This window comes from Lactuca sativa, chromosome 5, assembly GCF_002870075.4.
Source record: "Lactuca sativa cultivar Salinas chromosome 5, Lsat_Salinas_v11, whole genome shotgun sequence".
Taxonomy (NCBI): domain Eukaryota; kingdom Viridiplantae; phylum Streptophyta; class Magnoliopsida; order Asterales; family Asteraceae; genus Lactuca; species Lactuca sativa.
The window spans coordinates 280,774,166-280,846,254 of NC_056627.2; the positions used below are offsets into that span (position 1 = coordinate 280,774,166).

The 72,089-nt window shown below is 35.8% G+C and overlaps 5 protein-coding genes across 6 annotated transcripts; all 5 read left to right on the forward strand.

Moving 5' to 3' along the window:
• Nucleotides 1-21,051: 21,051 nt before the first annotated feature.
• Nucleotides 21,052-23,595, forward strand: LOC111919976 (uncharacterized). Its single transcript, XM_023915545.3, has 9 exons — nt 21,052-21,200; nt 21,287-21,353; nt 21,600-21,681; nt 21,781-21,865; nt 22,101-22,209; nt 22,304-22,392; nt 22,512-22,576; nt 22,726-22,804; nt 23,206-23,595. The coding sequence occupies exons 1-9, from the start codon at nt 21,153-21,155 to the stop codon at nt 23,353-23,355; spliced, it is 774 nt and encodes a 257-aa protein (XP_023771313.1). The 5' UTR covers nt 21,052-21,152; the 3' UTR covers nt 23,356-23,595.
• A 1,288-nt stretch (nt 23,596-24,883) lies between these two features.
• LOC111919975 (uncharacterized) lies at nt 24,884-31,015 on the forward strand. Of its 2 annotated transcripts, none has more exons than XM_023915544.3 (11): nt 24,884-25,167; nt 27,470-27,555; nt 27,664-27,709; nt 27,801-27,951; nt 28,066-28,116; nt 28,195-28,245; nt 28,323-28,395; nt 28,482-28,533; nt 28,611-28,754; nt 28,904-29,023; nt 29,109-31,015. In XM_023915544.3, exons 1-11 carry the CDS (start codon nt 25,114-25,116, stop codon nt 30,783-30,785), a joined length of 2,505 nt encoding a protein of 834 aa, XP_023771312.1. In that variant the 5' UTR covers nt 24,884-25,113; the 3' UTR covers nt 30,786-31,015. The 2 variants fall into 2 exon arrangements, with proteins under 2 accessions (XP_023771312.1, XP_042758843.1); XM_042902909.2 differs by having other exon boundaries at nt 28,335-28,395.
• A 2,062-nt stretch (nt 31,016-33,077) lies between these two features.
• On the forward strand, nt 33,078-36,804 carry LOC111919974 (uncharacterized). The gene is made up of 7 exons (XM_052771684.1): nt 33,078-33,624; nt 34,219-34,446; nt 34,551-34,624; nt 34,762-34,921; nt 35,010-35,129; nt 35,211-35,319; nt 36,386-36,804. Exons 1-7 carry the CDS (start codon nt 33,370-33,372, stop codon nt 36,565-36,567), a joined length of 1,128 nt encoding a protein of 375 aa, XP_052627644.1. The 5' UTR covers nt 33,078-33,369; the 3' UTR covers nt 36,568-36,804.
• A 5,115-nt stretch (nt 36,805-41,919) lies between these two features.
• On the forward strand, nt 41,920-48,423 carry LOC122198117 (uncharacterized). The gene is made up of 2 exons (XM_042902299.2): nt 41,920-42,550; nt 46,970-48,423. The coding sequence occupies exons 1-2, from the start codon at nt 42,317-42,319 to the stop codon at nt 47,267-47,269; spliced, it is 534 nt and encodes a 177-aa protein (XP_042758233.1). The 5' UTR covers nt 41,920-42,316; the 3' UTR covers nt 47,270-48,423.
• A 15,986-nt stretch (nt 48,424-64,409) lies between these two features.
• On the forward strand, nt 64,410-66,275 carry LOC111920010 (uncharacterized). Its single transcript, XM_023915590.1, has 2 exons — nt 64,410-65,759; nt 65,841-66,275. Exons 1-2 carry the CDS (start codon nt 64,410-64,412, stop codon nt 66,273-66,275), a joined length of 1,785 nt encoding a protein of 594 aa, XP_023771358.1.
• Nucleotides 66,276-72,089: the final 5,814 nt, after the last annotated feature.

A 72,089-nucleotide genomic window follows, 5' to 3' on the forward strand; every position in this document is an offset into this window, starting at 1 on the left:
CCATGCACGCATTTTGGGACACGCGTGGGTACTCCCACCGTAGGCTGGGTTACGCCCAACATAATGGAGTAAATGATCGCGGGTGCAAGGGCGCGTACGCCCAACGTACACTCAGAGTCATTAAACCCTAATTTTAGGGCCAACCACTATATAAAGAACATAAGGGATCAACCCCAGCCTCCTTATCTGCTCCCTTATCCTCAGAAAAACCCTAGATAGCTGTTCCATCTCAATTTTTGGGTGTTTGTTGGCCTTGTGGAGCTTAGTTGGCAAAGAAAAGCTTAGAAGAAGAAAGAAGAGGTTGGCAAAGAAGGAACCTTGGTGGCTGGAGCTTGTAGATCTGGGGTAGCATCACCTTTTGCAACTATTCGGAGGTATAAAGTTCACAACTTTCCTTGTAGAAGCATAGATCTAGTTGTGGGGAGCTTTGGGATCTTTTTAGGTCCAAAGATTGGACCTTTATGGTGTAACTTCGTCCCAAAGCTTGGGATTGCCACCTTTAGAGCTAAAATGTCACATGAGTAGTAAAGTCTCGATTTTGATGGTCCTATAAAGCCCATGCATGAGATCTAGTTCCCTTTATGGATGTAGAAGATCACTTTGGAAGTTTGAGTTGGTGATGTGTGTAAAATGCACTGGTTTTATTCCTACTTTTAATTAATAAATTTAGCACACAAAAGCAGTGAACCTGTCTTTTAGTGGTATAGTTAGATAAGTAGGGTGTCGAACTCAGGGAACGAAAATTAAACTAATAACTAATTTTAACTAAGCAAATAATAAAAGTAAAAGGGTTTTTCTCTAGTTTTACAAGACTAGAAACTTAAGCACACCACTTAAGCACTTAATTAACTAAATAACGAAAACAAGTAACTAATTCACCAAATTTGATAAAGATGTTTCTGTTTAGGTTCAACCAATTCACTCCTATGGTTATTTTGAATTTATGATAGATTAATTGCTATTGGTTACCAACTATTGTGGTTAAGTTCATGTTCATTACTACTAACCCTTAGACAATTAATTAATTCAAGCAGTGATCAAGTGTTTAAACTAATTATTTCTCTAGATTAATTATTTTGATTAAATAAGATTTGTAATTGGTTAATCAAATTGGTGTTTCAATTAACCTCTTGTTTGTTGGTTTCTAAAACAAGCTCACACATTAATTTACCCATTCTCTTGTTAATCCTAGTTTCATATTCATTATTCTTAATCATATGATAAAGTGTTCACATAAACATATGAGGTTAACAACTAAGAGATGTTCATGCAGCTTAATTGTCTTCCAATTAACAGCAAATAGTTGTGGTTAATGCATAAGGTTCTTTAACAAACTTAATTTAATAGATCACCAATAAACAATTAATCAAAAAGTAATAATTAAACCACAGGAGTTACTTGGTCTTCCCAAACAGAAACAAAAACGAATTTAGTTCATAGTTGCAGTAAAAACAAACACAAAAACAAGTTCAACTAAGCTAAAGATGATTAATCTCTAAGATTAAGTGGAATGTATCACCTAAATCGGCTTAATTCTTCAAAGGATTGAAAACTAGGGTTTCTCAGCTCCTCAAAGGATTCTTCAATCGCAGATGCACCTTCCAAAAAACCAAAAAGTCCCCCAATTCGGATAAAGGCTTGGTATTTATAGTTATCACAAAACAGGGGCTACTCGGCGAGTAGACTCGTGGACTCGCCGAGTACAGGTACAATCCGTATGTTTCCAGGAGTCTTGACTTATCTTCGGGAATCTTCTTGGGTACTCGCCGAGTACTCTCGTCTACTCGCCGAGTAGGAGTGTGTTATTCCTTCTTTCTTCAATCTTTGGTCTCTAATTGCTTCTCCTTGTTCCTTTTACTTCCAAGCATGCCCTTTTGGACTGAAAACATAATTTAAGCATTATTAAGTACCTTTTGTCCATATTATGCACATAATTAGCTAAAAATGAATAAAAATTCATGCTAAACATATGACTAATTATGCAAATATCAAAATACCCCACACTTGACTTTTGCTTGCCCCCAAGCAAAACTGAATTTTAACATATTAGAACCATATATAACAACTCCAATCTAACCCAGCCATTATGCCAAGACCGCAACGCATGCATTTGTGTCTAAAATTTTTCTAAATACCCCCATACTCTAAATACTCACAATCATCATAAACATTTGCCCACTCATCCCGAACAATGCTCATTTTATGCATCTCTCTGAATCCATCCGCAGAAAACCTCCTACCCTCAAGGTATTTTTGGTTGAGCAACCCAAACATACATAATCTAGAATTACAATTTATGATACCGCATTGGAGCTCTTTGGATTTCTTCATTTCTTTGGCATTTGCTCTTTGATTTCTTTGAATTCACCACCTTGTTGTTTGATTTTTGGTATCTTCAAGTTTTTGCACTTCTTGGACTTTTGATCTTTTGATCTTCACTTTAATTGCTCCAAAATTCTTCAAACTTTTCTTGTAATTCTCTTTTTTTTTTTACATGTACCTCACTTTTTTCACTCAAAACCCTACATGCTTAAGCAGGGGCGCTCAACTTCAACCTTTATTGGCTAATGATAATAATTTTCCTGGATACATTTCTGGTACACGATGCTAAACATATTGCATCCTTCGGGCTGAGCGAGGTCGTGTTTTTGTCCCATGATTTCACTAGAATAAGGAAGCCACAAATGCACTATAATGTATATAGGCTTAGTTAAACATTTGTCTTTTCATGCAATCATCAACACAATACTAACATGAGATCCTAAATACTTTATACCAAAATTTTCTAAATTAATTCCTAAGTCACATTTTTGGTACGCAAAATTTTTAAAATTAGTCCTAAATTAAGATTCTAAATTTACTAAGATGCAACCAACCCCCTACCCCACACTTATTTTATGCAATGCCCTCATTGCATATTATGCATGAAAAATAAAAAAATGAAATATAGAGAGAATTGGAACAAACTCCCCTGGGGTAGCAGTCGCTAGGTTGATATCTATTCTCTTCAGCTCCATCTTCAATTGACTTTAGACATGGGAACAGCTCATCCATGTCTTGGGTGTCAAAATCTCGTGTGGTAGAATGGACAAGTACTGTAGTGAAAGTGCCCAAAACAGCTCTGGAATTTGAAAAATGTTGACAAACTCGGCGAGTAGTATCGTGTACTCGACGAGTTTATTGCCAAATTGCAGTTGAATCGCGTATTTACCCATGTACTCACCGAGTAGGCTACATGCACTCGGCAAGTAAGCGTTGTATTGAAAATTTTGTCCATCTCGTTTTCTTCTTGATTAAGGTTCTGAAATGGGGTATTTCAGTGACTCTACTTCAGTAGCAACTCTCTCTCCATCACTCCTCACTCTTACGAACTCAACCTTAATGAAAAAAAAAACTTCACACTCTCATTTGAAAATTCTTCACTTTAACTTTGACCCTTAAGACTTCTATATGCATCCTAGCCTTCCAATCCTGAAAAAAAAATGCAAACAAAAGTGAAAGCAACCAAACAAAAGTCCTAAGAAATAAAATCATCCAAGTTTAACAAGTTGTCCAAATCAAACATCACGAAAATAAATTAAAAACACAAAAGAAACATTCTTCATTCTTCTTCCTCCATGTTAGTTCCTCCGGCTCCACTTCCTCCTTCTTCATGGCCTCTCCCCATCCTTTCCTCCCAACTCATAATGTAAGGGTAACCGGATCCGGGTCTCGGTGCGATGTTCATTTGTTGGAAGAGATATTCAAATGATTGATTGTTATAGTTGACTCCTCTTCCAATATCATCCAAGTAGCGCTGGTACTCAACTTGATTCCAACCATCGTTCTCTTCTTCCACCGGAATAACCGGTGGGTCTTCCCGTACCCGCTCGCTCCTTTGTCTCACCCGCCTTCCCGGTTCCTCGGGAATAACCGGTTCATCCTTATGTGGGATTGAAAAGGAATCTCCAAACTTCTCCACAATCCTTGCCCTCCTATATAGCGTGGTGTTGAATGGAGGAGGAGAAATGACCATCAGTGCCCTTGTTTCTTGCAAATCCAAGATCCCAAAGGACCTTGCAAGTCTTGTCACAAACATTCCTCCATGGATTTTGGAGGCCACCTTCTCTTTAACCGCTCCATCCGCAAGATATTTGGCGATGCAGTAAGGGAGGTTACAGAAAACATCAGGAGTGATAATGCTCCAAAGATAGAAGATGTCAACGGTCGGGACCTTGTCATTGTCCTTCCGCATGTTAATTGTGTTGGTGACGAAGCGATGAATGAGACGGTGGATTGGTGAATAGATATGGCCCTCCTGCGCGGTAGATGGAATGTATACCCGGTTGGCAATAGTGTTCCACCAGGTAGATGCAACCACCGTCTCGGGGAGATCTTTGTTCCAGATTTCCAAGAAAGCTTCAAAGTCTTCATTCAGCATGGCGTTTTGGTCATAGATTCCAAGCCTCCACGCAAACTCAGCCATGCTGCATTGTCGCAGCTCCCTACCAAGAGAAAAAGAAATTGTATTGGGATTGTAGTACTCACTACCACCCCGGGATGAGATGGTAGCAAAGAACTCCCAACATAGTTCAGTGAAAACTGGTTCCTAGATTTTAAACATTTGAAGCCAACCATCACATATGATGGTAGAATCCCCCATGTTACATTCCTTCACCAAATATGGTGTCAATTCCTCTTTTAGGCCAACCTTCCCCAGCCAATCCCAGTCTATTGCATTCGGTAAGTATATCTCTTTCTGCTTCAAGGCTTCTAGCTTGTTTTTGGCACAGGCTTGAGATGATTTCGAGGTGATTTGGCGGAAAGATAGCCACGAGATATCTCCTTGGCTTCCCCCTCTTGAAGTTTGACCTCTTTTGGACATGGTGTCTGCAAAATGACATTAAGAAAGCACAAACAAACAACACCCAACAATTAAAATCGATCAAAACAGATCTGCATGGCCTCCGACTCGCCGAGTTCATGACCTACTCGGCGAGTAGGATGAACATCGGGACCAGATTGAGCCGAGTATATATAGGCCACCCAAAACACCCAATTTTGCATAGGGGTTTGCCGTACTAAGTCTAATAATCACTAATCCAAAAGAAATTTAGCCAAATACCTCCTAATTCATAGTAAAATCAAAACCCTAGAAATTGGGGAAACCCCCAAATCCGAATCTAGACAAAATATAGGCTAAGAAGTGATAAAGTTTCATCCTTTTGCAAGTATTGAGTGTAGAAAACATACCTTGACTCTTGAAAGTTGAAGATTTTGCAAAAAGTGAAAATTTTGCTTGAGAGAGGCTGTGCACGGCGAGTGTGTGTGTAAAAATGAGTGAAACCCTTATTTTACAGATTATAAACCGTCTGTGTAAGTTGGCTACTCGCCGAGTAGAAAGGTTCTACTCGCCGAGTAGACCCGCGTATTCACGATTTTCTTGGGATTCGGGGCTTGTACTCGCCGAGTAGATCGGGTATACTCGGCGAGTAAAACATGCAGTTTGAACAAAAATTGATTTTTTTTCTTATTGTTAAACCACCACCCCACACTCTAAGCATTGCTTGCCCTCAAGCAATTATTTAAAAACATATTTTCAGAAGAAGAATGAGAATAAAATGAATCCTAAGAAATTAAAAAGAAAGTAACGGAAAAAGAAATGCAAACTCTTAGACTCGGGTTGCCTCCCGGAAGCGCTTCTTTTTAAGGAGTCATTAGCTGGACTCCTCCCCTTCTACGTTGCTGCAATTCCTTCTAGCAACAGCCCTTCTTCCATGTCTTCACTTCTTGGGACTCCTTCTTCATACCTTTTGACCCTATGTCTATTGACCTTGAAAGGGGTACCATCCTTTGATAATAACTCTATAGCACCATGTGGAAACACCTTCTTCACTAGAAAAGGACCATCCCATCTTGACTTGAGTTTGCCCGAGAAGAGTTTTAGCCTTGAATTAAAGAGCAACACCTTTTGCCCTTCATGAAACTCTTTATTTCCCTTGATCCTCTTGTCATGCCAACTCTTGGTTTTCTCTTTATAAATTAGAGAACTAGTGTAGGCATCATTCCTAAGTTCCTCAAGAGCATTCATTTGCATTAGTCGGTTGTTCTTGAGCTCCTCCATGTTGAAGTTGCACAATTTTAAAGCCTAAAAAGCTTTATGCTCGATCTCCACCGGTAAATGGCATTGCTTTCCATAAACTAGCCTATATGGTGTAGTACCAATAGGTGTTTTGAAAGCTGTTCGGAAGGCCCATAGTGCATCATCTAGCTTGTCTGACCATTCTTTTTGATTGCTTCCCACTGATCTCTCCAAGATTCTCTTTAAAGCTCTATTGGTCACTTCGGTTTGTCCACTAGTTTGTGGATGGTAGGATGTAGAAAATTTATGGGTTACCCCATATTTCCTTAGCACCTTCTCTAGTTGATCATTGGCAAAATGAGTACCTCGGTCACTAAAAAGAGCTTTTGGGACCCTAAATCTCGAAAATAGTTTCTTCAAAAACCGCACCACCACCCGACCATCATTAGTTGGCAAAGCTTGTGCCTCCACCCACTTGGATACATAATCTACCGCCACTAAAATGTACTTGTTGCCTTTGGACATGGGAAATGGTCCCATGAAATCGATACCCCACACATCAAATACTTCGCACACTTGAATACTATGTTGTGGCATTTCATTTCGGGATGAAATGTTTCCTGCTCTTTGACATGCATCACATTCTTTGACAAATTGGGTTGCATCTTTAAAAATCGTGGGCCAATAAAACCCAATATCAAAGATCTTCTTAGCAGTGTAATGTGCTCCATGATGTCCACCCGTGGGCCCTCTATGACCATGCTCCAAAATCTCGTGGCTTTCCTTCCCAAACACGCATCTTCGTATGATCCCATCCGCACAGCTTCGGAAGAGGTATGGCTCATCCCAAAAGTAATACTTTAATTCAGAAAAGAATTTCTTCTTTTGTTGACTGCTAAAATCTTTTGGGATGTATTTGGTAGCTAAGTAATTAGCTATATCTGCGAACCATGGCTCTTCTCCTGCGGTCACCATAATGTACTCGTCCGGGAAGTCATCTCCAACTTTGTCTTCTTGCTGTTGTGGGGTTTCTAGCCTCGATAAATGGTCGGCTGCTACATTCTCCATTCCTTTCTTGTCGCGTATCTCGATATCAAACTCTTGAAGAAGTAGAACCCATCGTATCAATCTTGGCTTGGCATCCTGTTTGGCAAACAAATACTTGATAGCAGAGTGGTCAGTAAAAACAGTTTTTTTGGATAAAACCAAATAAGGGCGGAATTTATCAAAGGCATACACCACAGCTAATAATTCTTTTTTAGTGGTGGTGTAATTCTCTTGGACCGGATTTAGAGTTTTGCTAGCATAATATATGGGTCGAAAGTGCTTATCAACCCTTTGACCAAGGACAACTCCTAATGCAAAATCACTAGCATCACACATTATTTCAAACGGTAAATCCCAATTTGGGGCAACAATGATCGGGGCATTAGTCAAATTTTCTTTTAAGAATTAAAATGCCTCTAAACACTCTTTAGTAAAATTAAATGGTGCATCCTTTAAAAGCAATTGTGTTAGAGGTCTAGTTATTTTTGAAAAATCTTTTATAAAACGCCGGTAAAAACCCGCGTGTCCTAGAAAGCTTCTTATGCCCTTCACATTAGTTGGTGGGGGTAAGTTGGCAATGGTGTCAATATTTGCCCTATCCACCTCAATTCCCAATTTGGAAACTTTGTGGCCTAAAACTATACCATCCTTGACCATAAAGTGACATTTTTCCCAATTAAGGATTAAGTCGGTCTTTTCACACCTAGCAAGCATTAGGTCAAGATTCGTGAGACAATCATGGAAGGAAGATCCAAATACAGAAAAATCGTCCATAAAGACTTCCATTAATTTTTCCACCATATCGTGGAATATAGCTGTCATGCACCTTTGAAATGTCACGGGTGCATTGCATAACCCAAAGGGCATGCGTCGATAAGCAAAAGTCCCACTTGGACAAGTAAATGTGGTCTTTTCTTGGTCCATTGGGTCTATGGGTATTTGGAAATAACCCGAAAACCCGTCCAAAAAGCAATAATAACTATGGCCCAATAATCTTTCTAGCATTTGATCAATAAAAGGCAAGGGAAAATGGTCTTTACGAGTGGCATCGTTTAACTTGCGATAATCGATGCACACTCTCTAACCGGTTACCGTTCGTGTCGGAATAAGCTAATTCTTCTCGTTGGTTATGACCGTCATCCTTCCTTTCTTGGGCACCACTTGGACCGGACTCACCCGCGGGCTATTGGAAATGGAATATATGATTCCCGCATCTAAAAGCTTGACTCACCCACGGGCTATCGGAAATGGAATATATGTGTGTAAAATGCACTGGTTTTATTCCTACTTTTAATTAATAAATTTAGCACACAAAAGCAGTGAACCTGTCTTTTAGTGGTATAGTTGGATAAGTAGGGTGTCGAACTCAGGGAACGAAAATTAAACTAATAACTAATTTTAACTAAGCAAATAATAAAAGTAAAAGGGTTTTTCTCTAGTTTTACAATACTAGAAACTTAAACACACCACTGAAGCACTTAATTAACTAAATAACAAAAACAAGTAACTAATTCACCAAATTTGATAAAGATGTTTCTGTTTAGGGTCAACCAATTCACTCCTATGGTTATTTTGAATTTATGATAGATTAACTGCTATTGGTTACCAACTATAGTGGTTAAGTTCATGTTCATTACTACTAACCCTTAGACAATTAATTAATTCAAGCAGTGATCAAGTGTTTAAACTAATTATTTCTCTAGATTAATTATTTTGATTAAATAAGATTTGTAATTGGTTAATCAAATTGGTGTTTCAATTAACCTCTTGTTTGTTGGTTTCTAAAACAAGCTCACACATTAATTTACCCATTCTCTTGTTAATCCTAGTTTCATATTCATTATTCTTAAGCATATGATAAAGTGTTCACATAAACATATGAGGTTAACAACTAAGAGATGTTCATGCAGCTTAATTGTCTTCCAATTAACAGAAAATAGTTGTGGTTAATGCATAAGGTTCTTTAACAAACTTAATTTAATAGATCACCAATAAACAATCAATCAAAAAGTAATAATTAAACCATAGGAGTTACTTGGTCTTCCCAAACAGAAACAAAAACGAATTTAGTTCATAGTTGCAGTAAAAACAAACACAAAAACAAGTTCAACTAAGCTAAAGATGATTAATCTCTAAGATTAAGTGGAATGTATCACCTAAATCGGCTTAATTCTTCAAAGGATTGAAAACTAGGGTTTCTCAGCTCCTCAAAGGGTTCTTCAATCGCAGATGCACCTTCCAAAAAACCAAAAAGTCCCCCAATTCGGATAAAGGCTTGGTATTTATAGTTATCACAAAACAGGGGCTACTCGGCGAGTAGACTCGTGGACTCGCCGAGTACAGGTACAATCCGTATGTTGCCAGGAGTCTTGACTTATCTTCGGGAATCTTCTTGGGTACTCGCCGAGTACTCTCGTCTACTCGCCGAGTAGGAGTGTGTTATTCCTTCTTTCTTCAATCTTTGGTCTCTAATTGCTTCTCCTTGTTCCTTTTACTTCCAAGCATGCCCTTTTGGACTGAAAACATAATTTAAGCATTATTAAGTACCTTTTTGTCCATATTATGCACATAATTAGCTAAAAATGAATAAAAATGCATGCTAAACATATGACTAATTATGCAAATATCAGTTGGTTTGAGCCATATAAAGTCATCAAGTCAGTGACTTTATGGTTTATGGCGTGAAATAAGACTTGGAACTGAGTTGGTAGCTTCTGAATCAAGGTATTAAGCTCTTAATAGAAAAAGGACTTAAAAGGGGAATTACGCTAAGCGTATGTGCAGGTATGCCCAACATACTCACCATTTTGCCTGTACGCTTAGCGTACATGGGGGTACGCCCCGCGTACTCTGTCTGTATGGATCATGACGTTTTAGGTCGTTGTGGCATTGATAGTTCGGGGATTAGTGGGTCACTAGTGGGCTTGAGAAGCTTAAATAGTGTTGGGCCTTTCATTTTATGGTGTTGGCCATAGGCATGGACCGGTTTGGGTTAAGGGTAAAATTGTCAATTTACCCTTTGAAGGATATTGTTTAGGGTTAAGTGTTATTGTGGCATTGATAGTTTGGGGAACTAGAGGAGCAACAGTGCGAGGATTGTCAGATAGCAACCATAAGGGTACCAGCAGTGTTTCAACAGTTCAACGTGAGTTATCCTCACTATACCAAGGGTCTAAGGCCCCAAGGCCGGCCCTTTGAATTGTTATTTGAGTAATTGCTGTCGTGATATGTTAGTTTGGTATTCTGCTAGAATGGATGATTATATGCTAGTATGGTTGGTTAGATCGGCATCCTAGTAGACTGGATGTGGCTATGCTTAGTGACATGTAGCTGGTCGGACTGTCTATGTGTTGGTAGGAGATTACATGTGATATGTGCGCATGTTTGAGCAGTTATAGAGGGTATTCCATCCCGGTAGGATGATAGGGCCCTAGTACGTGGTTATGTGGACCATTATGTGATTATCCGACAAGTGCACATGTTTGTTAGTATGTGGGCATTCCAACCCGATGGTTGTGGGCCAGGAGTATTCCATCCAGGTAGGATGATTGGACTCATAGTATGTTGGCATTCAAACTCGATGGTTGTGGGCCATGAGTATTTCATCCCGGTAGGATAATTGGACTCGTAGTAAGTTGGCATTCCAACCCGATGTTTTAGGTTTTGGGGTATTCCATCTTGGGGGATGATTGGACCCATAGTAGTGGTTGTTGTATGTGTAGGTGTCCGGGCATTCCAACCCGATGGTTGTGGGCCGAGAGTATTCCATCCTGGTAGGATGATTGGACTCACAGTATGTTGGCATTCTAACCCTATGGTTGAGGGTCAGGGGTATTCCAACCGGATGGTTGATTGGACCCATTGTATGTTGTTCATTATTGCATGTGTATGGTTATGTGTGTATGGGTATTGTGGGGGAACTCACTAAACTTTCGAGCTTACGGTTTCAGTTTATTGTTTCAGGTACATCAGGTGATCGTGGCAAGGCAAAGGCGTGATCGTACCGCTCCTCATATTTCATGATTTTGTGATTTGGTTCTGGGGATACTCTGATGTTTAAAATTGTTTTGGAAAACAAGTTGTATTAACTTATTGGTTTTTGAATGGATTAAAATGTTTTAAATTGGCTGAAATTTATGGATGTTATATATATATATATATATATATATATATATATATATATATATATATATATATATATATATATATATATATATATATATATATCAAGGTTGTAAAAATCGCTCAACGGTCGACTGGGGTCAAGCGATTGATCGATTTGACGAAGATTAATCGGAGACCATAAATTACCAATAAAACTATTTTAAAACTTAATATATCCTAATAAGAAATAATATTTGAAAATTTAAAAATTTAAAATATTTGGTATAATATTTGAAATTTTGAATATTTAAAAATTTAAAATTTTGAAGTTTTGAAAAATTTGGTGTAATATTTGAAATTTTCAAATTTTGAATTTTTTAAAATCTTCCCGCCAAGTACCGCCGAAGACCGCCTAGCCCGAGTTTGACCGATATTGCCTAATTTCCGCCAAGCACCCCAAATCGTAATTAGTTGCAGACCGCCTAACACCTAGGCGACCGCGTAGGCCGATATTTACTACACTTATATATATATATATATATATATATATATATATATATATATATATATATATATATATATATATATATATATATATATATATATATATATATATATATATATATATATATATATATATATATATATATATAATTCGGTTTTGGGGAATCTTTTCCCAAACTCAAAACCGAATTCACTCCATGGAATAAAGCAAACACCGAATTCCCTTTTCTCTTTGACCTTAGGACCGAATTCCCTTTTCTTTTATACCTTAGGACCGGATTTCCTTTTCTCTTTGACATTTGGACCGAAAACATTTCCTTCCATGAGAAGTTATGACCGAAAACCCCTTAATATCTTCATATGTTATCCTTATTCAACTTCCCAATGTGATAATCTCACTTACCAACGTAAGTATCACATCACCTCCTCATATTTACTTCATATATATGTAACGACCCAATTTTTACCAAGAAAATTTTCATTTTTAATTAATCAAACAATTCCCGTAATCCATAGATTTCCAAACCATTTGTTTTCCAATTCACAATTATTACACTTTCATTGTTCTTTTGAAAACATTAGAGAGTCCCAACACACAAAAAGAGAGGTAGAGTGCACGCCACGTCATCACGCCTTGCCTTTGCCCTTAGGCTCTGAAGTACCTGAAACAATCAACAACCTGTAAGCGAAATGCTTACTGAGTTTCCCAGAGCATACCACATACACACAAACCACATATCATATATCCTGTTAGCTATAAAAGCTACACACATATCACGTAAGCCATGCATACATGAAACCTGCCATGGGCTATCCCACATGGTCTTTTCCTAGGACTGCCATGGGCTCCCCCACATGGCCTTACATCCAATGCCATGGGCCACCCCACATGGTCTTCACCTAGGACTGCCATGGGCTACCCACACGGTCTTACATCCAATGCCATGGGCTCCCCCCGGGGTCTTCATACAAACATGCAATCACAAAACACAGAATGTCTAACACATATATCATAATCACATAATGGGTCGGCCTTGGTGCCTTAGACCCATAGGTATGCTGAGAAGAATCACATGTCACGAATGTTGAACTGACACTTTGCGACCAAATATACCCCACGGGCTGCTCCAGCAACTGCCTAAAATGTGTCATACAATATCCAGTCATTTCCCCAAAGTCCATCCTGATCAACTACAGCCAGGGTCAAGTCAACATTCCATGTTGACCCTAACTCGTCGAGTACAACTAGTGACTCGCCGAGTTTCCCAGGAAAACATCTACTCGTCGAGTCATCGAGGTGACTCGTCGAGTTCATACGGTCTTGATTGATAATCTAAGGTCATTCGTCGAGTTCCCTTGCTTGACACTCGACACGTCTACGAACATTCAACAATTGGGGGAATATTACTTGACTCGCCGAGTTGTTCCTTCAACTCGTCGAGTTCTAGGAAATCTTCATCCGACTCGCCGAGTTGTTCATCCAACTCGTCGAGTTCATAGCAATATTCATCGGGCTCGCCGAGTTGTTCATCCAACTCGTCGAGTCCATGCCTGCCTTCATATGACTCGCCGAGTCTCCCCCTGCCACTCGCCGAGTCCTAAAAGATCAAGCCATACAGACTCTTTTGAGCCATGCAATGCTTCCAAACTACAGATCTAGGCTCCCGAGGCATGCTTTCCACGTAAAGTTGCAAACTTTACGTGTATGCAAGGCTTTAAGGCCCTAAAATAGCAAATCTAAGCTTTGAATGGAGTCATACACTTGAGGGAAGGCACATGCTAAGCTCAACTGATAACTTTATGCATCTCAAGGCCAAAAGGAGTTAAGATCTGAAGTTACAACTTCAAATCTTGGCTTAAACACAAAAGCCCTATCTTAGAATCCATGCACAATAGGGTTTTGGGTGGAAATGAGCCAAGAGACAACTTAATACCTTCAGAAAGTGTTCCACAGAAGTAGATCTTGAATCCCCACGAGTCCTTTGCTTCTTCTAACTTGATTCCTCAAGTGATTCCTTCACCAAATCCCTATTTCAAGCTTTAAATCACCAAGCAACACACTCACACTTAAAACAGGGTTTTTGGGAGGTAAAGAGTTGTAAAAGGGATGCCAAGGGAGGCTAATGACCCTTTAAATATGGTGCAAGGCCCCGAAATCTAGGGTTTAAATCTAGGGTTTCATCTGCCAGCATCTACTCGTCGAGTACCATAATGGACTCAGCGAGTAGATCATTAAACTTCGCGGACAAATCCGCTACTACTCGACGAGTAGGGAGGCCAACTCGCCGAGTAGGCTCTCAAAAATCCAAACCAAAATATCATTATTAATACCTGAGGATCAGGGTGTTACAATATAAGTCTCACATAAGATTATTATTTCATTCTACAATTCAAGTAACAAGTCTCACCACTTTTGCTCTCAACCTTTATATCATTTCAAGACCAATTAAGCTCCAAGAGATCTTCACCTCAACATAGTTATAAGTTTTGGTAAGTAACTTTCATATAAACTAGTGTATATACCACGATTTTCATCTCTAGTTCCATAATCCACACATTAATGTGTTTAAACTATAGGATACGACTACCATTATGTAATCTAAATTGAAGATCACCGTTCTATCCCATTATCAAAACCGTTATCACACTCGAGGTGAGTTCATACCCCTACATTTTCATAACTTTTTCCATGTTTTAGGGGGGGGGGGATACAAGTAAAACACAAGAAAGTTGTGTTAATATACAAACCATTATTTTATGTTTCATTACATTTAAATATCTTTTACGTAAGAATATCCAACATGAGATATACCGTTATTACCAAATTACAAACAGTTATATGCAAAACACATTAAAACGAAATGGTTATCATTTTCAACAAAACAATACCTTTTAATATATAATAGGTATAGTTTTAGAAATATTCACATTATTTTACCTTTCAGGGCAAAGAAACGATTATATAAAAATACGGTTATTTTTATATTCATATTAAATATGATGAAATGGGTAACAATTTCATGCATGAATATTTTTCATTAACAAAACACGTAACTCGTTGGAAATTTATGAGTCATTCGTCTTCATCGTACCTACCAAAGGTATTCATGGAAGTCCTGTTTTATAACCAGAGTCTCCTCCCAAAGAGCATGACACTTGTGTATAGATCTATACGGGACTGATGATCCCGCACCTTGGCTGTTAGCTACAGCACGACCGACAGGTTATGGGTGACAAACAACATATCATTTCGACGTCTGAAGAACGTCGAGGCAGGAAATTCATTTTCAATACGGTTATGAAAACTCACACGATAAACGTCAATATGTTATTTTTACGTAAAATCGATAGTACGCTTATATTACGTAAATACACAGTTCTTCAAACGACTTTATCTACGAATAAAACTACATGTTACAAAACTAAGTATGACATATATATACTTGTATCTTTCGGTCTTGGAAACGTAAAAGACTACAGTTCAGTTTTATGGAAGATATAGGATTTTCTGGGATAAATTAATACAATTACTTCACAAACAAATAGTTTACAATTCAACTTTATGGAAAATATAGGATTTCCGGGATAAACACTCTCATTTTATAAACAAATGAATTACAATTTATTTTATAGAAAATGTCGGATTTTCTGTAAGCAAACGTGATTTCATCTCAGTGAATGACATACATTATTCATACAAATGCTTATGAACTCACCAACTTAAATGTTGACATTTTTTCTCAAATAACTTGTATTCTTAGGAAACTAGTAAAACAGGTTATCATCAGCTTTTGAGGATTTGACGCTAGGGCGTTAAAAAAAACTTTTGGACATCGTATTGTAATTGACTTTTGAAACATGTAAATGCTTACAATGAAGTAACTTTTTCAATTATGTATATGATGGCTTTGTTTACTTTCTTTACTATTCAATTGTTATGATACTGCATATGACGCCCTCCGTCCACGAACGTTTCCGTCGTTCAGGTTTGGGGGTGTGACAATTTCCTTGACTTATTTGATGCAATTTTTGTTCTAAAACATGCATATTGGTTAATTAAAGTCAATGAAAGAATGTACCCGTTGGTGACCACGACTTTTGAAAGTCAAAATTTTGCGCGCGAAAATTCGGGATTTGAAAATCTTGCAATACTCCAGCCCAAGCTTGAAGCTTTGCTCAATACTCCATGAGAAGTAATTTACCGCAAAAACCCGAGAAATCCGACAACGGCTTGAGATTCCGGCGAAATTTTTCGGCGAGCTTTGAGGAATTTTTTTAGTGGGGTTTGCAGCCTTGACCAAAAGGAACACAATGGTGGTGTGGCAATTTTGATAGGTGGTCGGAGTTGGTCGGAAAATTGAATTTTTCAGCGAAAGGGGGGGGGGGGGTGGTCGGTGGTCTAGATTTCGGGGGTGGACCGGGGAAAAGTTTAGGTGAGAAATGTAGAGCTTGAAAAATGGGAGAGAATGCCGCTAATTTCACGTGATTCCGACCGGTGGTTTGACAAGAAATCGATTTTTTTTTGTGTTGAAGGTGGGAGGTGTTTCAATGGAGGTTAGAGAGAAAAGAAGAAGAAGAATGGTGAAGAAAAGGTCGGCTGGTAGGGTAAGGTGGGTTAAATGCGCGGTCAAACATGGTCAACTCCCGGGTCAATAGAAGTCAACACCTCACGCGAACGTTTACTAGAGTACACGCGGTATGCGTGAGGTGCACTGAACCGGTCTTTAATTTGAGACTTCACGCGGCCATTTACATCGAGTATACTCAGTCCGTTTTTGGCTCATGCGGACGAGACTTCAACCTCACATGGTCCGCGTAAAAAGTTTTGTGATGGTCCATTTTTTGAAGAATGACGCGGTCGATTTCGAGGAGCATACACAAACTGTTTTTGGGCCACGCAGATGGGACTTCAAGTACATGTGGTACGCGTGAGTAGTTCTATAACGTTCCCTAATTGTGAAGATGACGCGAACCTCCTGGACGGGTACACACAGACCATTTTTGGCTCACGCGGACAAAACTGAGAGTACACGCGGACCATTTGTGAACTCGTGAAACATCCCAAACATTCGTGCTTGAATGAAACAAACATCGGGGCCTCAAAATTCAACACTCTTTCACTGCAAAAAGGAAGAAGAAATTTGAAATGCAAAAAGGATTTTAGCTAAAACATTTATTCGAAATTAGACAAGATGAAAACATAATGTTTTCCAAAAATGCCCTTCTTTAACGTCTTTGGCGAGACGCCCTTCTCTCTTCATTTCAGTATTTCGGGGCATCCAATTGAATGACATCTAAGACATTTTGATTAAAACCTTCATATAAAGGTTTCAAACGATACCCATTGACTTTGAAGATTTGCCCTATTCATTCACTTTGGATCTCAACCGCTCCGTGCTCGAAGACTTTTACCACAACAAATAGACCTATCCATCTTTACCTCAATTTTCCGGGAAGTAACTTCAAACGGGAATGGTGAAGTAAGACTATGTGTCCCGACTTGAAATGTTTACGGGTGATGGACTTGTCATGGAACGCCTAGGTTTTCTCCTTGTATTCTTGTATTCTCATAGGAGTCATTCCTCAATTCTTCTAACTCTTGAAGTTGAAGCTTACTATGTCTTCCCGCTTCATCAATGTTGAAGTTTCATTTCTTGACTTCCCAAAATGCACGGTGCTCCAATTCTACGGGAATATGACATGGTTTTCCAAAGACTAACTTAAATGGAGACATGCCTATCGGGGTTTTGTAAGCGGTCCGGTAGGCCCACAAGGCATCATCAATCCTTAAACTCCAAGGATAGACTTCACTTCTCGATTCGAAACCTCCGCTTGACCATTCGTTTGAGGGTGGTAAGCGGTAGAGACGTGGTGGGTCACGTTATACTTCCTCAATAAAACCTCCATCATCTTGTTGCAAAAATGCATCCCTCGATCACTAATCAAAGCCCTAGGCACACCAAATCTCACAAATATATTAGACTTTAAGAAGTCGATAACCGTTTTGGCATCATCCGGTCTTGTGGACTTGGCCTCAACCCATTGTGAGGCATAGTCAATTGCAAGCAAAATGTAGACGTTACCAAATGAGACGGGAAATGGGCTCTTAAAATCAATCCCTCATACGTCAAAAACTTCACAAACAATGATTGGTTTTGGGGCATTTGGTTCTTTTGTGAAATGTTCCCCGTCCTTTGGCACCATTCACAACTGTTACAAAACAAATAACAATCGCGTGACATGGTTGGCCAAAATAGTCCACACTCAAGAAACCTTCTCAAAGTTCGGTTAGGTACGAAGTGTCCCCCACAAGAAAATTCATGACAAAATTGCAAAATAGATTGATGTTTTTGTTGGGGTACACATCGCCTAATAATTTGATCGAGACAATGTTTCCACAAATAAGGTTCATCCTACACGTAATATTTCGCATCACTTTTCAATTTTATCGTTTTGAGCACATGTGAATGTGTCAGGATACCTTTTCGTGACTAAAAGTTAACGATATCGGCATACCAAGGATTAGATTGAGTAAGGGAAAATAGATGATCATCCGGAAACTCGTCCCACAATGGGAAAGGAGTCTCATTTGAAGTGATATGGCTTAGATGATCGGCAACAAGGTTTTCGCATCCACTCTTGTCCCAAATTTCCAAATCAAATTCTTGCAATAATAGGATCCACCAGATGAGTCTTGGCTTTGCATCTTTCTTCGTCATCAAGTACTTGAGGTTTGCATGATCCGAATACACAATAACTTTTGTACCAAGTAGGTATTGCCTAAACTTCTCCAAAGCGAACACTATGGCCAATAGCTCCTTCTACGTGGTAGAGGAGTTGATTTGAGCGTTGTCTAGTGTCCTTGATGCATAGTAGATCACATGGGAGACTCTTCCATTCTTTTGATCCAAAACAGCGCCTATAGCATAGTTGCTTGCATCACACATGATCTCAAAGGGGATATCCCAATTTGGTGCTTGCATGATAGGAGCGGATGTATGCAACTCTTTGAGATTGTCGAAAGCTTCTTTTAACGCCTCATTGAGCTCAAAATCAACATCCTTTTGCACTAGTTGGCACATTGGTCTTGTTATCTTTGAAAAGTCATTGATAAACCTTTGGTAGAATCCGGTGTGACGTAAAAAAGAACGAACTTCCCGAACACAAGTCGGGTAAGGTAAGCTTTGAATCACATCAATTTTTGTCTTATCTACCTCAATTCCTTTCTTTGACACAATGTGACCCAAAATAAGACCTTGACTCACCATAAAATGACATTTTTCAAAATTTAGAACCAAATTCGTTTTTTCAAAATTTTGGTGAGATTGGTCAAACATTCTTGAAACGAGTTTCCATATACCATAAATTCATCCATAAAAACTTCAATTATGTTTTCTATATATTCCAAAAAGATACTAACCATACAACGTTGGAAAGTGGCCATGACATTACACAATCCAAATGACATTCTCCGGTATGCAAAAGTGCCAAATGGACATGTGAAGGTTGTTTTTTCTTGGTCTTCCGGTGCCACCTGGATTTGGTGAAAATCAGAATACCCGTCTACACAAAAATAATGAGATTTTCGGGCCAACCTTTCTAACATTTGGTCAATTAAAGGCAATGGAAAATGAGCTTTTCTTGTGCTTGCATTAAGTTTGTGGTAGTTAATACATACTCTCCACCCGTTTTGCACACGGGTTGTGACCATCATACCTTTGTTGTTCTCGAACACCATGATTCCCGTCTTCTTTGGCACAACTTGCACTGGGCTCACCCACTTGCTATCCGAGATTGGATATATCATTCCCGCATCAAGGAGCTTCAATATCTCTTTCTTGACAACTTCTATCATTGCAGATTCAACCTTCTTTAGGCATCCCGACTTGGCTTGCATTCATCATCCATCAAAATCTTGTGCATACAAGTGGAGGGCCAAATATCGCTCTAACGTAAATTCACTATTTACGTCGCGTTGTGTCCTGCCGGTTCTGTCGCGAAACTTCGACAGATCATAACTTATTCGTTATAACTCGGATTTCGACATTTTTTATATATTCGGAAACCTTGTCACGCCAACTACAACTTAGTTAATATTATTCATTCTAAATAATCTTCTATTAAAAAATCATTTTCGACACTTATTGTCTCTTAATTGACTAGCGCTGATTTACGGGCGTTACAAACTCATCAAACGATTGTGTTTATATATATATATATATATATATATATATATATATATATATATATATATATATATATTATTGGTCTTTATTTTTGATATTTATAGTCTCTAGTAAATTTAAATTTTTATATTTAATATGCTAAACAATAAAATTATATAAAACGACGATGCATTTTTTTCAATGTCAAATCTAGAGTTTTTTTTTATTATTTTTTTTTAAATTTTTTAACAAAGTAGTTTATTTTAAAACGATATTTACCAAAATGTTGTGATTTTAAAAATATTTACCATTTAGGTTAACTTTTATAACAAATCAAAATTATAAGGTAAAATAAAAAAGAAAAAAAATTGATTTTTAAGAGTAATTAACTTCTTGGTTTGTTTACATCTGAGTATTTTTTTTGTACACATCTACATATCGAACTTTTTAAAAATATTGATATATGATCATTATGACCAAATATAACCTATTATGGGCGTGTTTGACAAAAGTTGCTGTTAGCTAAAAGCGGATAGTTGGTAGCAAGTAGCGGATAGCTGGTAGCAGGTAGCTGGTAGCAGGAAGCTGTAACTTTTATTTGTTATATGAGTGTTTGACAAAAGTATCTGAAAGTTTTTTAAATATATAAAATTACATAAAAGGACAATTGATTAAAAATAAATAAATATATAAATATATTTTTAAGGGTAATTATGAAAGTTGATTTCAAAAGTTTAGTAGCGTTTTGTTAAACGCTACATTAAGTAGCTTTTAGATTTGAAACGTTTTGTTTAAACTAAAAACTAAACGCTAGTACTAACAAACGAATCTTTTTGTTTAAGCTAACACGTTTGTCAAAAGCTAAAAGCCAGAAACTCACAAACGCTTCCAAAAGCTCCGTGCCAAACACGCCCCGGTCATAATTATCATAAACTATTCCACAAAACATTTAGGAGGTGTTTGACTTGTCTTTTTGAGAGATAAAAGTTCTTCTTAGAAAAGTTACAAAAAATCAGGTTTTCTTAAAATCTAAAATCTAAAAGTAGCTTTTAAAATTTTTTCTAAAAAAAACATCTTTTCCCTTTTATCTTTTAAGAAAAAAAAAAAAAAAAACTTTTTGGCTTTAAAAAGAAACAAACCAAACACCCTTGGTTAAAAAATCTCCAAAAAGGCACGAAAACGGTCTAAAACCTAAAGAAAGAACTCTAAACATCAAACATCTAAAGAAAAGCGGCCGGCGGTCTGAAACCAACCGTTTGAAGAATTCTCCAATGAAAGATCCGAAGCAGCTCAACCCCAACTGGGCGCAGCTTCGTCAAGTACTTTCCTTTCACTTTTTCCACACCCACCATGCACACACATCATTTTTTGGCTTCATCTCTTTCATGAACTTGGTCATCTGCAGAAATTAGGTTATGGCTCTGAACTATCCTCCAAGAAATCAGGAACAGAGACCAAAGAATCCATTTTAGGTTTGTGAATTTGCATAACCCTAATCGTTAATTCGTCACTTAATTGTCTATTGATTAATATTCAGCATATTTTTTTTTATCCCCTTGTTTTTTTTTTCTCAAATTTTGCTTGGAAAAATTTGAATTCATATCAATGTTGAACTCAAAGTTTGAATCTTTTTAGGAAAATGGCAAGTAATTCTGATGAAATATCAGTTTACCCGTTTTCTTTTTGATTATGAGTGTAAGAATGTGCAAATTTTGTAGGAAAGCGCAAAGAGAGGTCTGATAATGATGAGGCCAGCGAACGTGAGGGGAATGTTCTTGCTCCTACTTCATCTGATTCAAGGTACACAATCTTTTTAAGCTATGTTTTTTTATTGTATATAAATGCACTAGTCTATTGCTATAAAGATTGCACTTCAACTAATTAGTAGCAATTTCACAGTATTACAGACGAAATAGCCATGGATTGTGAAATGGTTGGAGTAAGCCCTCTTGGAAACAAAAGCGCTCTTGGAAGAGTCACATTGGTAAATTCACAATTTCACATTCATATCAGTCTTAAATGTAATTATCATCGCTTATAGTCTTGACTTTTGACATTAATCCATGGTTAACTTAACCCTACAAAAGACTCCAGTCATCTTAGATGTTCCCTATACTCAATTTGAAAAGCTATATAGAAAGTTTCCTATCTACCCAATACATAAAGATAATTATTTACAAATTTGCCCTCATAAAGTCCTAATTTTTTACTAAACACAGGTAAATAAGTGGGGAAATGTTATATATGATGAGCATGTTCGTCCAGTTGAACGTGTGGTTGACTTTCGTACACAAGTCAGTGGCATTCGACCCCGTGACTTAAAAAAAGGTTCTATTTTTTTTTCTCTTTCTATTCAACTCAAATTTTCAGGATTTTCATTATATTTACTTTAATTTACACAAGTTTATAATGCTATTTTCAGCAAAAGATTTTCGTGTTGTTCAGAAAGAAGTGGCAGAATTGCTCAAAGGGCGGATTCTTGTTGGCCATGCATTGCGTAATGACCTCAAGGTTATATGCAAATTCATATCTTAAAAACACACAAAAAAAAAAAAAACCAACTAAACAAAGTTTCTTTCTTTCTTTTCTTCAATTTCACGGCTTTTTTCTAAGTTTTCTTATTATTACAGGCCTTGTTATTAAGTCACCCGAAAAAGGATATACGAGATACTGCAGAGTATCAACCGTATTTAAAGTATTTCTCTTAAACCTTCTTTTAATTTGTTATATATATATATATATATATATATATATATATATATATATATATATATATATATATATATATATTTTATGAAATCTTTATTCAATTGTTGACACATTAAACCCTCATACATGATGCAGAGAAGGGCGTAAAAAAGCACTTAGACATCTTGCAGATGAAGTCCTTGGTGTCAAGATCCAAAATGGCGAGCATTGTCCTGTGAGTTCTTTGTGAAAGTCATTTTTTCCCATTTGGGTAACCAACTATTTTCTTATTTTCTTTATTAATTAAGTCATTAAACTAACATTTTCATGTTAAATATGTCACTATATTCACAATTACTAACAAGTAATGACTTGGCACTGGTTTTATGTGATGTGTATGTCTTGTTGGTATACACATGTACAATCTTTATGTTAAAAACTGAAAATATGTCATGTAACTTAACATTTTTATGCCAATTAGGTCACTATATGTGTAAATTTTTATATTTATCAACACCTAATGACTTAATTGACAAAGAAAATAGTTTGTTTCCTAATATAGTAGAAGTGAGATAGTTGGTTGCTATATCTGTCAATTGGTGTGGAGTATATGCTGACGTGGACGTTTTGGTACAGATAGAAGATGCTCGTGCTGCTATGATGCTTTACATGAAGAAAAGGCGGGAATGGGAAAGGAGTGTCAAAGATTTTGTGAAGATGAGATTAAAGCAGAAGAAACGTAAGCCCAAGAAACATAAAAAAGAAGCTTCACCTGTTGCATCTTAGAACATCACTTTTCACAGGAAGAAATCTTGAAGCTTGCAAGTTATAGAAGCTGGTGGCATTATGGAACAATATGTTTGATTTTTAGCAAGTCGCCAAGCGTTTAATTTAATAGGGGTTGTTTCATGTTGTAAAAGGCCAATTTTGAGCCAAAATTTTGTTTGAAAAGAATGCCAAAAAAAGGAACATTCAACTTTAGAAAAATGAGCAAATTTGGAGAAAGAAAGTGAAGCTTTTTAAGTAGATGTTGCTTTTTTACTTAAGCCAAACGACATGACTTAAAGTATTAAGACACCGACCATTCATCTATTTACCGATATTCTTTTTTTTTTTTTTTTTTTTTTTTTTATTCTACTTGCTCATGCTAAAATTGAGGAATATTGTGAAAATTGTTTGTCGTGATGTAAGGTTAAAAATGTCATTTATAGTCTGTTAGATATGTTTCTTTCTTGGTCGGGTAATTTGTTGATTTTGACTTTTTGATACCACGATTAGAATTCTTCGATTTGGTCCTATAGCCTTTGTTTCATTCCTAGACATAACCTATGTTAACTCAATCATATCTGATTCGGTCCTAAACTATCAAACAACCATTTAGTCTTGTTCATACGTTTTATTCGCTATAAACATACATATATCATCATTTGTTCAATCATTTTAACTTGATGAGAAAAAACCAAACAACTGGTAAACCTGTTACATGCCATGGTCTTTGTTGGTGATCAATGTCTTTCAAATTTTAATGCAGTCAGGATTATCTAACTGAGTCAAGTCGAATACCTTTTGGTTATATTATGAAACATGAGGTGTGTAGTGCACACTCATATAACTCGAGAGGACTCGGTGGGGTTCGAAGGGGCATCGCCCATGGTTGAGTCTAAGGGTAGGTCCCTTAGTGGGGTCAAGTGACAAAACCCCTATAATCCATATAGGAAAAATGAGTCTAGCTGAATTTTCTAGCCCAAAACCTAATGTTTGCGTCCACTACAGAAAGGGTGTCATTTTCTTTTATAACTTTCGTCGTCCTCGTATATAAGGGGAATATTATTGTTGCAGAAGAAAGAACATCTGAAAAACTGTTTTCTTCTTTTCTTGCATATTGTCTCATGACTAACACAACCAATGCAAGGTAATTCTATGTTTTAGGATTTGGGATATACATGTAATTCCAAATCGATTTTATTGGATTATCCAAAATCATATTTCGTAATATATCAGGGTATAGGGTCGAAATAAAAAATTTTGGAAAATATTTCTCATAAAATTATTTAAGTTATTATATTTGATATTAGAAACCCAAAATCAATTTTTGGTGAAGGGATGTAACCATAACCTATAACCTCGCCAATTGTTGCTGTATACAATTTTAACAACCTGCAAAAATAATCTTTTATTGATTGAAAAACGAAAAAGGTAAATTGATTATCAAACAAAAGTCTAGGGACTGTTTTTGAAATACACTAAAAGAAGAAGGGCGAAAGCTAAAAAATCATTCGGAACGACAAGTATAACCCGAACCGAGAAAATGGCTCCAGTCATAATTCATAACCCCCCTACTTTCTTGATCGATAAAAAAAATCCCAAATCTCCTCTGTTGCAAATTCCGCTCGTTTCCCTTCATGCATTACACACTAGACTCGAGGCTCGAGCTTTTTGTTATAACTTAGAAACAAATTTTTGCAGGCTTGTGTAGAATCCAGCGATTGTTCTTGACGGGTTTTTGCGTAAGGGAAAGGAAATCGACGAGCGTAATCGAAGCAAATGGGTAGACCACCCAGTAATGGAGGCCCTTCCTTCCGCTTTAACCAGGCCGAGGTCACTATTATTTTTTCTCGTTAATACCCACTTATTATGTTTTCCCAATTGACTTTCTTGGTCTTTTATTAATTATTTTGAAATCCCTAAACGTGAGTGTTCCGAATTGGCGAATATCGTCGGTTTTGAACCACTTATAATCATTCTTGAGCTTGTGTCTAATGCCTGATTATTTGATTAGGTAATTGTAGTGGTTGGGTATCTGATATTTGAATCGTTATTGGTACTATTTATTCGTCCTAAAGACGGAAAATATAACGTTTGTTTGATGGGTACAGTTTCGATATGATAATTAATTCATCTGAAAAGATTATGTGTTTGACCACCCTCAGGTCCAAGATTTGCAGTGTATTTTTGTTAGTGGACTTGATCAAAACTTACATTTTTAAGGATAGTAATGGATAATAGATTATCACTCGCATATACAAACATGCTCATGAAAATTTGGAACCTTTGCGTAACAAAGGGTTACATTCTTGATATGTTCTTGAAATATGAATACTCACAAAAAGAATCACAGCTCACAAAATGAGTAAAACTCAAAGCAAATCTATATGCTTCACTTGGATCCTCCCAAATAAATATAATACAACCTATTTATGGGGCTCAGAAGACACCAAAAAGGACTAATGAATTAAAGATACAATGTTAGACTAATCAAATTATTAATGTATTAAAGACTAATCTTTAATCTAAATCCCTCCCATGATTAATGTAACTTGTAGACATTGAATATCCTAATCATTTATTTAGGCGGATTAAAGAAACCTCATAAACATAAAGTTGCTTATAACGATAAAATTGCCATGCAAGATTGTTATTGGACTTAATGATGCTCCCATCTCTTACAAGTTTGCTTTCCTATGACCCAGTAGGGTCAATTAGAGTAATTTGGTGAAATTCGATCATATAATTCAATTGGCTTGTTTGCCTTGAATTTCAGCAACTAAGATAAATAATGATTCTTTTATTTGATTCTTACTATTGTAATTGGGCCATGTTGAAATTCCAATGGGTTTGATATAAGAAATAGCAATGTACTTTCAGATATTTGTGTATTTTAGCATCCTACTTTCATTTTTTTTTCTACTACAACCAAGGTTTAAAAGAACGGAATCCCGCCTCGAGGCGTTTTCCTTTCGCCTCACGAGGCGTAAGCCTCGAGGCGGAGCGAGGCGTAGGCCCGAGGCGGAATTAAAAAATATATATATAAATTACATATCTTATAAAAAATAAAATACTATACATATAACTGAAACTACAATAATATAAAATTGAATCTCCAAGGGTCAGAACATATATTTTTATAAATTTTGGTCATATGCATCCAATTTATGCCAGAATGTTTGTGGGAATCAAGAAATTGGATATCTAAACAACATTTGGTAGACTCAATTGAATGTATGGAACATCAATTGAGGAAGAATTACAAGATGCGATGCAGAACAGTGCGATTGGAAAAGAAAAAAGTCAAAATAAGTCAAAATTAGACTAAAAATCAAGGCGTATGTTTCTGAAATTGGATATCCAAACAACATCTGGTAGACTCAATTGAATGTATGGAACATCAATTTCATTAATTGATGAAGAATTGCAAGATACGATGCAAACCAGGTGGGATTGGAAAAGAAAATAGTCAAAATTAGACTAAAAATTCAAGGCGTACGTTTCTGAAGAACGCACCGCCTCTACCGATTCATCTACGTTTCACCTGGACGAAGCGTATGTCTCAAATCAAACCATAGAGGCGGCGCCTCTAGTTCGGCCATGGTCCGCTTCGCCTTAAGGCGCGCCTCAAGGCGTACGCTTCTGACGATTTTTAAAACGATGACTACAACACTGTATTCTAATTCTTATTAAGGCATGCACTTTGGAAAATCTACCCAACATTGCTACAGTTGGGTATATATTTCAAAGTACAATGATATAATAAGATGAAATGAAATGTAAGATGCTGTAATAAACAAATCAATGAAAGTACATTGCTATTTCTTGCTTTTACCTTTTTGAACAGTTGGGGAGTATGACTTGATGCTCCTCCATCAGAAGGGGTCATTGCTTTTCTTATAAATAATTCAGAAAAAATGTAAAAGAAATATTGATATATGCTTTAGAAGTGATAAAGAAGAAACAATTTGTTGCTCATCTAAAGATATTGGTGCCCAAATTGGGCACTTGAGGCTGCTTTAGGGGCTCTCAGTGTCATTATGTAAACAGCATGGACCATTTTAGTTTGTAACATAAACTGTAGGGGGTGTTAGAGTAACCTTTTAGATAACTTGAACATTTTTCTTTTTCAAAGATCGCGGAGATGGAAGCCATCTTGCAAGCACACAAAACTGCAATGCCTGCACGTGAAGTTCTTGTTGCCTTAGCTGAAAAGTTCAGGTAAATTACAACCTACTTTTAAAATTTTAAAAATCCTTAAATTATTCAGCAATCTTTCACTCTATCATTATCAGATGTCAGATTCTGACATGAAATCTCTATGTATAGCAATTCTGAAGAACGCAAGGGAAAGATTGAAGTTCAAATGAAACAAGTGAGTTAATTACTATTTACTACTGCATACTTGCTTGATAGTTGAACCATGAATTATATAACATCTTGATGCATATATTCTACATTATTAGGTATGGAATTGGTTCCAAAATAGGCGATATGCTATCAGGGCTAAAGCGGGAAAATCACCAGGGAAGCTAAATATAACACAAATGACCCGAGATGATTCAACCATGGTTAAAGGTGTACCTCAAGCTACTCAACCACACGCTGCTTCTTCTGGTGAGCTAACTTTTTACCTGTTTATGCAGCCAATTTGGTTAAATAATGCATGCATTGTTAAAAATTGTGAATTTGTTGCATAAATAAGTGTTTTACTTTTACCCTTTTATGCAGTATCTGTAAGAACTTTGCCTCAAGTACAACAACATCCAACTGTTCCTTCAGGTATAACCGATCTTGGTTCAATTTAAAACTTTAATGTCATTTGTTGCGTAAGTAATTTTGTGTTTTGATTAATTTCAGCTGCTGTTAGAACTTTTCCACAAGCACCTCAGAGTCAAATTGCGTTTTCAGGTAGAACTTATGTTGTAACTTGCAATGCATAGGAAAGTCCATCAAATATGCATTATTTGACTTGTTTTTATGAGCAGTTCAAAATGCAGGAAGGATAGCAGATAATTCCCAAATGGAATATGAAGCTAAATCTGCTAGAGATGGTGCATGGTTAGTATGTAGCAGCATTAATATAAGTAACATTGAATGGATTGACACTTAAAAATGACATTAATTCTTTGTAATTTGGTTCATAGGTATGACGTGTCAACTTTTTTATCACATAGGTCTCTTGAAACGGGCGATCCGGTAATTTTACAACTCAATCAATGCTTGATCTGTTTCTTTTCCATAGTGGATAACATGATTTTATAATTTGATTTCAGGAAGTTTTGGTGAGATTTGCTGGTTTTGGAGCTGAAGAAGATGAATGGGTGCATGTGCGCAAGAATGTGAGACAAAGATCTCTTCCATGTGAAGCATCTGAATGTGTAGCAGTTCTCCCTGCTGATCTCATACTTTGTTTCCAGGTTCGAGTCTTTTTATATATAAATGGCTAAATGCAAGAAATAGCACATTTTTTATTATCATTATTTATAGCGTTAAGTAGCACTTTCATTTTTTATTTATTTATTACTTATGAAGACATTGTTTTCATTGTACTTTAAAATTTTTACAGGAAGGAAAGGAACAGGCTCTTTACTTTGATGCCCATGTCCTAGACGCACAAAGAAGGCGACACGATGTACGAGGTTGTCGGTGTCGGTTTCTAGTACGATATGATCATGATCAGTCTGAGGTATGTCGTGATATATATATAATTAAATATTTTTTTGTATGATATGCTGCTAATGTTAATGATATCTTTTATTTTAATATATCAGGAAATTGTGGCTCTTAGGAAGATTTGCAGAAGGCCAGAAACCGATTACAGGCTGCAGCAACTTCATGCTGTAAACGAGTCCCTTTCTGTTAAAAATGGCACCAATAATATTCATTCAGTCAGCACATTGAGAGTCTATCCTCCAGCTGAAGTACAACCAAAGCAGCTTAAAGTTGAACCACCAGTGGTGGTGGTGCCGGCGGAAGCACCACCAAAGCGCCAAAAAGTAGAGCCAACGCCGGAAACGCCCACTGCTCTGGCGGATCCACCAGGTGATGTACTACAAGATCAGCAAAAAGTACAACCTGAAGTCGCACAAGATCAGCATAAAGAAGAACCCGTGTTACCCACCCCATCAGAGCAACCATCACTAGAGCCACAAAAACTGGAAACAGTGGATGAAGTACAACTTGAGTTGCCCAAAGTACAACCTGTCATACCTGATGATCCTTCTGGTGAAGAAACTCAAGTTGCAGGACCTCTCGTGCCACCGTCTGCTGAAACATCACCACCGTTGGCCGCTAGTGAACCACCACATGGAGGGGGATCAGAGGTAGCCCAGCCACAGGAAGAACCAATGGTTTGTAGCTCTTCAGTTGAAGTACAAGCAGAATTGCCTCCAGTACACCCTGCAAGTGCGATTGAGGTACAAGCAGAGTTGCCTCAAGTACAACCTGCAAGTGCACTTGAGGCAGTAGAGACTAAAGTTGCTAAGGTACCACAAGAATTGCCTCAAGTACAACCTTCAAGTGCAATCGAGGAGGCATCACAGACCAAAGATGAGGTACCACCAGACGTGCCTCAAGTACAACCTTCAAGTGCAGTCGAGGCAGTAGATATGAAAGCTGAGGTACCAGAAGAACTGCCTCAAGTACAACCCGAGGCTGTAGAGATGAAAGCTGAGGTACAAGTGGAGTTGCCTCAAGTACAAATTGCAAGTGCAAGCGAGACTAAACCTGAGGAGGTACAAGTAGAGTTGCCTCAAGTACAACCTGCAAGTGCAATCGAGGCTAAAGCTGAGGAGGTACAAGCAGAGTTGCCTCAATTACTACCTGCAAGTAAACTCGAGGCAGTAGAGATTAAAGCTGAGGTACCAGCAGAATTGCATGAAGTACAATCCACAACTGCAAGTGCACTTGAGGGAATAGAGACTAAAGCTGAGGAAGCACCAGCATTGCCTCAAGTACAACCTTCAAGTACAGTTGAGGCATTAGAGACCAAAGCTGAAGTACCATCAGAATTGCCTCAAGTACAACCCACAACTGCAAGTGCACTTGAGGCAATGGAGACTAAAGCTGAGGAAGCATCAGAATTGCCTCAAGTACAACCTGCAATGGAGACTAAAGATGAGGTACCAGCCGAATCGCATGAAGTACAACCTGCTACTGCAGTCAAGGCAATGGAGACTGAAGCTGAGGTACAAGCAGGATTGCCTCAAGTACAACCTGAAACTGTAGTTGAGGCAATGGAGACTGAAGATGAGGTACCAACAGAATTGCCTCAAGTACAACCCACAAGTGTACCCATGGAGACTGAACCTGTGGTGCCTGTTTGTATTAATGATTCAAACGTGGTTGAGGAGGCAGTGGAGATGGAAGATGAAATTGAGCAGACAAAGCCAAAAGACACTAATGATGGAAATGATAATAAGGTGACAGGTGATATGGAAGAAGTATAATTTAGATGTTAGATGGATAGACTTATATTCTGTAGATGTCATAAGTCAGGCTCAAGGACTTTATGTTTTTCTTTTGCTGGCTTGTTCCATAATCCATTTATGGGTGATTTCTTTTTGTTTACTTTCCTTCTTAAGTAGAGAATTTGGCTCTCAGCAATTATAGTCATAGTGTGTGAATTTTAAGTTTACTGTAGATTGACACTGGGTTTTATGACCATGTTTGTTGTGTATCTGATTTATCTTTCACATGATGTTTCAGGAGAGTGGAAACTAGAGAGGGGGTTGTTCAAAGAATAACATATTTATATGACTAGAAAGTCTAGGCGATATTATCATTCATATATAGTGTTTTTTTTTCAAGAAAAATGATGTTGGCTTATAATAGAAAGTCAAGCATAAAGCATAAAAGCTTGACAACTCGATTCAGTTGTTAAAAGATATTATGTTTGTATTTTTGGTGTTAGATACGTGACGTCAAGACGTTAGTGTTAATCAAATAGTCAAAGAAGAATCAAATTGTAAAGGAGAGATTAAAAGTCTCAAAATAATGTAAGCAAATGAACAAGTACCGAAGCAATTATGGTTTAAAACTTGTTCAGCTCTCGATCAACTTAACTTTCTTTTATTCAACTGGTTTCGGTTGGAAAAAAACTAGTCGTTTCAAACTTGGTTGGGATTCGAAACTAAAGCAAACCAGAAGCTAGTTCTGAAATAATAGTGCATCATAATCAACCCAAATGTTATGTGTTCATTTGGTTTAGCTACAATTTCATTATGCAATTCTGTTAATCAAATTCGGATTCTATCAAACCTTATTTCACTAAAAAATAATATGGAGATCCCAAAAGGAAAGAAAAAAAAAGGATAAACATATATAAGGGGATGTATGATATGTTTTTTTTACTATGTTAGGTAAAAGGTTGATTCGGTCAAATTTATATTGTTTGATATCATAATTAGAAGTCTGTTATTTGGTTCTATAGTCTTTGGTATGCCTTTTATTACTGGGTTAGATAAAAGGTTAGAATATGACTCAGTTAGGTTTGATTTAATTCTACTTGACTCAATAAACAACTATTAAATATTTTCTAATTTTTTAAAACAATCATTCCCTAACTATTTAAAGTAAATTGTCACTTTGCTTGGTGTCTAAACTCTAAACATGTATAGAGCTTATAATAACTAAAACAAATGTTTTGTTATGATTTGTTTTAATCACAATTTTGATTATTCGGTTTCGTTGATAAAAATCGAATTCGATCAAATATTATTTCATTAGAAAATAATATGGAAATCCAAAAAAGAATAGAAATAACATAAACATATCTCTTTAAAATAAATTGTAACTTGTATGTATCTAAACTCTACAAACACCCACATCAGTGCTTTCAATTTTCTTTCAAATGCCACATAGACTTAATTTGCAATCAACGTCATTGATTTCTTGCATCAGTTACATTAAATGGAAATATATATCATTTAATGTACATTAACAATTTACATATTTCATTTATGTAATGGAATGTGTATATATAATATATATTTTAGTAATTATAAATTAATTATTAATGTGGCAATGAGTCCACTTTAAAAGAGTGTTGTTATTACACTTCTATGAGTACTAATAGCATAAACATATCTCTTTGTTACCTCTATACCTATACGAGCATCCACATCAATCCTTTCAATTATCTTTCAAATGCAACATAGACTCAATTTGCAATAACGTCATTGATTTTTTGCTATCATTTGAAAGACTTTTAAAGCTTTAATATATATATATATATATATATATATATATATATATATATATATATATATATATATATATATATATATATATATATATATATATATATATTATAGTAATTATATAATGTGGCAATGAATCCACTTTGAAATGTTGTTATTGCATTGATGTGGATAATTACAAAAACTAATATGGCTCACTTGAAAAAGATTAGCGTTCACATGTAGATGATCTAAGCATTTATGGAACACAACTTTAGTACTTAATTTAGACTACAAATATATCAAATTTATATCGAATCCAAGTATAAAACACAAGCTCAAAATATATATTAAATCAAGTTCAATCTTATACGAGTTCAACTTATATTTGCTATCTCAATTAGGTTTTCAAATGAGTCGAATTTTTACTATATATTAAATCAATTTTGTTAAAATTGATAAATTCATAATGAACATTTTGGAACTTTTGGGATTCTTGGATCAAACTCCGTTTTTGTTTGAGTTGAGCTTCAGTTTATATTACGAAGGCTCGTTAATTTTTCGAGTCGAGTTCAAGTGTAGCTCGGAACCGTTGGATTGAACTCGTGAATTGTAAAAGTTTGTTTTTGAAAGAATTATATAAATTTGAAATATAAAAAATAGAAATGAAGTGATTTTGATGCAGTTGCAAACTTGCAATGGACATTGACATTCTCTGCGGATACAAACGGAGACACGTCCACCGTCAGCCACCACCTCGCTCCTCCACTCTCACATACTAAAATTTCATCTTCTTCGTTGATTTCTTCTGTAAACTTCCAAATTCCCGATCATTCACTGGAAAAATTACACGATGCGGTCGCTATTGCGATTTAATCAACACAAAATTTCAACGACGTCTGGTTCTATTGAAGGATTGCGTTATTCTTCAAAAAGGTTAGGTTTTGGTATTAGGAGTATTGTCACGACCTGTAGAGCGGTGCTTTTGCCGCGGTTCGGTGGTCCTGATGTTCTTGAAGTACGAGATGATGTCCGTGTTCCTGATCTCAAACCGAATGAGGTACTCGTTCGAGTTCGCGCCGTTTCGGTTAATCCTCTCGACACTAGGGTGAGTTCTGATGCATTCTCTTAATTTCAGTTCTGGTTCATTGTTTGTTTATCGGAAATAGAATTCAGTGGCTCTAGATTGTGTTTAATTTCAACACTGTTTGTGTCATCGAAATTCGTTGAAGGTTAGACGCATATGTATGGATTGTTATCACTTTCGATTGGTTTCTTAATGTGGAAGTTTAGAACAAGCTAACAGAAAACTGTTCATCATGTGAACTTTAGGTATATTGCTCTTGATTTTGGATAAATCAGAGGCTAACTAATTTAGTAAGTGCATGCAACTTAGAAGTGCTTAAAACACTATGTGTTACATGCTTAAATTGATCCTTTCATCCATGGATTTGACTCACTTCACAGAATCTGCGTAAACAAACATTTCTGGAAGGCTTAGATGACTTTGTGGATGCAATTTTAGTTTCATTTTCCCCTTCTGTCTAAATTAATCCTGCAATATAGTTGAATTCAGGTTCTATGGAGTGAATGCATTTGTATATTGCTGCATCTGTTTGAACTTATTTGTATCTTTCTGGTTTGATTTGGAATTTTCTCATTGACATCTGTTCCATTATATGTGTTCCGTTTCCTCTTTCAGATGCGAGCAGGCTATGGTCGTTCTCTATTTGAGTCCCTCCTTCCCCTGATTTTGGGTCGTGATGTTAGTGGTGAAATTGCAGCAATCGGACAATCTGTTCAGACTCTTAATGTTGGGCAAGAAGTTTTTGGGGCACTTCATCCAACAGCTATGAGAGGTACTTACACCGATTATGCCATTCTTGCAGAAGATCAACTTACCCCAAAACCATCAACAATCTCACATGTGGTATGTATTATGGTTTTTTAACATCATTAACCTTTCTTTTCTTGTTCATTTTCTTCATATCTAATCATTTCTACCAACTACATCAAATCTATGTGATCCTCCAGGATGCAAGTGCAATTCCTTTCGCTGCCCTAACAGCATGGCGTGCTCTTAAATCTACTGCCAGGATAAGTAAAGGGTATGTTTGTAATTTGTTGCACTTTTGCTATAAATTCTTTATATAAAAAAACTCATATATATATATATATATATATATATATATATATATATATATATATATATATATATATTTTTTTTTTAACTTAATGTCTACAGACAGAGGGTATTAGTGGTGGGTGGAGGAGGAGCTGTAGGTTACTCTGCAGTTCAGCTAGCTGTTGCAGCAGGCTGTGTGGTTTCAGCTACATGTGAAAGTGAAAGCATAGATCGCCTCTTGGCAGCTGGTGCTGAACAGGCACTCGACTATACATCTGAGGTGATGTAATTTTGAATGTTTTTCAGGGGCAAAGGCGTCTTTTACCTTTAGGCTGTGTTCTCAATGTTTACTTGTTTATGATGTACAGGATCTGGAAGTAAGACTGAAAGGAAAGTACAATGCTGTTTTAGACACGATTGGTATACAACAAACGGAACAGTTAGGGATCAATCTGTTAAAAAGAGGCGGACATTATATGACACTTCAGGTGATAAAAGCAAAACCATGTTGTGATTAATGGATTTTTAAAGTTAATTTTTATGTTGATATGTGTTGATTTTTGGTTTAGGGGGAGTCTGCATCATTGAGTGATAGATATGGTCTGGTTATTGGCCTTCCTACTGCTACTTCCATTTTGATGAAGAAACAGATTCAATATCGATTATCTCATGGAATAGGTAAAACTCATTCAAACAAGTATATGACTGAGATTACTTTTCTAAAATCAATCAGATAAACTACAAGCATAGAACTGCTGCTGTGAATGATTGTACTTTGCTATTAAATGGTTGTACATATATGAAGAACTTGGAATGGAACTGAAAGATTAAAAAATAAACCCTAGCTTTCGAGCAGCTAGAACACTCCAGAGATCATCTCTCACTGAATACGCTCCAAGATACCCACTCTCTAACCTCAATACACAATTAGACTGACCTAACTAAGAGAATGACCAAAATATCCCTCAATCTCTCCTTTATTACAGCTACTGTACTTATACTTATTTCCTACCTTTAAAAATACTATGAAGTTTAACATGTTTCTTTTTGACTTGATGCAAAAAGTATGATTTAAGATAGACAGACATGGAAATGTGGGCCTCCCTATCAAGTGTGTGTGTGTGTGTGTGTGTGTATATATATATATATATATATATATATATATATATATATATATATATATATATAACTTTTCATAACTTTATATCAGTATTTTGTAGATTTATAATTTCATTTAGAAATTACTACTAAATTGTCATAATTGTCTTTGCATGGTCAGTAGTATGTACAGTATCACAGTGATTTCCGAAACTTGAAGTAAGTTTTTAATTTTTACATATAAAATATTTAAGAATGTATATCTTTATTTCTTATTTAAGTATTTTGTAAATTTATAAAATATTTGAGAATGTATATCTTTATTTCTTATTTAAGTATTTCGTAAATTTATAAAATATCTTAGAATCTATATCATTATTATATTTGAAATTTATAATTTTTAATACTGTAAAACTAAAACAAACAACTGTTCATTCAGCCCCAAAAGAAAGTACATTTCATTTGTTTTAGAGTCAGTGAGGGTTTAGGGTTTAGGGCATTATTTATCCATTTGTCCAGGCAACAACATAACGAAGAAAAGAAAAGAAAATGTTTTCATTTTGGCAATACAAGGGCAGTTAAGGCGTGACTGTTTGAGTTAAGACCTTGTAATCAAATATGAGTTATGGAGCGAGTGTTTTTGCAGAATATTGGTGGACTTACATGAGGACAGATGCAGAAGGTCTGGATGAGATTCGGAGGCTGACTGAGGCTGGGAGACTGAAAGTTCCTGTTCAGAAGACATTCCCAATTACACAAGTGCAAGAGGCACATCAAGCTAAAGATACAAGGATAATTCCTGGTAAGGTAGTTCTTCAAGTTGACTAGTATACTTGCATTTCTATGGATTTCTTCTTTCAGTAATCTCATGCAAAATATCACACCCAATTTCTATGAATTGGTGTTTAGTTTTTTTTTTTTTTTTTTTACTAATTACATTGTTCTCTTCATAATAAAGCTCCAAGGAATTTTTTCAACTTTTGTTTTACATATAAAGTGATATGTGACTTTATTTGTCTTTGCTACATTCATTTATAATGTCATAGAATCATAACATAATCTTTAGATTTATGTAGCATAATGTTACATCTTATTTGGCTAAACCACAGACAAGGTAATCACATCGAATATAGCTTTTTTTTTTTTGAATAAATTTAATTGTTTTTATAGTTGGTTCTGGTCTAAAATATTTTTCTACATTTGTATCTGTTAAGCAATATTTAAATCTCTCATTCGTATACAACAGAGGTCAGTTTCTTTGTCCAAGAAAAATATTACTTATTTTCTACTATTTGTCTTTGTTTTACAAAACACTATTGTCTTTAAAAAAATATCATACTGGGAAACGAACTATTTGTTTTGTTAATCAAATGCCATCAAAACCTATTATATAATATGGTATTTTATGAACACAAAATTTCAGTTTCATACCTTCTAAAAGTATTTATTTTAAAAACTTTGTGAAAAAACAAATAGTTCGTTACTTATTTAAGTAACGACATTAACCATTTTTTTTAAAATGTAACATTTGTACAATACATGTTTCATCAAAATATTTGCATATCGATCAAAATCCAAAGTTCTATTCACGAAAGAGAAATAATTTACAGAGTCATAATTAAAATTATAGTCATTGATTTTAAGGAACAACTTTCAATTTAAAAATCTTCATATTGGAAAATGTTGTAAGACGCAGAAAAGGGGTTTATGTTGAAATTCGGCCATAAAACTAATTTAATGTACTCATGTACTTATTAAAGTTTTTTTTTACTCATAGAATCATTTAACATTCTTGTAAGCAACAGGTATAGGTATCCGTTGACATTTATTAACTATTTTGCATGTAATTTAGGCGTTATTATTATTATTTTTTGAAGAGTTCATCTATATCAACCTTTGTCTTTGTAAAATTTTAAATTATATATATATATATATATATATATATATATATATATATATATATATATATATATATATATACTTAATTTAATCATATCTAATATATTAAAAAATATGGTTTTTATATTGATTTTTTTATTAAGAAAATAATTAACTTGAAACATTACAATATTATCCTTCTCACATTGTTATTCTTGACATATTTACTTCATACATCCTTATAAAATATTAACTCCTACGTTGATATTAGTTTTTCCAGGATTTTACTTGTAGTTGAAGAACAAACAAAATTGTGTAGAGTAGAATAATCGCAAGTCTCTTAAAACGATTATAAGAGATGGAGTATATTGTTTACCAAGCGATTAGTAAATATGCAATCAGGTTTTGTTAATCGATTAGTAATATGCAATCATCGGGTTTTGTTAATCGATTATGTAGAATGTGAAGTGACAAATAATCATGTCATGAATAAAAAGATCGATGAGAGGGATTCAAAATAGGTATTTTAGTAATTTAGTTATAATCTAATTAAAAGATATTGTTTTTGATTTTTAAATATGGTAAATATGATTAAATTAAGTATTTAGATATCTATGTGAATTTATAGGTTTTATAAGGATATATATGTAATTGAAAGTTTTATAAGGATATATATGTGATTTTAAAAGTTTATAAGACATTTAACTTTCAAATTTTGTATTGGTTACATCCTAGGATTATTTAAATAAATTTAATTACTAACAATTAACAAATAAATATTTTAGTTGTAAAAAAAATACTAAAATAGTTATTAAGTAATATTAGTTAATAAATATTAAGTATTACTAATTAATAATTATTAAGTATTATTAGTTAACAATTAATAATATAGTAGACAATTATTAAGTATTATTAAGTGAATAATTTGTGGTATATGTTAACAATTAAGTTATTTATATGTTAATTTGAACAATTAAATTGTTTATTTGAATATAGTTAATAACTATTTAGTACTATATGCTAAAAAGTGATGTTTATATGTTATGCTTGCTAGTATACCATCTGTTTAGGTTCTTGAGTATGTTATTTGTTTGGTTCAGTGATGATGTGTAAACTGTAAAGTAAACCTGGGAAAAAATAGCCAAATCGTCACTCTAGATATAAAAAAAAAGGAGTGACTGGATGAGTATATGGAGAATAATTGGAGGTTAAATTTCAACCTATTAGATATACATTTGATTCACTATACCCGACATTTACCAATTACAAAAGAATGTAAGTGATACGAATTGAAAGTTAAATGAATCTATGAATATAATAAGAAAAATCTTTAGTGAATATTTCTATGTAAATAGCCACAACTAGTACTACAAAACACATGCAGAATACATAATTTTATGCAAAAAAGACTCCATTTCGGACTAGTTTATCAAGTTTTAGATTGGGGTTCTTATTTCAGACACTGTTTTACACTAAATAATACCTAACAAGCCAAAATTGCCATGATTAATACATCCAACTACTGAAAAACACATACAAATTACCTAATTTAATACGGAAAAGATTCAATTTTGGACAAGTTCTTCGAGTTTAGATTAAGGTTTTCATTTCAGACATTATTTTTGAACTAAATAATATCTAACTAGGCAAATAATCATGAGCAGTATAACATTTTTCACTATTTTAAGTGCTTACCACAAAATACATATTTTAATGCGAGACAAGTTCCTCTCATTTTGGAGTAAGTACCTATTTTTTTTATACAATTTATTTACATTATATTTGATCCAAAACAAACATAGACATTAAAGTTATAAACAACTAACCTAATACACTATAATTTTCTCGATCTGAGACTATAGTTCCTCTATTTAAAATATGTGACTTCTCGATCTAAGTTCATAGTTCCTTTATTTGAAATACGTGAGAAATTTTAGACAAATTTTTAATATTTTTTGGTAATCTCGAAAATAATGCAATATTATATTAAATGTTACTATATAACTAACCACTAAAACAAAAACAATCTTGCAATTTATCCTATATAAAGTCTAAGAATTACTTTTTACAAAATAAATATACAATACGTAATTACGTATTTAAAACCAAACAATTTCACAATAAGACATCTCTCAATTAAAATAATCTCTCAGTTAATATTTTAATGAGTAACCTTGTTATGTTCCTAGTTGTGAGACCCGTATAATATACGAGTTAGATAAAACAAAAAAAAATTAAATACGAAAGATTAAACAAAAAGTTTATTTAAATTTGAAATTTAAAATTTGAATTTAAAAGGAAACATATTAAATACTATATGAGTTGTAATAATATAATTTATTGGGTATTTTCAATTATTGCAATTATTAATTAAGGTGTAAATATGCTGTGTTAATTAAGAAAGATAAAAAAAATGAGAAAATGATAAATGAAAAAAAAAAACATTTATTTAAAAATACCATAAAATGACAAGTGTCAAAACTCATAAGAAATTGACATGTGGCAAAAAAAACCTTCATTTATTGAGGATAATATATATTATATATTTTTAAGGCTAATGGTTGATGATTTAAATTTCATATAAGAAGTTCATAATTCAAACTTTTATATATCCAAACTATTAGTAGCGTTCTACTATTTATTTCTAGACGTAGATCCTAAAACTCAGTGATGTAGTTTAGGTGGTGCGGTTCGAGGTTGTTAAAATCGCGATTTTGATTATAGGATCCTATGATCCCATCTATGTAAATCGGTTATGATTTTACTTGGATCGTTTTTCGGTAAGATCACAGTAGGATCATAGGATTATTAATATATGTATTTTTAAATCAAATACTTTTTTGACTAAACCCCTTTTGAATTTTTTATCGTTAGATAATGTATTAGAATTGTATTTTTTATGTTTTAAGTATGGGAAATCACCAATAAAGTCCAAATATTTTGGGCCAATTTATTATTTAATCAAAAATAATTTTTTGCTTACAAAAAAAAAAGACAGAATACCGGCTAAAACTTCGGAATAACTCTTCGTGGCCGGTTTCATAGATTTGGCTAGTATTCTGGGTTTTTTCGTTAATTGATCAAAATTTTGGGGCTTTTGCGTTAATTTATCAGTTACCCTTAAACTTATTGTGAATTTCACTCATTCGCGTCTCAAACTACTACTCTCTGTTTTCCATTTTTTCTTATCCACCTCTTCAAGTTGTACTATTTCAACTTATTTAGTGTTTTAATCTAGCACGAACGACAAACTTATAAAGTTTATACTCTAAATCAATCAACCTCACATGAAAATACATTGATTGACATGAAAATAAACGTGTTGACACGATAATGAAACATATCAGTTTAAGATCAACTAGGACATAATTGATAATTCATAATATATTTCATGTCAAAATCTTTCATTGTATCTAATATAACAAACATTTTACCTTTTAAACATATAAAATAAAGTCTATAGAATTAAGATATGTAAACTATTTTACATTTCAAACACATACAACAAAATCTTTAGGATTAAGATAGATAAAATATAAGGATTAAGTTAATTATATATACATGCATGCCTTACCACTTGAAGACGTGGATAAGAAAAGGTGAAAAATAGAAAATAATAGTAGTTTGAGATTAGTGAAATTCACAATAAGTTTAAGGGTAATTGATCAATTAACGAAAAAGCCCCAAAATTTTGTTCGGTTAACGAAAAAAGTCGGAATACTGGCTAAATCCACGAAACCGGCAACGGAGGGTTATTCTGAAGTTTTAGCCGGTATTTTGTCTTTTTTTGTAAATGAAACTTATTTTGGGATTAATCGTAAACTGACCCAAAATATTAAGGTTGCGTTTAGTTGTAGAAAAACAGTTTTTATTTTCCGTTTTTTGTTTTCGTTTTCCATTTTCATTTTTCATTGGAAAATTTAAAAAACGCGTTTAGTTAAAACTTATTCATTTTTCATTTTCAATTTTAGAAAATTAGAAAACATGTTTAAATGTGTATTTTCCTATCGCTTCTCATTTTTAGAAAACTGTAGTGTTGGTAGGGTGTGGGTGGGGTTGGCGGCGGTGATGGTAGTGGCGGCAGCAATTGTGACAGTAGTGCTACTGATGAGGTAGTGGTGGTGGTGGTGATGATGATGGTAGGTCGGTAATTGTGGTAGTGGTGTTAGGTGGGTAGTTGTGTAAATGGGTGTTTGTGTATGTGTGTGTGTGTTTGTGGTTGTGGGTGTAGTTGTGTGTGGGGGAGGGGGGATAGTAGATGTGGATGTGATGGGAGTGGGTGCGTGTTTTTATTTTAGAAAATTTTTGGAATTAAATAAATATATAAAACAATGATTATCAGTTTTCCAAAATTTTAAAACTTTTTTATAATTTTAGAAAAAGAAATTTTTTATTTCCCGTGAAAAATTAATAAAAATAGACGAACTAAATGTTTTTTCAAAATTTTTATTTTTCTTGAATTTTTTTTTCAGAAAACCGCCAATAACTTATAGTTTAATATGTATTATTTTTATGTATTAACTTTTTCCTTATGATCTTATAATCGGGTTCGATTTTTCGATTAATATCTTATAAAAGGAAAAACGGTGATCTCGAAATTTTAAACGATTTACTAATATTTTTTTATATAAATAAATCGTAATTTAATAAAATAGTGACAAAGGACATTTTAGGCTTTTTAGGTACGAGGGGAGGGAGTATGAAAAGTTTTGAAAGCGAATTGCACGCTCTTACTCTGCGCGTCTCTATATGCAATGGTTGGACACGCATCAAGTGGCGAGCCAGCAAAGGGTCTTTTTTGGGTTTGGGTGGCCACTCGACCCGCAAGCACGTGTCTATTTTGAGTAAAGTGGTGGGGTGGAGGTGTTGTAGACGAGAGGGTGAAGCGCGTGAGTTGTGGGGGGTGATTGCTGTCAAAGTCTCTCATCATTCGGTTAGTCACGTGCTTTCTTGGATTCTATATGTTGTTCCTATTCCAAGACTGCCCATGTGAGTTTCGCAATGGGAATTGCCCCCTTGTTTTCAATCTAATTACGACACTACCACTATCATTTTAACACAAGCATATCCTCATTTTGTTCTTCTCCACCCTTTAAAAAGTCTCTTCTTCTAATAATTAATAATTAATATATATATATATATATATATATATATATATATATATATATAAAAGTTCAGGTTCATTTGAGACCATTCTAATTTTATGACACCGTGAGATCAAATCTAAAAATAATTTTAAAATGCAAAATAAATGGAAAAATCCAAAAATTCTTTTTTAAATATTATTTTCGGAACTTGAATTAACTAAAAAAATAAAAATAAATAAATAAATAAAATTCTGTTTTTTTTTTAAATACGTGAAATATTCTAATAGAATATTACACTGACATATATTCTAAAAAACAATTTTAAAATGCAGAATAAATGAAAAAATCTAAAAATTCTTTTTTTTAAATATTATTTTCGGAACTTGAATTAACTAAAAAAAATAAAAATAAATTCCATTTTTTTTTTTGAAAAATACGTGAAATATTCTAATAGAATATTACACTGACATATTCTAAAAAATAATTTTAAAATGCAAAATGAATAGAAAAATCTAAAAATTCTTTTTTTAAATATTATTTTTGGAACTTGAATTAACTAAATAAAATAAAATAAATAAAATAAAAATAAATTCCATTTTTTTTGAAAAATACGTGAAATATTCTAATAGAATATTACACTGTACATATTCTAAAAAATAATTTTAAAATGCAAACTAAATGGAAAAATCCAAAAATTCTTTTTTTAAATATTATTTTCAGAACTTGAATTAACTAAAAAAATAAAAAAATGCGTGTGTGTTAAAATGGTGAGAGGCCTCGATGTTGTTGTTGTTGTTGTTGTAGTCATCTAGTGGAGTATAGATGACGACCACGGACCTTTTTAGACAGTCCAGTGAAACACTAGCATGTTCGCAACTTGTAGGTGTTGATGACTTAAATGTTCATTGGCGTACTCCATCCCCCTCATGGTTGCCTTTAGGACATGTATGGCTGAGGAAACCCCTTAGCAGTAGTGTCCATCCCGATGATAATCCTTAGGCTAGGTCCCTTGTGATAGGTGTTTAGGGACGTAAAGTGAGGACAACGAGAATGGGTAATAAGGGTTATTGTTGATTGGAAGTACCTGAAACTAGAAACAAAAACTATAAGCCAAATCTTAGTGAGTTCCCCCAAAGTACCACCGCACAAACATATAATCAAACTGATAATGGGTCCACAACCTCCTGGTTTGATTACCCACGGCCCACAACCTTCCAGTTGGAATGCCTTAGCCCACATCCTTATGGTTAGAATGCCCCGGTCTGTTGAGTTACAGCACAAAGCAGTACAATCTCAACCCCACCATACCATGTCGACATACACATAACAAATAACATATATCCAACAACAGATAATCATATAACCAGTTAACAAACTAGCAAGAATATTTATGGATTTCTAGTGTATAACAATATCCTAGATAGCGGGATACATAATCGACATGGGTTGGCATTGGTGACTTCGACCCCCAAGAACAGTGAGGAAACTCATCCCACAGTTTGACAAATAGCTAAATAATACATTACTCCAAATACCTGCTCTACAGGTCACCTATTCAACAGATAGAGACCGATGCTTAACTATAGCTCAAAATACCTAAAATACACTTAAGTCACACTTGATCAAACTTGGTCAACCCTGGTCAAAGTCAAAGTGAAAGTCAACATGTCAAAGAGTTAACTTGGTTTACTCAGTCGAGTACACAAGGTATACTTAGCTCCTACACTGGGCATACTCGCGCTTTAACCGGAGTTGGGAGGTGGACCACATACGCGTGGCGTACGCTGAGGTACGCACGACGTATGCTCATAAACTTTTTTTTCCTAATAAGAGCTTAATGCGTTAAGCTCTCACATCTAAATTTCAGATCCAAGGCTAAAATACCACTAAGAGACATAAAGTTTCCAACTTTATGACTTTGCATGTCCATTAAGTGCTTAATACATAAAATCCCAACTTCTTAACACTTTAAGACCATCTAGAGCATGCATGGAGAAAAACTAAGCATCAAGACCACATTTTTATGACTCAAGTGTTGAATTAGGTGTCTAAGCCCATAATTATAATTGGTATATATTTGAATTGATAGTAGCATAGTCCTTTTTGCGTTTCCCTCATAACTAGCAACTTGACATGATGACGTTTGGAAAGAGATGTTGAATTTTTTATTTGATTAATAACTTGAAATAAATGATTTGTTAATATATTATGAAAATAATATATTAATTAGAAATAATAATATTTAATTAATATTTAATCAGAAATTAATTGGAATTAATTTTGGTATTAAAAGGATTAATTAAAAATGCAGGGGCTAAAGTGCAATTGTTCAATAGTTGAGCAAGAGGTTCCAGAACCTTCTTATAGAAGGACGTGGACGGTTTCATATGGATAATCTAGGGTTTCTAGATTATCCCATGTGGATAAATAAGGAGCTGGATAATTACCAATTTAAAATATTAATATTATATTCATATTAGGGTTATCCAGTACATCCTATCTGCACCATAAATAGGTCTCTACCCCTTAGGAATTTCGGCCACTTGAAACCCTTGAAGAATATCCAGAATTATTAAGCCTCTTATCCTCTCTCCTCTCTCATCCTTTTGCTAGTATGGGTGTGATCTACTAGAGGCATGACACTTATGGTGCTTGCTCTTGAAGCTTCAACAACACCAAAGATTTGTATTGTTATTGCTATATAATAATTAAGGTATGTTTTCCTAGCCGTATTTAGTGATTTCAAAATATACTAGTAGTATTAGGGTTTTTCATTTGATGTTCAAAAGTTGTATGTTCAATTGGAGAAAACATAGATCAAAATTAGGGTTGCATGCACACATATGTTTTTTGTTTGTTATGCTCAAAATCTATCAGTGGTATCAGACCCTAGGCTTGTTTTCAATTGAATGGATTACAATTGTTTGAATCTGATCAATTAGGGTTTAAGGCAATTAAACCCTTTTAGACTTAGGGGTTTTCGATTCTAGGGTTTCTTGAGCCCTAGGTTTCAAAAATTAGGAAAGGGTTTTAACCCTTTCCTTTAGGGTTTCCTTAACCCTCAAAAATTTTGAAAATGGCAAGGATTGAAATACTTGTCTTCCTCCCCAAGATTAGTCATTTTCAAAAATTAGGGTTTTTGGTAGGGTTATCTTTTTTTTTTTGGTAATTATCTATTTATTTGATTAATTGGATAATTATAAATTTATTTTATCACTCCCATGATTTTCAAAAATTAGGGGGGAGGATTAGGATTAAATTATCTTGATTATTTTAGTTGGATAATCCTCAATTGATTTAATAAATTATTAAAGGTTTAACTAATAGATAATTATTAAATCAATTTGTTTTTTAATTTTTAAATTTAAATTATATTGTTTAATTTCGAATTTTAAAATTTATAAACCCTAGTAGTTTGAAAAGTTTAAAACACACCTTATACTATATGTAAAATTAAATGTTTAATATTTACTATATGTATAAGACTAGGACAGTGGAACCGCTAGTACGTCTCATTCACGAAGCCGATCTATAAACGGGGTATCAGGAAACTGCATATAAAATGGTATTTGAATGCGTGTCCACTCTCACCAACTGCTTCCTTGATTGGTGGTGGGTAGTTAGTCGAACAGGTTTGATAGGACAAATAATTCTCATTAATAAGTATAATGAATTATAAAGCAACTAAATTCCTTTTATGAAATCCCCAATCTTAGTCACTTTAGGAAAAATGTGAATTTGTATGCTAACCCGTGAAATTGCACATTGCACTTTATAAGTCGTTAGTAGAGTGTGTGTGGTTAACCGACACACTAATATGGACTAATAAAGGGTGGTAATGGGTGTCTCATGATTTATTATTGATTAATGGAACGTGTGTGGCTAACCGACACATTAAAATGAGATGATAAATGACATCGAGAGTACCAAGCTAATTTGCATGGTTATTCACATATTGTTTGTGATCCTTGGTATCCCAGTCACAAATGGAAGAGCATAATCGAGATTAAACATGCCATTTAGTAGTTCAATCAATCTCAAAAGATCTAGGGATTTCATTAAAAACCTAATTCGTTCAAATTTCGTTTTTTCATGGTGAAATAGGTAAATCGTCATTTACTTACCTTTATATCGTTTACAATTAGATTATGACATCCCTTTTCTAAGTTGTGAATATCTAGTTGGATCCTAGTCTTAATATTTTATTTGAGTGTTATATTGAGGATTATTCTTATTTAACCAAAACTATTTTTCTTCTCTTTCAGATGTCTACTCCAAACGATGCTTCCGGTTTCTCATCCAACAACAACTCCTTCAAAAACAACTTCTCACTATTGAACATCTGCTCGAGGGTAATTTTTGTTGCCACCAATTATAACGTTTGGATGCAAAACATCAAAATGGCTCTACGTTTCGAGGAAAAGGAGTATGTGCTCGAAAAAGAACTTCTCAAGATTGATGAAACCAAAGATATTGCTGCAAAAATAGTTGACTATAGGAAACACTATAATGATGCAACAAAAGTTGCTTGCATCATGGTGACGACTATGACTCCTGAGCTATAAAGGTTCTACGAGGATTACTGGTCATACAAGATGAACGAGGACTTGATGGAAAAGTACCATCAACAACCTCGTCAAGAGAAGTATGAGGTAGTAAAGTCCCTTATGAAAGATGGAGAGTCCGTCAGTAGCTACGTACAAAGAACGCCACAAAGTGTGGAGCGCTTGCTAAAGCTTAATGTGAACTTTGATGAGTAATTTGCTATTAATATAGTCTTGCACTCATTTCCCAGTTGTTATGATCAGTTGAACAACTAAGAGACCACATTGGATCAACTTCAGAACCTCCTGCGAATTGTTGAATCAGGAATGAAGGGAAAAGGTGTTGCCTCCATTCCTGTTGCTGCTCCGGTCTTGGCCATTGGACAAGGAAAAGGGAAGAATATGAAAGGTCCTCCTTAGCAGAATTGGAAGGGAAAGTCCCAAGTCGGGTCATTAAGCAATGGAACCAAATGAAAAGCTAGTTCTGGTGCTCCCCCTGCCTCCGATCCCAAAGAGGTTACTTGCTTCTACTGCTACGAGAAAAGGGCATTGGAAACAAAGTTGCCTGAAGTACTTGTAAGATACTAAGGATGGCAAGGTGAAGCCAACCTCGACATGTATTTACACTATCCTATCTAATAACTCATTGTATTCTCATTCTTGGTTCCTGTGACATCCCTAAAATCTCGGCCAGAAAAGACCGATTTTCATTTATGCTTGTAAATAATTTCAGAGTAAATCCTTTTGATTTGAAAGAGTTGCGGAATTTGTTCCCAAAACAAAACATGATAAAATAATATTTATCAAAGCATTTCATCAAGAGATGCATATTCATTATATAATCAAAACTCGGGATGTCATGTTCCGATACAGACCATAAAGCATAAACGATAACATTACAAGTCATTCAACAAATATATACATATACAGACTTGTAAACAAAACAACAAGATGATCCATCCATCTTACGCCCTTGTGCCACTTCCTGTAATACAAATAAAACTGAGTGGGTCAGGCTTGGGAGCCTGGTGAGCATATAGCGTTTTCAACCCACAATAAATAAGTTATATTTAATTTCACCAACCAACCACTATCCCGATTACCCATTCCCGTTATCCTCACTTTACGTCCCTAAAACAACATCTATCTCAAGGGACCTAATCTAGGATTTTCATCGGGACGGACATCACTGCGAAGGGGTTTCCTCAACAATAGATATCCTAAAGGCAACCATGAGGGGGATAGAGTACACCGGTGAACACATCGTTCACAACACCTACAGGTTATGAACCTGTTAGCGTTCCACTAGACTGTCTAGAAGGAGTCCGTGGTCGTTATCCATACTCCGTTGAATAACTAGATCAACAACAACAACAACATCGAGGCCTCTCATCTGTTTATTACACACCAACTATCTACCCATGCTCTACCCAACATATTAGTAGACAAAAATATATATTTTCATACATAGTTTAAAACCTGTATATCATTTTCATTCAGTATATATTCCAGATAACAGATGAGGCATACCACATAACACGTATTCCATAGAAAACAATTCAGATCTATGAGATAGAATAAAGTGAATATCCATTCACGCATATAATCACAAAATATACACATAACAAGTATATCATATAAAATACTTCATAGTTACTCGTTAGAAGAAAGTAACTATACCCTCACACATATAAACCACAATTTACTTAATACACTCAAACCGCACTTGTATTATCATCATGTTTATGAAAGGTAGTATACACTCACTTGATCAGAAGATGATCGGACAACACTACGACTTGTAGAAGTAGTAATCCACAGCAGTTCTGGAAGATCTCCTCAAAAATCGAACTTCTCGCGGGCAGAGCTTCGACTCGGGAACCGCACTTCTCGGGATCTTCGGGATCTCGGGACTTGCCTCGGGGCTAGAGTATGATACCGGGGCTTCGGGGTATTTCTGGCACGCAAAACGATGCAAAACGGGAGAGAGAAGAGAAGGAATTGGCAAAATAGCCGGCTGCCTTCGGATCCCTTTTATAGAGGCTGGAGCCTCGGAGTACGCGGGGCGTACTGCAGTACGCAGCGCGTACTGCTTCCGAAATCGTCACTGCGTGCGTCATCCGAAGTGTCGACACTCTTCGGAGTGTGCGGGGCGTACTCACGTACGCGGGGCGTACGTCGGATCGGACTGGTGACTCGGCTTCGGATAATGCCGAATTTTTGATTTAAAAATAAATACAATTTATTTATCAAACTTCGGAAATTCATATCTTCTTCATACGAACTCCGTTTTTGACGTTTTTTATATCCACGGAATGGTGAGACTACGCTCTACAACTTTCGTTTAGACTCCGTTGGCTAATTTTGACTTTATTTTTATTATTTATTTTTAATAGGCCGCGACAGAAAAACTTCGTTATAAATTCATAACTTCTTCGTTTGACGTCCGTTCTCGCCTAACTTTTTATCGCTTCGATACCAACAATGAGATCTTCGATTCTCATTTAGATTTCTTCGGCTAAAAACCGCTCGATCTCAAATTGAGTATTTCAGGCTGCACATCGCTAAGTCGAAACTTCGATAAATCATAACTTCCTCATACGAAGTCAAATTTGGGCGTTCTATATATATTCGGAAACCTCGTTTCAACTACTACAACATTAACCAAAGATATTAAGTTTATTTTACACTTAAATTTTGACGCTTATTTTTATTCTTAATTAATCAGACCACATAATTAAGCAATTAAGCACAAAACACATAATACTCAAATAATACATTCTTATTATTTCAAAATGGGTTACAAAGGTTAACCTAGACTATTACATTGCTAAAAATGGCAAGCCCGGAAACACAGGCGTTACAATTCTCTCCACCTTAGAATGATTCCGTCCCCGGAATCACACATCAACAAACAAATGCGGATAGCGACCCATCATGTCAATCTCCGTCTCCCAGGTGAGATTCGGCCCATTCGTGTGTTTCCATCGGACAAGCACTAACCCAACCATCTTGCGTCGCAATTTCTTAGTCTTTCGGTCAACAATTGGCTCTGGTTCTTCAATCAACCTTTTGTTCTCATCAATTCTCAATTCAGAGATTGGAATTATGTCGGGAACTTCTCCCGTGAACTTCCTCAAATAACACACATGAAAAGTGTTATGAATTCCATTCAGTTCTTCTGGTAATTCGAGCTTGTAAGCTTGGTTCCCAATCCTCTGAAGAACTTTAAACGGTCCAATAAACCTTGGACTCAATTTTCCCCTTTTACCAAATCTTATAAGTCCCTTCCACGGCGAGACTTTAAGCAAAACCGAATCCCCAACCTCAAAAGTTATCGGTCTCCGCTTCTTGTCAGCATAGCTCTTTTGACGATCCTGAGCCGCTAACATTCTTTCCCTAATTATTTTCAACTTTTCAGCAGTTTGATGAACCAACTCCGGTCCCATAAACTGCTTTTCCCCAGCCTCAAGCCAACAAGACGGCGTACGACACTTTTGTCCATACAAAGCTTGGTAAGGTGCCATCTTAATGCTCTAGTGGAAACTATTATTATAGAAAAATTCTACCAACGGTAAATGTTCATCCCAATTACCTAGGAATTCCAGAGTACATGCTCTCAGCATATCTTCAAGTGTTTGTATCGTTCGTTCGCTCTGACCATCAGTCTGCGGATTGTAAGCTGTACTTAAACACAACTTGGTACCCAATTCTACTTGTAGACTTTTCCAAAACCTCGATGTGAAACGGCTATCACGATCCGACACAATCGTTAATGGAACACCGTGAAGCCTCACAATTTCCTTCACGTAAGAATTCGCCAGCTTCTCCATAGACCATTTCTCCTTGGCCGCTATGAAATGCGCACTCTTAGTGGATCGATCAACGACCACCCAAATCATGTCGTGACCATTCTTTGTTCTGGGCAGTTTTGTGACAAAATCCATAGCAATGTCTTCCCACTTACCCATAGGCACAGGCAAAGGTTCTAAACTCCCGTACGGTTTCTGATGTTGTGTCTTGACTCTCGCACAAGTCACACACTCGGCCACATACTTTGCAACATCAAGCTTCATCGTCGGCCACCGGTAGTAGGGTTTCAGGTCCCTATACATTTTAGTGCTACCTGGATGAACCGAGTACATGGTCTTGTGAGCTTCTTCCATCAGAAGATCTCTGACTCCTCCTGTCTTAGGTATCCAAATCCGATCTTGGAACACCTTCAGTCCACGACTGTTTACACCGAACACCAACGTTTTGCCCAAACGTTCCTCCTTTCTGTCATTCTTCTCAGAAGCTTCGCTCTGAGCTTTCTTTATACTTTCCAAAATAGTCGAGACAACTTCAATTCTCAACGCTCTTGGCCTTTTCCTTTCAAGATTGACTTTCCGACTGAGAGCATCAGTAACAACATTAGCTTTACCGGGGTGGTAAAGTATCTCGCAGTCGTAGTCTTTAAGTAATTCTAGCCAGCGTCGTTGCCTCATATTCAATTCTTTCTGATTAAAGAGATATTGGAGACTCTTATGATCAGTGAAAAGTTTGCACTTCGTGCCATAGAGGTAATGCTTCCATATTTTCAGAGCGAAAACTACCACTGCCAACTCCAAATCATGAGTCGGGTAGTTCTTTTCATGCTCTTTCAGCTGTCGAGACGCATATGCTATCACCTTTTCTCTTTGGGTCAAAACACAACCCAATCCAACCCCAGACGCATCGCTATAGACAGCGAAGTCTTCAACTCCATCGGGTAGAGAAAGTATTGGTGCCTCGCATAGCTTCTTCTTATGCTTCTCACTCCAAGCATAAGTAGCTCCTTTGTGGGTCAAAGCTGACAATGGACTAGCGATCAAAGAAAAGCCTTGGATAAACCTTCGGTAATATCCAGCTAATCCCAAAAAGCTTCGAATCTCCGTGGGACTTTTCGGTTGCTCCCACTTTTTTCACAGCTTCAATCTTCGCTGGATCAACCATTATCCCTTCTTGGTTGACCACGTGACCCAAGAATTGGACTTCACGAATCCAAAAATCACATTTGGAGAACTTTGCATACAACTTCTCATTCTTCAAAACTTCCAACACTTCTCGCAAGTGTCTGCCATGCTCCTCCTGGCTTTTCGAGTAAATCAGAATGTCGTCTATGAACACTATCACGGATTTATCAAGGAAAGGATTACAAACCCTATTCATCAAATCCATGAACGCTGCATTAGTTAGTCCAAACGACATAACCAAGAACTCGTAGTGTCCATATCTAGTTCTGAATGCAGTCTTCTCGATATCTTGCTCTCTTACTTTCAGCTGATGATATCCTGACCTTAGATCGATCTTCGAGAAATAGCTCGAACCTTACAATTGATCAAACAGGTCATCAATCCTCGGCAACGAATATCTATTCTTTATTGTTGCCTTGTTCAGCTCTCTGTAATCAATGCACATTCTCATGCTTCCATCTTTCTTCTTTACAAATAACACCGGAGCTCCCCAGGATGATGAACTAGGTCTAATGAAACCTTTGTCTAATAACTCCTGAAGTTGCATCATTAGCTCCTTCATCTCCGTCGGTGCTAATCGATAAGGTGCTTTTGCAATTGGCGTTGTTCCTAGCAACAAGTCAATACGGAATTCCACTTGTCGATCTGGTGGTAATCCAGGAAGATCTTCGGGAAATACTTCCGGATAATCACACACCACTGGAATATTCTGCATCGCCTTCTTTTCCTTCTTAGCATCAATCACGAATGCTAAATATGATGTACACCCTTTGGTCAAACATTTTCTGGCTTTCATCAATGAAATGATTCCAGAATTCACTATGCGTTTATCTCCATACACCATAAACGAATCTTTCCCAGGCGGGTTTACTTTGACTATTTTCTTCTTGCATAAAATTTCGGCGTCGTTGGCGCTAAGCCAATCCATTCCAAGCACGATGTCGAAACCATTAAGTTCGATAGGCAATAATTCCTCGTGGAACTTATTCCCATTCAGATCAATTAAGATGTTTTTCATGCGATAGCTAACAGGTACAAACTTGCCACTAGCAACTTCGACTAATAAAGCATTATCTAGTCTAACAACAGGCAAAGCTAGCTTTCTACCAAATTCATGCGATATAAAGGAGTAATTGGCTCCAGAATCAAATAAAATTTGGGCAGACAATTCGTTAACGAGAAAGGTACCTGAAGCGACATCAGCCTCATCTTTAGCAGCTTCCAGTGTCATCTGGAATGCTCTTGCCTTTGGCTTTGGCGGAATGTTGGGTCTAGCTGCCTCCTTCTTCTTCGGGCAGTCCCTCGACATATGACCCTCCTCACCACAACCATAGCAAACTTTCTTTGTGAGGGTACACTCATTGGCATAGTGCCCTGGCTTTCCACACTTGCAGCATGTGTTCGCCACCTCACATCTTCCATGATGCTTCTTCTTACATTTGTCGCACCATTTCGCTTCACCTCCACCTCCCCTCGAACCAGACTTCGAGAACTTGTTTTTCTTGTTGGACCCTGAAGTTCCATCGCACTTCCTCTTTTCTCCAACATCTATCCTTTTCAGACCCTTTTCCTTCTGCTGGGCCTCCACATTCTTAGCTGCACGAACAACCGTTTTCAGAGTAGTTGCCATCTTGACTGTCGGACCAAAGTCGGCAGGCAGTCCATTAGCAAACCTCTCAATCTTGGAGAGTTCCGTTGGCACTAGGTACGGAAACAACTTCATCTTCTCAGTAAATGCAGTAGCATAGTCATCTATGCTCATCTTCCCCTTCTTTAAGTTTTGAAACTCATTGTTCAGATCAATCAGATCTATCTCCGAACAATACTGCACCCTTAACTGTTCCAAGAACTCCTCCCATGACATTTTCAGGGCTTCTCCTCGTGGCATAGTATCTGCCAACAACTTCCACCAACTCAAGACTCCAGTCTTCAGTTGTCTAACCGCAAAGACGGTCTTCTGTTTGTTGCTACAGTCGCAACTTTCAAATACCATCTCCATTTCGGAGATCCAATCCATTATCTCAATAGGCTTTGGGCTCCCAGAAAGACTTGGCGGTTTGGCGCCCAAGAAGTTCTTGTACATACGCCCATCCTTGTTGTTTCTCCTTTCTGGATCGTTCCTTCGTTCCTCTTGAGTCCCAACTTGACTCACCATGCGACTATTGTTCCCTTCCTCCGATTGCTCGGGAATCAATTTCGGTTCCTCAATAGGTATGATAGGTTCATCCCTATTATTATGCAACATTTGTCGCACCTCCTCCCTTTGTTCGGCTAGCATAGCCCGAATCATGGCTTGCACCGCAGCCATTGTTATTGGTTATGGTGCTGCTGCTACAACAGGTATCTGCTCAATCACTGGCGGTTACTTCCTGTTTTCATCTGCGTTTCCAACGCCACTCCTTGTTCTCACCATTTTGACCTACACACCGAATAAGGTGAAATTAGATCCTTATTCACGATAGATATTCAAATCATCCTTATGTAACGCCCGCAAATCTGGGCTAGTCAAATTAGAGGCAATAGGGGTCGAAAACGACTTTTCGACAAAAGATTATTTAGAATAAATAATCTTAATCAAGTTGTAGAGTATGTTACAAGGTTTTCGTACATATAAAGAACGCCGAAAACCGAGTTATAACGAAGAAGTTATGACCCGTTGAAGTTTCGCGACGGAACCGGCACGATACCGATAAGCGTAAATAGTGAATTTACGATAGAGCGAGATTTAGCCTTAGCGATAAAAAGAACGCCCAAATCTGACTTCGTATGAGGAAGTTATGATTTTTCTAAGATTTAGCATAACAGTGCACAGCCCGAAATCTGAATTTTAGATCGGTCGATTTTTAGCCGAAGGGATCTAAATGAAAGTTGTAGTACTCGTAAATACCAACGCGTGGATATAAAGAATGTCGATAATAGAGCTCGTATACAAAAGTTATGGACGAAGCTTAGTCCCTACTTTTCGAGCGCGGCGAATTTGATACAGTTTTGTAAATACGAGATAGAATGAGAATTAGCCAACGAGGTCTAAATGAAAGTTGAAGATCTCATTAATAGGAACTCAACAGTAAAAAGATAGACAAAAATGGAGCTCGTATGCGAAAGTTATGGACGAAGCTTAGTCCTTACTTTTCAAGCGCGGCGAATTTGATACAGTTTTGTAAATCCGAGATAGAATGAGAATTAGCCAACGAGGTCTAAATGAAAGTTGAAGATCTCATTAATAGGAACTCAACAGTAAAAAGACAGACAAAAACGGAGCTCGTATGCAAAAGTTACGGACGAAGCTTGGAGACTACTTTACTATACACTTCCTATAAATACAAGGGTGAACTCCTCATATTTTCTTCACACCATAAGCCTTTATTTCTCTCTCTAACTTCTCTCTAACCTCCCTATACCCCTCCCAAGTCTAGGGAACCTCCCTATCACGAGAAGAAAGCCCCGGAGCGCCCGACGGCTCCGAGAAGAAAAGCTTTCGGCTCGGAAACGCTGCTCCAGCGAAGCCCGGTTTTTAATAAAAACCCGCTGTAAGTGAGCTACGCCTATAGTATATTTAATATAGATTTTATTTAATTATAGTAACATTGTTAGGACCTTAAAATAATTATTTAGGCTATTATTATGAGTTATATTGAGTGTTATTTAACGCTTATATAATAGTAATAATAGCTAGACTATTAAATTAGTCTCGTCAAGCGTTAGACTAAACTCTAGTGGTAATGATACTAGGTTTCGTCAAGGGATAATTGTTTTAAGAGTAACGAAGTGTTGTCCGAGTGCCGACTCACCACCTTTCAGGTGAGTGCATGGTCTCTTTCATCTTACACATAGATATGAAGTATTTTAATATAAATTACGTGCTATGTGTGCATATTGTTTGAATACTTGTTGTCTATGTTGGATGAATGATTTATACATGTTTTAAATGATTTAAACTGTATATTTATTTTATATCTACAAATATGTTGGGATAAAACATGGGTAGATGAAATAGTTGGTGAGTGATGAAATAAAATAATGAGAGATAGGTGATGATAGATAGGTGACTATGAATTGGTGATGTAGGATACTACAACCTTGTCCGACAATTTGGAGATGTAGTCATCTACCAGAGTATAGATGGCGATCACAGACTATTATAGACAACCTCGTGGAAACACCAGCAGGCTAGCAACCTGTAGGTGATGAATTACGAGTTCAGGCGATGTTGTAACTACGTATTCATGCGATGATAGTCTAACCCTTATTATGAAGTACGAGTCCAGGCGATGTTGTGGCTACGTATTCATGCGATGATAGACTAACCCTTATCATGATTTACAAGTCCAGGCGATGTTGTGGCTGCGTAATCATGCGATGATACCCTAACTCTTGCTAGACACATATTGAGGGAGTAATCCCCGGATTAGTATTGTCTATGCAATGTAGGCGATGATCCTTAGGTAAAGTTCGTAAGAACAATCATATAAGGAAATACGATGTAAGGAGATGAAAAGTAAATATGATATAAGAGATGACCCTTGAGATAATATCTTTAGGGAAGACTAAAAGAAGATAATGGGGATGGGTAATTGGGTTGATTGTTTGATTGTTTAAACATAATAACTATATTATTGTGGGTTGAAAACCCTATGTACTCACCAGGTTTCCCAACCTGACCCACTCAGTTTATTTACATCACAGGTGACGATATGAAGTGACATTACACTGAGAGATTTAAAGAGATGTAGATCACTAGTGTAAATAATTGTAAGTTCTGTTTATGCTTATGTTTCTGTATTAACAATGACATCCCAAACGTTTTAAAATGAAATAAATACGTTTCTTCGAAAATGTTTTAATAACGTATTTATCGTGTTTTTCTGGGAACAAATTCCGCAACATTTTTATAAAATGAAGTACTCTGAATTTTATAAAGCATAAACAAAAAATCGGTCTTTTCTGGCCGTGATTACCCATTCCCGTTATCCTCACAATAAATAAGTTATATTTAATTTCACCAACCAATCACTATCCCGATTACCCATTCCCATTATCCTCACTTTACGTCCCTAAAACAACATCTATCTCAAGGGACCTAATCTAGGATTTTCATCGGGACGGACATCACTGCGAAGGGGTTTCCTCAACAATAGATATCCTAAAGGCAACCATGAGGGGGATAGAGTACACCGGTGAACACATCGTTCACAACACCTACAGGTTATGAACCTGCTAGCGTTCCACTGGACTGTCTAGAAGGAGTCCGTGGTCGTTATCCATACTCCGCTGAATAACTAGATCAACAACAACAACAACATCGAGGCCTCTCATCTGTTTATTACACACCAACTATCTACCCATGTTCTACCCAACATATTAGTAGACAAAAATATATATTTTCATACATAGTTTAAAACCTGTATATCATTTTCATTCAGTATATATTCCAAATAACAGATGAGGCATACCACATAACACGTATTCCATAGAAAACAATTCAGATCTATGAGATAGAATAAAGTGAATATCCATTCACGCATATAATCACAAAATATACACATAACAAGTATATCATATAAAATACTTCATAGTTACTCGTTAGAAGAAAGTAACTATACCCTCACACATATAAACCACAATTTACTTAATACACTCAAACCGCACTTGTATTATCATCGTGTTTATGAAAGGTAGTATACACTCACTTGATCAGAAGATGATCGGACAACACTACGACTTGTAGAAGTAGTAATCCACAGCAGATCTGGAAGATCTCCTCAAAAATCGAACTTCTCGCGGGCAGAGCTTCGACTCGGGAACCGCACTTCTCGGGATCTTCGGGATCTCGGGACTTGCCTCGGGGCTAGAGTATGATACCGGGGCTTCGGGGTATTTCTGGCACGCAAAACGATGCAAAACGGGAGAGAGAAGAGAAGGAATTGGCAAAATAGTCGGCTGCCTTCGGATCCCTTTTATAGAGGCTGGAGCCTCGGAGTACGCGGGGCGTACTGCAGTACGCAGCGCGTACTGCTTCCGAAATCGTCACTGCGTGCGTCATCCGAAGCGTCGACACTCTTCGGAGTACGCGGGGCGTACGCCGGATCGGACTGGTGACTCGGCTTCGGATAATGCCGGATTTTTGATTTAAAAATAAATACAATTTATTTATCAAACTTCGGAAATTCATATCTTCTTCATACGAACTCCGTTTTCGACGTTCTTTATATCCACGGAAAGGTGAGACTACGCTCTACAACTTTCGTTTAGACTCCGTCGGCTAATTTTGACTTTATTTTTATTATTTATTTTTAATAGGCCGCGACAGAAAAACTTCGTTATAAATTCATAACTTCTTCGTTTGACGTCCGTTCTCGCCTAACTTTTTATCGCTTCGATACCAACAATGAGATCTTCGATTCTCATTTAGATTTCTTCGGCTAAAAACCGCTCGCTCTCAAATCGAGTATTTCAGGCTGCACACCGCTAAGTCGAAACTTCGATAAATCATAACTTCCTCATACGAAGTCAGATTTGGGCGTTCTATATATATTCGGAAACCTCGTTTCAACTACTACAACATTAACCAAAGATATTAAGTTTATTTTACACTTAAATTTTGACGCTTATTTTTATTCTTAATTAATCAGACCACATAATTAAACAATTAAGCACAAAACACATAATACTCAAATAATACATTATTATTATTTCAAAATGGGTTACAAAGGTTAACCTAGACTATTACATTGCTAAAAATGGCAAGCCCGAAAACACAGGCGTTACAGTTCCTTTATACAGGATGTAGTTTTCACTTTTGTTCTGATTTGCAGGGGTTAATAAGAAGTGAGGATGTGGACTTGATCATGGGAAATAGGCGATCTTCACTTGTTACCAAGATTGGAGTTTATAGCTTAGTGCTTAGTAGTGGGTTAAGTTTGGATTTGTTAATTTTCTCCTCTCGTCAGAGATGACACGAAACATCATTTCATTTCATGCTTTATTTAAACAAGGTTTTAGATATTGTTTCAATGATGAGAATGGATCTATTTCTTCTTTTAAAAATGGTGTTTTTTGTTTATTTTGAAGCTTTACCTTGTGATGGTGTGTATGAAACTATGATGATTGTAGACAATTTATGTAATAGTGTTTTTCAAATTGATTCGTCTATTGGTATAGACAAAGCATGCTTATGGCATTGTCGTCTTGGACATGTTAACAAGAAACGCATCACCCAACTCCAAAAGGATGGAGTGTTGGAATCATTTGACTTAAGGTTAGATGATAAGTGTAAATCTTTTTTACTAGGAAAGATGACGAAATCACCTTTCACTGGTTCTTTGAAAGAGGTGAGGTATTGTTGGATCTCATACACACAAATGTGTGTGGGCCCTTCAGACCCACAACAAGGGATGCGAATCGATTCTATGTGACTTTTGCTGATGATTATAACATATATGATCATATATACTTAATCTAGCATAAGTCAGAAACCATTGAAAAATTCAAAGAATTCAAACAAGAAGTCGAGAATCAATTGGGCATGAAGATCAAGATGCTTAGAACCGATAGAGGCTGTGAGTATCTTAGTATCGAGTTCCATGACTACCTCAAGGAATGTGAAATAGTTTCACAATTGACACCTCCTATGACACCACAACTTAATGTTTTGGATGAGAGGCGTAATCGAACATTGTTAGACATGGTTCGTTCCATGATGAGTCGAGCTTCACTTCTAATCTCATTCTGGGGGTATGCCTTAGAGACTACCATCCATATTCTTAATCTTTTCCCAACTAAGAAGGTTGCTAAAACACCTCACGAGATGTGTACAGGGAAGGTTCCCTCGTTAGCACATATCAAGGTTTGCGGTTGTGAAGCTTTTGTTAGACGAGAGACTCACGACAAACTTGAACCTCGAAGTGAGAGATGTATTTTAATCGGCTACCCATAAAAGTCATTTAGATATTTGTTCTACAGACCTAGTGACAAAGTGATCTTCATAGCACGAAGGGGAGTCTTTCGTGATAGATGGCTCATATGCAAAGAGGACAGTAGGAGTATAATTGATCTTGAAGAAATTCAAGAGTCAAACGAGGAAGGAACCTCTGAAAATGCTAGGGCTCAACCCGAGGAAGAAATTCCAGTTGAACCAATTGACGAGTCATTACCTCTTAGGCGTTCTAGTAGAGTTAGCATTTCGCCTGTGTTGTATGGTTTCCATATAACGATAGAAGGCGATACATTTATTAGTGATAGTACACTGTTAGATATGGATGAACCCTCTAACTACAAGGAAGCAATGACGGGCCCTAATGCTGCCAAATGGAAAGAGACAATGAACAACGATATCAAGTCCATGTATGACAATCTAATTTCAAAATTTGGTTGACAATGTAGGTCGTAAGACAATTGACTGCAAATGGATCTTCAAGAAGAAAATCAACATGTCGTAATGATTATGGGATATGATAAATTGATATACTTTAAATCGGAGAGACCACAAATCATACTATTGGACAATCCTAATTAATTATATAATCTAATTAAGATTGTAATGATTATGGGATATGATAAATTGATATACTTTAAAATTAACGAAATTTTACTTCTATTTTGATATATATTTTATTCATAGAAAGAATGTATATTTGGTTAATTGATATATTTGTTTTTTAAATAACTAAAACTATAATGACACTATTTCTTACAACGTGTTTAAAAATAACAATTATGTAGTTTAACTATCTAATATGTATTCTTAAAATATCAATTTTAACATCACTTAGTATTTCGAAAATTCATATAAATAAAAATTTTATATTAAAAAAAATAACTTATACTAAAATTTTAATTTCATACACTTCTTCCTTAATAAATAAAATCATTTTGCACATCTCATGTTCTCTTTGATTTTTTCAAATGTATTTTTCTTAATATTTTTTGACTAAATTGTTTTTCATGTGTCATTTTCTTGTTTATTCTATTTTTATTTTATTGACACATCATTAATTTAATTAAGGCAAATCCTTATTATAATAAATTAGGATAAATGTGATAGAGTAGCTACGTGAGTAATATTGTATAATTAAACTTGATATGATTAGCTAAAATCAAGGTGTTATTGGATGAACTATTTTCTAAATAAATCTTACCAGTTGATGTCATGTTTTTTTTGTATTGTTTTTTGTTTTTTTCGAATAAAACACTTATTAATAACATTTTTCAAGCTTGAGTTTATATATCATATGATCGATGTTTGTTAATTGTTAGTCCTTTCTCCAGGCTCATGTCATTAGTGTTCGTGTGGACTGTATCATCAGGTACTATTATAATCCTTTTGCTGCGACATATAGATTTGTAATGTAGTTAATTTGTTATCAAATGTATTTAATTGACATTGAAAACTATTATGTTTTTTTACTATCAATGTGTTTGTGATACCAAGTATAATCACGTTTGGTTCAAATTGAATGTTTTTTTCGTTTAACTTCTCCATTTTCTCCTTAACTGATTGCTAAACTTAGTACACCTCAATCGTGTTTTTTCATCTTATGAAGTCTTTAATATGACTGAAAAAATTAATATTTATTTTAAGGATACATTTGGAATTTTGTCGACATAATTGTCTTTATCCACATTGTCAATTATGTAAATTGACATCGTGCTTGCAATGCTCAATTAATCATGGAATATCTTATTTCAGTATTCGTGCGGTAAATAACTATATACTAATATTTTATGTATAACTTATCATATTTTAATAGTACGATACATGAGCATAATGGTAAAACTTTTATAGGGGCATAATGGATTTTTTTAAAACGTTTAAGAGCAAATTAGTAATTTCTACTGATCGTATGTTTTACGATGACAATAAATAAAAGTCAAGGACAATCGCTATCAAATGTGAGTTTGTTTTTTAGACAATCAGTGTTTACTCATAGGCGGTTGTATGTTGCATTGTGTAGAGTTAAAAACAATGATAGATTGAAAATATTAATTTATATAATAATATTAGCATTAACAATAAGACATCTAATGATGTATTCAAAGAAGTTTTTTAAAAAGATGTAATTCATAACAATTATTTACAGTATGTCATTACTAATTTTTATTACTTTATTTATCAAAGCCTTTATATATATATATATATATATATATATAAGTATTACTTTAAAAATTGCTTAATGTTCATAATTTGGTATTAAATTTATTTTTTTAACAAATTTGTGTAATATACAGGTCTCACACATAGTTTGATTATTAACTTTATAACATATTTATCTGATTTTATTAGAAAATTAAATAAGTTATATGGGATAATGACTTAAAAGGAAATGTATTTTTTGATTTGTACACATTTAGTCAGTGATTTTTTTTTCGTCCACATTTACCTCTTCAACTTATTAAACTGTACACATTTAGTCCTTATGACTGGTTACTCCAGGTTAGCCAGTAAAAATGACTTAAAATAATAATATATTTCTCACTTTGTACACATTTGGTCCTTAATATTTTTGTACATATTTAGTCCTTAATATTTTTTTTGTTGCAAAATAAGTCATTTTTGTTTTTGTACTCATTCAGTACTTATGAATGATTTCTTTAGGTTTTTCTCACGACATCTTACGTGAGATAACCATATAGTGGTGGGATAGGTTAAGGTGATCCTGCTATATGTTGTATGCCAAGATACCTGGTGCAAGTCGGTTGTAAGTTGTAGGCAGTGAGGCCCAAGAAGAGCGGTTGGGTTAAGGCGGCATGCCGATAAACCCTAGGTATTCCAGTCTGATTACTGATTGGACCTGTTGCATGTTGGCATTCCAGTTCGATGACTGATTGGGCCAAGGTATTACAATCTGATGAGTATAGGCTCGTTATGCATGATAAGACGTTTGTTGTATCGAGTATTTTGGGGAAAACTAACTAAACTTTGTACTTGTCCAGTTATTTATGTTTTCAGGTTCTATCGTTGATCGTAGAAATACGAAAACATAACTGTACACACTCATCAACAGTATTGAGGACTATGTGTTTCTTACATTACTTTGATTTTTGATAAATGCGTTTTAGAATAAATGTTTTTTTCTTAATAATTGATTTATAATTATGAACTTTTGCCTTATTTAATGATTGTATTACGTAAGATGTCATGAGAAAAACCTAAATAAATCATTCATAAGTATTGAATGAGTACAAAAACAAAAATGACTTATTTTGATACAAAAAAAATTAAGGACTAAATGTGTACAATAATATTAAGAACTAAATGTGTACAAAATGAGAAATATATTACCCTATTACGTTATTTTTCCCGGCTAACCAAAAGTAATCGGTCATAAGAACTGAATGTATACATTTTAACAAGTTGAAAGGATAAATGTGGACGGAAATAAAACCCAGTGACCAAATGTGTACAAATCAAAAAATATATTATCCTTTTAAGTCATTATCCAAAGTTATATTTTAGTAAGCATAATATCCATAAATAAGTGAATTTAAAAAGTATATAATAAACTTTTGTATTTTAAAACTTACTAAAAAACATTTCTACTTATCTAAAAATTTCAAATAAACATATGATTGTAAAAAAATATTTTTATATTTTTTGTTTTTATTTATTTCTTTATGCATATAATATAATAACATATAAAGTCTACTATTTTTTACTATTATTTTGATTTAAAGATTTATTTTATCAAATAAATAGAAGAAAAAAATAGAAAGATTTTTGATTTATCATCACCATGACCATGAAGTTTAAATCTTATAAATTAAATATCTTCTTCGTGTAAAGAAAAAACCCATCATATATTTGTCCTTTGACCAAATATCTCGATGCATGTTACCCATCGTAAATTATTTTTGGCTGACGTGGTAATAAGCACAGCTGTCATCTACGGAAGTGCCAAAAAAATTGGGAAACAAAGAAATAACGTGAAACATCAAGGGTAATTTAGTCATCTAACTCTGCCCTGTCTACAATCGTTGCACCTTGCTAAAGACAAATCTTCGTATCATCATACTCAATCAACGCCCATTTTACTGCTCTCTAGCAAGTAGCACCTCACCATCCTTCCACCAATGCAACCAAACCCCACAACCACGGCCACCGGAAAACAACCAATGTAATCCGCTTAACCACACCACCTACCACCACATTGCTTTCTGACGACAACCCCATGAAGATCTCATCCAAATCCATCTTGAGCCCAGGTCGAGCTGGGGTAGCTCGAGACCCACCAAACTCCCTCTCAACCTCGCTCAGTCGCAGGCTCAGAAACAGTGGCAGCATCAAGGGCGGCGCGTCGCCGGCGATGTTCCCCACCACCGCCAAAAAGAGAGGCAGTTTCGAGAACCCGGAACCCTCGTCACCTAAAGTCACCTGCATTGGTCAAGTTAGGGTGAAGAGCAAGAAAAAACAAGCGAAAAAACTCAGAACATTATCAAGAAGACACAGCGCCGGCGAGGTTAGTTTCAGAAACTTAGAACACCCCCACAACGGGTTTGCTTCAAAAACTCAAAATCTCAATGGAAGTTTAAATCTTGGCTCAAATGCTACTCATCAAAATCAAAATCAAGAATATTCGCCGCCGCAGAGGAGTTGGGTTCATTTTCCGGTGACAATTTGTGATGCTTTAAGAGCACTTGGATCGGAGTTCAGCTGCTTATTTCCTTGCCGGAAAGACGAGAAGACGGTGTCGACACAAGAGGGTAACCGTCAAGGTTGTGCAGTGTTTGCACGGTGGCTGGTAGCGGTGCAGGACGGAGATGGAGGTGGTCAGAGAGACATCGAACTGGTTGTCGGAGAAGAAGAACAGGAAGAAGAAGAAGAAGAAATTGTTGTTAAGAAATCAAGACGACATGTGTTTGAAGATCTAGAGATTATAAACGACAGGATCGAAGGCCATAAAGACGAAGCAAGAGTAAGCATTTGCGTTCCACCAAAAAATGCTTTGTTGTTGATGAGATGCAGATCTGACCCCATGAAACTCGAAGCTCTCACACATCGATCTTGGGAACCAACTGTTGCTAAAAATGAAGAAGACGACGAAGAACTTGTTGACCATGAACATCAAATCGAACAAGATTTAAAGGATATTCAGCAAGTCATGAGTGTGGATCAAGAACAAGAAACTGTACAACTTGATGAAGCTATTCAAGATGAAGAACAAGAAAATGTACAACAACATGAACCCATTCAAGATCAAGAACGTGACATTGTACAACAAGTTGAAGCTATTCAAGATTATGAAATTGTACAACAAGATGAAGCTAATCAAGATCAAGAGCATGAAAATGTACAACAAACTGGAGTGGGTCAAGATCAAGAAGAAGAAAGTATGTTTCTTGAATTTTTGTTTGAAGAAAATGTGAATCAAGATTTTGAGATTCAAGAACATGAAGTTGATTCTGGTATGGCGAAAGCTCAAGAAGTGGTTTCAACCATGGTTATGACTGAAGTTCCAGAGATCTCTGCAAACCATGAGGAAGAAATGGTCAGCAATGAAGTTTTAGAGAGAGAAAGTGAGGTAAAAGAGGAGAGAGAAAGTGAGAGGGTGTTGCCGGATTGTTTGTTAATGATGATGTATGAGCCCAAGTTATCAATGGAGGTTTCAAAGGAGACATGGGTTTGCAGTACAGATTTCATCAGACGAAAATCCAATAAAAGAAAACCTCCACCGCCGCCGCCGCCGGTGGTCAAAAAGGATGGCGAAGATGAATCGAGGGTTTGTTCTGCTGCTAATGCTATTGCCATCATAAACAATGTGATGAGGGTGGCCGAAGGAGGACGCCAATCGTCGTTACAGCAGCCGGCACGGTCATCTTGTTCATTACCGGCACCGCCGTCGATGGCGACGATGTTAGAGCAGAAACTGGCGGATGCGATGGGATACGAGCCGTTTGTGCTGACAAGGTGCAAGTCGGAGCCGATGAAAACGGCGGCGGCTAAGCTACTACCGGAGAGTTGCGTTTGGGAAAACAGGAAGTTGGAGCGGCTGAGCCGGGGTACATTTGGTGTCGGCGCAGCTGGATTAGGGTTTTGAGTTAGTGCTTTGCATGCTTGTACATTTTTTTTTTCTGATTATTATTTAGTGGTGGTATCGTACAAGTCGGAATGGAAGTAGGAACTTGGATTGTACAAGTATGTTATGCATGCATCCATGATATGTGTGTGTGTTTACACGATTTTCTTGAATTGTAATCTGCATTTTTTCATTTGATTTTGTGATCGTTGTCATAAACTCATAATTGTGAAATTACTTGAAATTCTGGCTTTCATAAATTTGTCATATCGTATTAATATAAATATACAGTGTCAAGACCACATCAGACTAGATAATTAAATTTATCCTAAATCTAGTTATTAAATTTGTAAAAATTTAACTACAACTTTTTTTTATTCAAATTAGTATTTTATGATCGATGATATAGCAATGGTAGCAAGTATATATTTTGAACAAAATAGAAAACTTCAGAAAAGTCCTAAAATTTTATTTATAAAAAAGTTCCAAACTAAATTTTATTTATAGAAAAACACAAATTACCGGCTAAAACTTCAATAAAACATTTTTGGCTGGTTTCGTAGATTTAACCGGTATTCTGTCATTTTTCATTAGTTTGCTCAAAACATTAGGATTTTTTTTTAAAGTTACCCGATAACCAAAATATTAGGACTTTTCTGAAAATTACTATGTAATTAATGGATATTATTACTAACAAATTATTTATAAACATAACAAATATTTTTTTATTATAAACAAAGGAAATACATTTGTTACTAATTTATAAAAATAGAATGGTCGACTAGGTCTATTATTTGTTAACCACTTCAAACTCTTTATGTTCATCATATGTATCGTTGTGAGTGTCATAGTGAGATATACTATGTATGTTTCTTCAATTAAATAAAAGAGTTGATAATATTTATTAATACACAATAATAGGGATGAGCATCGGAACCGGGTACCCGCTTTTGGAACCGGAACCGCCTCGGAACTGCCGGTTTTGGAACCGGCGGTTCCGGTTCCGGTTCTCGTTTTTTCGGAACCGCTACCCGCTGGGTACCCGCCGAAACTGGTTTATATATATATATATATATATATATATATATATATATATATATATATATATATATATATATATATATATATATATAAAGGTGTGTTACTTAGACCGGTTTAGAATATATTGGTCCGATTTTGTCCGTCTTTGGTCCGAATTGATTTAATTTGGATCGAACTAAATTGCGGTTTTGTCGAAAAAAGTTAACAAAATTAATGCGACCGGGTTACCCGCTCCCGGAACCGGAACCGCCGGTTCCGGGACTGGTTCCAAATATTTAAGAACCGCCTAGAGCGGTTCCGGTTCCTACAAAGTTAGAACCGGAACCGGAACCGCTCTAGGCGGTTCTTAAATATTTGGAACCAGTCCCGGAACCGGCGGTTCCGGTTCCGGTTCCGGTTCTCGCCAAATGAGGCGGGTACCCGCCTACGCTCATCCCTACACAATAAATAAGTGTTTACTTTCTATTAGATGTGACGGTATAGGATCACATGTTATTAGAAAATATTATTACATAATGATTATTGAACATATATATCTTTATTATATTCTTTAACATAAATACCACCTAACCTCTATACATTATTCGGTAACAACCATCAAATTACAAACATAGTGAAAAATAAACTTTGAATGACAATTTAAATAGGTAGTCATCCTACACTTTTTTCAATATAAACTATCATTCACGATTCACTTTTTCACATTTGATAGACGTGTGTTAGCCTATGGTTGTTACCGTGTGAGGTATGGATGTTGAGTGATAGTTAGGTTAAACAACATAAGAAGAACACCAACATTAGATGAACACTCACTGAGTACATCTCACCATCATACCCACAACGATGCATAGGAGGAACGTAGAGAGTTTGATGTGGTCAATAAGCAATAGAGGAGTACCTAGACCACCAATTTATTCCTAGAAATTAACAACAAGTGTATTTTCTTTTTTATAGTACAAATATTTGTTATGTTTATAAATGATTTGTTAATAATAATATCCATTAATTCCATGGTAATTTTCAGAAAAGTCCTAATATTTTGGTTATCATGTAATTTCCGGAAAAGTCCTTAAAATTTAAGCAAACTAACGAAAAAAAAAAACAGAATACGGCTAAATCTGCAAAACCGGCCGAAAAGGGTTCTTTCGAAGTTTTAACTGGTATTCTGTGCTTTTTTGTAAACAAAATTTAGTTTGAGACATTATCATAAATTGGACTAAAATTTTGGGACTTTTCTGGAGATTTCTCTTGAACAAAAATAACAATTTTGATGTGTTATAAGTTAAACATAATTTAGTGTTTATGTTAACACATTTAATGATAGAATCCTAATGCAAAATTCAAAGTTTTTTTTTTCACATATATTATAATTTTTTTTGCTTTAATCATATATTTTAATTGTCATTGTACAATGAGTGAGATGGCAAACGGGGAACAAGCTGTGTCGCTAAACCTTTTTGAATGGTAAAGTTAATTCTTTTAAAGACTACATCCGAAGATCTAGGGGATATAACATTACTATGCATGATTCGTTGTACTCTTTCAAGAAGCTCTACCGCATCCGGTGCGAGGAAACCAAACGTATCAAATGCAAATGGTATGAACACGTGTTGATTTTCCATGCACGATCTCTCATGTTTGGTGACTTTGCTTGTAGCTGCTTTTAAAGCAGCATGTCCCGCCGTGAAACCCCCAGCCCTCAGGCCTACGAGAGGGGATACCCTTGTAAGATCCACACATGCGTGTTTCCCTCCAACCCATCCAAAAATCAAAATGTCAGCCGGTCTGAGGGTTGACCTTCCTTCTGTCGGGTCAGTCAATAAATTAACAGGTGCCTCTTTCTTAGCGGAAACCCTGGCACGCTTAAATATGTCAAACAAAACATCCCTAACCATATCGTGCCTATATTTGAACCCCAAGAGTTCTTTACAGTGAACTGCATGCTCTCCAAAAGAGTCCAAACATGTCTTGCGACACACATGACATATATCGTCAGCTGGGAATATGGGAATCATGAGTCGATATTTGAGAATAGTTCGATACTCCACGGGAGACATGTGTTGGCCAAGCCCATCTATAGGGATAGCCAGAAGAAAATCTTGAGCATATGGTGCACGTAAGCACTGGAAAACCGCTTTCTGCCGAGCCGCCATGTCGAGATGCACTTCCATATCTTGGACAAATTTTCGAAAAAGGGCACTCGCCAATGTATTTTGGGATTTATGGGGGGGGGGGGGGGGGAGGGTATCTTTAGTAGTAAAATTGTTAAGGTCAAAATCTGGAAGCTTGTTGCGAAAGGATGCCAAGGCACAATCATAATCAGAATCCATACCATGTATACCGCTATCCCGTAAGATGTGGTCTTGCAATACCCAAGATTGGGCCCCTTGAGGCAACAAAAGCATAGGAGGTAGTCTCTACCGCCAAGTATAAACCCAAACCCCCAAACCTAATGGGTAAGGAAGCAATTCGCCATTGTATGTCACCAAAGAAAGGGCCCCCACAAACCATAATGTCCTCAATCGCCCCGCGCAATCCATTGTCAAAGAATATTGTCGCCTCCTCCATGTGAACGGGTTGACACGTCCTCAACCAAATGAAAAGCTTAGCAATACCCATACAAGACCAAAGAAGAAGGAGCTCACTCTGGGGGTCAGACAATTGTGGAAGAAGGCGCATCAAATTCACAGCGTTTTCGGCTCTCTTTATGGCTAAGCTGCGCATGAAACTAGCATCTCTACTAACAACTCCCCCAAGAAGTTTCACCCCCAAAGGCGGCCTCCCGATGTCTGCCGAAAATAGCCCCTCCCGTAACTTCCTACCATCACACGAGGGCCAAAAGAGCTCGGTTTTCTTGATATTCACATGAAGGCCCAATTTGGTTCAATCATTGTAATGATGTCCAATGCTTTGGCCACCTCCTCCGAATCTCCGATAAGTGTGCCATCATCCAAGTACCATGCATGGAGAAGAACCTTGCAATTGTCTCTAATCTTATGCAAGAGCAGGTGCAACACAATGGCAAAGAGAAGTGGTCCCAAGGGGTATCCTTGCTGAACGCCAGTAGAAGACCGAATATGTGTGTTGCCTAGATATAACCTTGGTGCTTGACCATATAGGAATTCTACCCACAAGGAAATAGAGGGACACCTCAATCTGACCTCATGAAGTAATGCAGATCTGTCAACAAGGTTAAAGGCATTAGAGAAGTCCACGGTAAGCATGGAGAGAGATTTGTCATCGTGACGCTCACTCAACAACCTATTGGCGCTATGTAAAACGGCCTCAGCGCCACCCGACACCCCGACTCCGAACTGAAAATCATTGATATATTTGGCCATTTCTTTACCAATCCCTTTCATGGCCAACTTGGAAACCAAACGTCTCCATATAGTACCTACTACAATATGTCCTATTCCCTTGTCAGGTTTTAAGAGCGGCGTGAGAGGTGCAGAGGCAACAAATTTTGCCAAGCTCGAAGGGCATCTTCCCCCTAGCCATAGATTAACCACATAAGTAATAGCACGTAGGAGGTCTTTGGCTATAGTCGAACCTTCTCCACAAAGGGCATCTAAAATGTGTTGAGCTCTCAACCCGTCCCTCCCACAAGAGGTACCGTTAGGGAATGATTTAATTCCCCCAAGGACATTGTCAACATCCACTACCAGGGGAGGTTCTGAAAATATGGTGTTGGGCATGGAAGGCAGTGGCTTGTATGTATGCTTATCCTCTAATGCCTTCGTAGTATCACCCCCAAATGGAGCAACCCCCAAAGACCATAAAACTTTATATTTAAACATGATAATAAATACACCAATTTGCTAATATATAAAAAAATAATTTACTGAACTTCAAAAATAAAATTTGCATCAATATGTATATGTCTTGCATTTTAATCACCCAAACGACATTGAAGTCAACGTTTGACCGATCACGTTTCTAAAAGTAGTATTCACGATTCAATCTATATGCCCAAGAAAATCTACTCTACACAAAATAATTCACTCTTCAAACTCCTTCAATTTTTTTATTAAACTTTCATCGTATATCTTTGCTATTAAATTGTTAGCATTTTTTTAATTAGATATATCAATATTATATATTCACATTAAAAGAATGTGATCCTTGACGATCAATGTGATTTGCAATGTATAGCAAACAAATAATAGAAAAGGGTTAATCGTCTGTTTCAATGGCATTTTACAAGTTAAACAAAGTTTGTTGATGTCTAATTTCGATCTTAACCCCAATATAAACAAGTTGAGGGCATAACAATCCTTTCTAACAATTTCTAAATGTCATTTTAGTAAACGTGTATTTTCGATATCTTCACTAGTCCAATATCATACATTATTACAAAGTTTAGTATTCTTTTTGCAACCTTCTAAAAATTTTGATAATAATACTGTTTTTAAATCATATTTGATATATTAACAATAAAACTTTTGTTGGGTAGCATAGTGTAGCATTTTTGATGTATTGCGTCCATTGGGCTCGGTTGATAGTCCAAGTTTTGTTACTCCGGTTTGGGCCTGTCCAACCGTGAGCTGATAGGGTTTAATATAAATACATATGCTTGCATGCATATTATAAAAAAAAAAGATCTAGAATACGATAGAAAAAGATTATTACGATAGATCACAGATTAATTCTTCATCGTTCTTGTAAACCCTAAATCCTCTACAGTAGAAGTTCTTTATCGAGCTCTGCTGAGGATTGTTGATTAATCATTCGACATTCTTCGATCCATACTTGAGTTGTTTACTGTTTTCGTATTCATTATTTTACCTGTTA

What these genes read in the sequence shown, in the direction of transcription:
- LOC111919974 (XM_052771684.1), top strand. Translation starts at nt 33,370, where the DNA reads ATGCGGTCGCTATTGCGATTTAATCAACACAAAATTTCAACGACGTCT. An exon ending in CATCAACAATCTCACATGTG is followed by an intron (nt 34,447 to 34,550) that starts GTATGTATTATG and finishes GTGATCCTCCAG; the next exon opens with GATGCAAGTGCAATTCCTTT. An exon ending in GACATTATATGACACTTCAG is followed by an intron (nt 35,130 to 35,210) that starts GTGATAAAAGCA and finishes TTTTTGGTTTAG; the next exon opens with GGGGAGTCTGCATCATTGAG.
- LOC111920010 (XM_023915590.1), top strand. Translation starts at nt 64,410, where the DNA reads ATGAAGATCTCATCCAAATCCATCTTGAGCCCAGGTCGAGCTGGGGTA. An exon ending in TTTTAGAGAGAGAAAGTGAG is followed by an intron (nt 65,760 to 65,840) that starts GTAAAAGAGGAG and finishes TTATCAATGGAG; the next exon opens with GTTTCAAAGGAGACATGGGT.
- LOC111919976 (XM_023915545.3), top strand. Translation starts at nt 21,153, where the DNA reads ATGAAAGATCCGAAGCAGCTCAACCCCAACTGGGCGCAGCTTCGTCAA. An exon ending in ACTGGGCGCAGCTTCGTCAA is followed by an intron (nt 21,201 to 21,286) that starts GTACTTTCCTTT and finishes GGTCATCTGCAG; the next exon opens with AAATTAGGTTATGGCTCTGA. An exon ending in CCTACTTCATCTGATTCAAG is followed by an intron (nt 21,682 to 21,780) that starts GTACACAATCTT and finishes GCAATTTCACAG; the next exon opens with TATTACAGACGAAATAGCCA.
- LOC122198117 (XM_042902299.2), top strand. Translation starts at nt 42,317, where the DNA reads ATGAAAAGTTTTGAAAGCGAATTGCACGCTCTTACTCTGCGCGTCTCT. An exon ending in TCAAAGTCTCTCATCATTCG is followed by an intron (nt 42,551 to 46,969) that starts GTTAGTCACGTG and finishes CTTCTCTTTCAG; the next exon opens with ATGTCTACTCCAAACGATGC.
- LOC111919975 (XM_023915544.3), top strand. Translation starts at nt 25,114, where the DNA reads ATGGGTAGACCACCCAGTAATGGAGGCCCTTCCTTCCGCTTTAACCAG. An exon ending in TTGAAGTTCAAATGAAACAA is followed by an intron (nt 27,710 to 27,800) that starts GTGAGTTAATTA and finishes CTACATTATTAG; the next exon opens with GTATGGAATTGGTTCCAAAA. An exon ending in TCTGCTAGAGATGGTGCATG is followed by an intron (nt 28,396 to 28,481) that starts GTTAGTATGTAG and finishes TTTGGTTCATAG; the next exon opens with GTATGACGTGTCAACTTTTT.